The 69,662-nt window shown below is 51.9% G+C and overlaps 1 protein-coding gene across 1 annotated transcript; it reads left to right on the top strand.

Annotated features, from left to right (window-relative positions):
* The first annotated feature begins 9,041 nt into the window (after positions 1-9,041).
* Positions 9,042-42,899, top strand: LOC135892713 (vitamin K epoxide reductase complex subunit 1-like protein 1). Its single transcript, XM_065420507.1, has 4 exons — positions 9,042-9,232; positions 37,686-37,840; positions 38,596-38,682; positions 42,133-42,899. The coding sequence occupies exons 1-2, from the start codon at positions 9,063-9,065 to the stop codon at positions 37,837-37,839; spliced, it is 324 nt and encodes a 107-aa protein (XP_065276579.1). The 5' UTR covers positions 9,042-9,062; the 3' UTR covers position 37,840; positions 38,596-38,682; positions 42,133-42,899.
* Positions 42,900-69,662: the final 26,763 nt, after the last annotated feature.

Here is a 69,662-nt window from a genome sequence, read left to right as displayed (position 1 = left end):
TGCTGTCGGATGGGGAGCGGCCCGAGCTGCTGGGGCTGGCAGAGGGATCCTCCACCTCCTGCCCTGGGGAGGCTGGAAGGTCCTCACTGACCGAGCAGGGCAATGCCCCCTGCTGGAAGTTGGGGCTGGGCTCCTGGGGCCGCTGCTGCCCACACAACAACAAGCCCCAGAGCCACCCTGCCCGGTTCCGCCCCTGGGCTGGGTCCTGCCTGCCCAGCCGCAGCCTGGCCCAGCTCCATTTTGGCCTGGGAGGTGATGCTCCCACCTCGGCGCCTGCGCCGGGAGTGGGTTTCCTCCGCCAGAAGGCTGGGCGCTTCCACCTCCTGGCATGGCCGGGAGCTTCTTCCCCGCCAGCGGGGACGGAGGGGCCGCTTCGCTCCTGGGGAAGATGGTGGCTGCTTCCCTCAGGCTCTGGGGCCACCTGCAGAGCCTTCTTCCTGAACATCCTCAGGAGCCTGGCCATCCTGGAACCCAGCGGGGAGCAGGCGTGAGTCTGGGGTCAAGGCAGCCTCTCACTAACCAGCCTGTTTGCTCCCTCCCCATCCCTGCCCCAGCCAGAGCAGCTCCTGCTCCCCCCACGGGGGTGCAGGGAGGGCAAGCTACCCCCACTGGCAGGAGTTCATTGCATGATCTGCTCCCCCTCAACGCTCCCCCTCATCATCCCTGGGGCTGCAAGAACTGGGGAGTCTCGTCCTTTTCGAACACTGGGGTCAGTCACAAAGAAACTGGTCACTTTGGACAAGCAGCTCCCTCCTACAACCCCAGACCACACTCACACCCCCCCACCTCCCGCCCAGGCTAGAGAAGGAACAGAACCCAGGCAGGGCCGGCTTTAGGTTGATTCGCCCGATTCCCCAGAATCGGGCCCCGTGCATAAGAGGGCCCCGCGCACTCACTCCAGCGGCAGTCGTCTTCAGGAGCCCCACTCCCCTGGCCAGAGCGCTGGCCGGAGCGCGGCAGCCCCGCGGCCCCGCTCTCCCGGCTGGAGCTCCGGCGGAGCGTGGCAGCTCCGTGGCCCCGCAACCCAGGCCGTAGCGCGGCAGCCCTGTGACCCCGTGACCCCGTGACCACGGCAGCACCACGACCCCGGCTGGAGCTCCGGCCAGAGCGTGGCTGCCCCACGGCCCTGCGACCCTGGCTCCAGCTCCGGCCAGCCCCGCGGCCCCGCAGCCCCAGCCGGACCGCAGCAGCCCTGCAGCTCCACGACCCCGGCCGGACCGTCGGCTGGACCGCGGCAAGCCCCATGGCCCTGCATTCCTGGCCAGAGCGCCATCCGGAGCGCGGCAGCCCCGCGGGGCCACCTCCCCCAGCCGGCAATCCGAAGTGCCGCCCCAGGAATCGGGCCCCGCACTTGCTAAAGCCGGCCCTGAACCCAGGAGTCCGGACTTCTCCTGGGAAACCATTCCCCACTTCAAAGTCCCTAGGCATAGCAAGGCCAGGGCCCCCTCGGTTCCCATTGATTTCCATGCTCAGCAGCTCACTGGGTCTGGCCCAGCTCACAGACTCAGCCTGGGGAACAGTCTCCCACAAGGGAAGGGCTGGGAGCCCCATTGCTGGGACCTTGCCAAACACACTGGAGACGGCTCTGGAGAAGCCCCTTCCCGGTCTGAGAGCGAGGGGTTCCTGGGGGCTGTTTGCAAATCCAATCTCCTTTGGGAGAGATTCTCTCCCCCTCTTTCTGCCTCTCCCCAGACAGACGGGGGATGCCCCCGAGGAACCCTAATGCCACTCACTTGCTCTGGTGACGGAGCGATGGATGGAGGATGTTCAGGGTCGTCCCTCGCCCTTCTCCTCACTCTCCAAGCCCAAGGCAGGCTGGAGAGGGTGGTGGTGAGCTGAGGAGTTACCCTGCCCAGGAAGCAGGCAGGGTGATGGCACAGGGCGATCGGCTGGCTGTGAAAACAAGAGTCTGTCTTATTGTCAAGGGACGGAGAAACTCGGCCAGCAGCAGGGGGTGCAGAACACCGCCCTAGTGGGGTGGTGACAGCGCATCCGGAATTCCGACATCCCAACACTTTACACACCTTCCTGGAGCCTCCCGACCCCCCTGGGCTGTCGGGACTGCGACCCCAACCCCACTGATGAGAAACAGGCCTGGGAGGGGAAGCTACTGGCTCAGGGTCACACCAAGTGTCAGAAGTATGGATGGGACCCAGCAGGCCTTCTTTCCAGGCCCCTTCGCTAACCACTGCTGCACGCTCCCTCCCACAGCTGGCAATTACAACCAGGCCCCCATGTCCACTCCCCCTGCCTTTGAGAGGGAGTGTGCTCCGCTGGAGTGACTGGACCAGGGGATTGGGAGTCAGGACTCCTGAGTTCCATTGCTGGGTTTCCTGTTGGTTCCACTGCTGGGTGTTTTCCTTTCCCTGTGGGACTTTGAGCAAATTGTTCCCCCCTCTCTGGCTCTGTCCCCAGCTGTCAAATGGGGATTTCATACTTTCCCACTATTGGAAAGTGCTGGGAGAAGCCCCCAGCAAAAGCTGCTCTGACAGCGCTAAGCAGCATCTGCCCATTCAAAGTCGGAGCGCACTGCCCAGGAGGAGGAGGGTTTGGCTCTGGGGTTTCACTTCAGCCCAGTCTATAGAGAGGGGCCCAGCCATGGACTTTGGCTCAAGAAGACCAAGTCTCCAATTTGTTAAGGGCGTTTTGAATTCCAATCCTATGCTCCAAAGTGCTTGGTGTCATTTCCAAATTGTAGAAGCATGCTCTCCACTCCATTTTCCAAATCCTTAAGGAAAATATTGAATAGTACCGGCTCCCGGACTGATCCCTGCCGGACCCAGTAGGTACACCCTCTCCGTTGGACAGCCAGACATGGAGAAGGGCTCTTGGAGTCTGGGCTTTCAACCAGCTGTGCACTCCCATTCCACTGATTACATCTAGACCACATTTCCCTCCGGCTGCTGTGGGGAGCCCCGGGCCCTTTAAAGCGCCGCCGGAGCTCCGGCAGTCAGGCTTGGGCGGGGATTTAAAGGGCCCGGAGCTCCGGCAGCCGGGCTCCCGTGGTGATTTAAAGGGCCCAGAGCTCCGCGGTGGCAGGAGCCCTGGGCCCTTTAATTCGCCCCTGAGCCCCGGGGCTCCCAGCCGCCTCTGCAGCTGGTAGCTCTGGGGTGATTTAAAGGCCCTGGGGCTCCCAGCCACAGCCGGAGCCCCTGGGCCTTTAAATCTTGAAAGTCCCCGCCTCTTATGGTTGAGGCCACACCCCTGCTCAGGACTCCGGCATAACGGTAAATCCTTTAAGTTCCTTTCACCCCTGGGCAGGGATAGAGCCCAGAAATCGAGATGATGGGGAAATTTCATTGAACCGTTTCTGTCAGAAAATCCCATTCAGACTAAACCAGTTTGTTTCTTGTTCTCATAACAAGTGGGATGAAAGTTCTTTGCAAAAATATTTTGTTGCAAAACAAAAGCATCTCCTGTTTGTCACAGTGTGTTAAATTGTCTCCTCGCACACCAAGAGGAGACCCTTAGATCTCGAAAATTAGATAAGAAGCCTGAGTCTGAACTAAGTAGTTGCTGCTCTTATCAATTTCAAAATAAAAAAATACAAATAAAATAGAATATTTCAGCTATTCTATTATGTCACAATCTGATCTGAGTAAACGTGATAGGACACCTCATATTATGCACTCCTCCTAGTGACACTCTCCAATGGATCCCCATCCTCCACCCACCGTGAGGTAGGTAGGAGCAGATCATTATTATCCCTACTTGAAAGAGGGAGAAGCTAAGGCTGAGAAAAGAGAATTGACTTGTCTTAGGTCACACAGCCAGTCAGTGGCAGAGTTGGGAATAGGACCCAAGAGCCCTGATTTTCAAACTAACCATCGGATCTTGAATTTCATACATTGAAGGACCTGAATAAAGTGCTCTCAGATGAGTTCCAGACCAACAACAGTGCACAGTAATTATTCAGCAAGTATTTGAGGAGAACTGCAATGTTAGAGAGAATCATGAGCTGCTCAGAGACAATTAATGCAGAGAAGCAGCAAAATTCATCAAACCTAGAACTGCTTATGACTTATTTACTTGGTCTTAAAAGAGAACAAGAACCTGAGTCTCCTCCTTGTCAATAACCCGCTGCTCAGGCAGTCAGGGTAGAGGCTGAGGACGGGAGGCTGAGGGTTCTCACCAGAGAGCCCAAAGGATGGCCCAGGTCACTGGTGGGGATCAGTGGCATAGCCAGGTTCTAAGAGCAGGGGGAGCAAACATTAAAAAGGCGCCCCCCCTTGGCTCCTCCTCTGGCCACGCCCCCCTTGGCTCCTCCTACGGCCGCTCCGCGCCCCCCCCCCCTTGGCTGGCTCCTCCGGCTGTGCCGCGCCGCGCCCCCCCCCCCCCATGGCTCCTCCGGCCGTTCCATGCTGCCGCCGTAGCCCCCCTGTGGCTCCTCCGTCTGCGCTGCGGGCTGCCATGCTGCGCCCCCCCTCACTCCTCTGGCCGCGCCGGCCCCCCCCATGGCTCCTCCGGCTGTGCCGTTCCGTCCCCGCGGCCCCCCATGGCTCCTCCGGCCGTGCCATGCTGCCGCCGTGGCCCCCCTGTGGCTCCTCCGTCTGCGCTGCGGGATGCCATGCTGCGCCCCCCCTAGCTCCTCCGGCTGTGCCGGCCCCCCCCATGGCTCCTCCGGCCATGCCGTTCCGCCCCCGCGGCCTCCTATGGCTCCTCCGGCCGTGCCGTTCCGCCCCCGCGGCCCCCCATGGCTACTCCGGCCGTGGAGTGCCGCCCCCGCGGCCTCCTATGGCTCCTACGGCCGTGCCGTTCCGCCCCCGCGGCCCCCCATGGCTACTCCGGCCGTGCAGTGCCGCCCCCGCGGCCTCCTATGGCTCCTCCGGCCGTGCCGTTCCGCCCCCGCGGCCCCCCATGGCTACTCCGGCCGCGCTGCGGGCTGCCATGCTGCGCCCCCTCTAGCTCCTCCGGCCGTGCCGGCCCCCCCCTCCCCGTGGCTCCTCCAGCTGTGTCGTGCCGCCCCCGCGGCCTCCCATGGCTCCTCCGGCCGTGCCGTTCCGCCCCGCAGCCCCCCCCCCATGGCTCCTCCGGCCGTGCCGTTCCACCCCCGCGGCCTCCTATGGCTCCTCCGGGCATGCCGTTCCGCCATCGCGGCCCTCTCTCATGGCTCCTCCGGCTGTGCAGTGCCGCCCCCGCGGTCCCCCATGGCTCCTCCGGTTGTGCCGTTCCGTCCCCATGGCCCCCCATGGCTCCTCCGGCTGTGCCGTGCCGCCCCCGCGGCCCCCCATGGCTATTCCGGCCGCGCTGCGGGCTGCCATGCTGCGCCCCCCCAGCTACTCCGGCCGTGCCGGCCCCACCCCATGGCTCCTCCGGCTGTGCCGTGCCGCCCCCGCGGCCTCCCATGGCTCCTCCGGCTGTGCCGTTCCGCCCCCGCGGCCCCCCATGGCTCCTCCGGCTGTGCCGTTCCGCCCCCATGGCCTCCCATGGCTCCTCCGGCCGTGCCGTTCCGCCCCCGCGGCCCCCCATGGCTCCTCCGGCCGCGCTGCGGGCTGCCATGCTGAGCCCCCCCTAGCTCCTCCGGCCGTGCCGGCCCCCCCCCCATGGCTCCTCTGGCCATGCCGTTCCCCCCTGCGGCCCCCCCCCATGGCTCCTCCGGCCGTGCCGCCCCCACGGCCCCCCATGGCTCCTCCGGCCGTGCTGTTCCGCCCCCACGGCCCCCCCTCATGGTTCTTCCGGCAGTGCCGTTGCGCCCCCACTGCCCCCCCCCATGGCTCCTCCGGCCGTGCTGCCCCCCCCATGGCTCCTCCGGCCGTGGCGCCCCCCCATGGCTCCTCCGGCCGTGCTGCCCCCCCCATGGCTCCTCCGGCCGTGCTGCCCCCGCTTTGCGTGCAGGAGGTCAGGGCAGGCCAAGCTTCAGAGCGGAGCGTGGGCCCCGCCTGCTGGCGCCATGGTAACCCCTAACTAAGGCGCCGCTTTTGGAAAATGTGCTAAGGGGAACTGGCTGCTTCCCCTGCACCGCCCCTAGCTACGCTACTGTTGGGGATCACTGCCGGAGCACTATTTCAGCCCCACATTTTTGGGTGGACCTCCCCCAGTGGGAGCTGCAGAGCACTCCCCCACGACACACAAACACACACCCCCTGGTGTTGGGAGGGGAACAGGGGAAAGGACAAAAGAAGCAAGAGAAGAAAAGAAAGGAGGGAGGGATGGCGGAAAAGTTGAAACAAAAAGGACAAACCCCAATGTCCCCAGTGATTCTAAGGGACAAAATCCCAGGTGCGGAATCAAATTCTGCCTCCTTAAGCTGGTGTTTTCCATGCCTAGAATTCAACTGTCACCCGATGGATCAGACTGAAGAGGTTTCCAACCTGGAGGAGGCTCTTACCTTCTAAACAGGGACGTCTGCTTTCTAGTACAATCACAAAAAGGGAAGGAGAAAACTCGACAGAGGTTCCTCCTGCCGCTCACGTACGTGAACCCGAATGTTCTCTCAGTCCTCAAAGAGAGACCTCGAGACAGAGACTTGCTGAAGCAAAGCCACAGGAGTCTCTGAGGTTTCCCGGGCCACTCGCCTCTGTCCTGCCTGGCTGATGTCAGCATCTCTCTGTGAGGTCACCACCTTTGACCAATAGTCTGAGGTCCTGCAAAAGGCCTTTGTGATGTCACTGCCACGCCCCTCCCTTGCGGTGCTAATGTCCTGCCCCTGGCCAGGCACTTTGGAGGTTTGAGCTACTCCCTGTGGATCACCCCACTCAAGGAGTGTTCATTCTAGGAAGCAAGCCGGCTAGACAGTAAAACCTCAGACGCTGCTCCCAATGCTACACTCAGTTTTTCAGAAATTAGTAGACTTGATGGCCAGAAGAGACCATTAGAGCATCTAATCTGACCCCCTGCATGGCACAGGCCTCCTGTATGACACAATAGCTACTTTGGGGGCAAACACATTCCAGAAAGGCATCTAGTCTTCATTAAATGACATCAAGAGATGGAGAATCCACCACTTTCCTTGGTAGCTTGTTCCTGTGGTGAATCATTCTCGCTGTTGAATATTTGTGCTTTATTTGTAAGGGCGTGATCAAGTGTCTTGATGTTTTTGGTCTTTTGGCCTTGAGATGAAAACCTTGTCTGTGTTTCTGGGACCTTGAAGTGAAAAAAATTCTCTTAATTTGTCTCTTTTCCCCTTCCAGCCACTGGGTCTTGTTCTGCCTTTCTCTGCTCGATTAAAGAGCCCTTTAATACCCAATCTTTTCTCTCCATTAAGGCACTTCAACACTTCAATGAAGTCACCTTTCAATCTTCTTTTGATAAGCTAAACAGGTTGAGCTCTTTCAATCGCTCACTAGAAGGCATTTTTCTCCAGCCCTCAGAACATTTGGTGGCTCTTTGCTGCCCCAGCTCCAATTTCACAACATCTTTTTCAAAGGTGGACACCAAAACTGGATGCAGTATTCCAATATCAGTCTCACTGATGCCGTGCCACCTCCTGTGACGCTATTGACATAATCTGTAACTGTATAGATCACCGTTGCAACCACTGTTATATATTTGCAGCCAATATTGTATAAAGGTTGTCGTGGAAGGGGTCTATGGAGAGGTTCTGATTGGCTGATTATAATTATGCTATCTGTATCAGTTTTGTAGTTGATGTTATGAATATTGGCTCTATAGTGTCTGTATTTCAAACTTGTGCTATGCTTCCGGGGAACACCCCAGACAAGTTGCTGTTAGTTCTGCCTAGCCTGCTTGATGGCCCACTAAGGACCATGAGCTATACAATTGACCCATTGAGAGAAGGTGGATACACCTTGTGACTCAGCAAGGCATGCAGGGACCTGCTTATGGACAGAACTCTAAGGTTTTTCTATGCCACATGCTGGATAGAGTGTCCTTGGGACAAAGAAAGCAAAGACCACACGGCAAGAGACTATAAAAGGCTGATGCCTCGTCTCCATCTTGTCTTCAATCCTGCTTCATACCTCTGGAGGGACTTTGCTAAAAAAGGAAGCTCTATACAAAGGACTGAATGACCCATCCCAGCTGTGGATGTACTCCAGAGACTTGATTTGAACCTGCAGTTTATTCTATCACTGCTACAAGCCTGAACCAAGAACTTTGTCATTACTGTATGCAGGGCTGACTTTAGGAAGTGCGGGGCCCAATTTGAACATTTTAGGCGGGGCCCCGACAGGGATGATTTAAAAAAAACACATTAAAAACCCCCTTTCATTTCTTCCATGTATTATTTACTTTCCATAACTATATAAATAAAATCAAAATTATATATTACATACATTGCTAGCTGGAGGCAGGGCAGGTGCAGGGCAGGGGCTGACTGGAGGTAGGGTCTACCTGGAGGCAGGGCAAGGGGTGTGGGGCTGACTGGAGGTAGGGTCTGCCTGGAGGCAGGGCAAGGGGTGTGGGGCTGACTGGAGACAGGGGCTGGCTGCGGGCAAGGCAGGGGGTGCGGGGCTGGAGGCAGGGCAGGGGGTGCAGCAGAGGCTGGCTGTGGGCAGGGGGTGCGGGTCTGGCTGGAGACAGGGGCTGGAGGCAGGCAGGGGCTGGTGGGGGCAGGGCAGGGGGTGCGGGGCTGGAGGCAGGGCAGGGGGTGCAGCAGGGGCTGGCTGTGGGCAGGGGGTGTGGGTCTGGCTGGAGACAGGGGCTGGAGGCAGGCAGGGGCTGGTGGGGGCAGGGCAGGGGGTGCGGGGCTGGAGGCAGGGCAGGGGGTGCAGCAGGGGCTGGCTGCAGGTAGGGCAGGGGCCCCCCTAGTTCTACCACCCTGGCCCTTTAAATAGCTGCCGGAGCCCTGGGGAAGCTGCGGGGCTCTCGCGGCTATTTAGAGGGCCGAGGCAGCAGAGGCAGCTGGAGCCCCGCCACTTTAAATAGCCCCCGGAGCCCCCTGCTACCCCAGGGCTCTGGTCCAACCACTAGACCCCCGCCATAAGCGCCATAGCTCCCCCTTCTCCGCCACTGGGTACATAAAACTACAAGTCCCAGAATCCTTTGCTTCCCCCCCACGCACTTCCTTAATAGGCAGCCAATGGGCCGGAGCCGTTTGCTGATTGGCAGGTGCGCGGGCCAATGGGGGCGAGCCCGTGCCCGGCGCGCGGTGGCAGCAGGCGATGGCGGCGCCGGGGTGGGAGCGGGCGCTGCGGCTCGTGCTGTGCGCGCTGGGGCTGGCGCTCTCCGTGTACGCGCTGCACGTGGAGAGCTCGCGGGAGCGGGCCCCCGGGTACCGGGCCATGTGCGACCTGAGCCCCTTCGTCAGCTGCTCCAAGCTCTTCACCTCCAGGTGAGCGGGGGGGACCGGCCCCATTGCAACCCCTCGCCCCATGGCATGACTCCCCCTCCCCCCATTGCAACCCCCCGCCCCATGGCATGACTCCCCTTCGCCCTATTGCAACCCTCCGCCCCATGGCATGACTCCCCCTCGCTCCTCTATAACCCCCCCTGCTCCCCACTGCATGGCTCCCCCTCCCCCCACTGCAACTCCTGGTCCCCACTGCAACCCCCGGCCCCATGGCATGACTCCCCTCCCCCCACTGCAGCCCCCGGCCCCATTTATAATTACCCTCTTGCCCCACTGCAACCCCAGCTCCTTTTGCAACACCATGGCCCCATTGCATGACTTCCCTCCCTCCACTGCAACCCCAGCTCCCTCTGCAACACCCCGGCCCCATTGCATGACTCCCCTCCCCCCCATTGCAACACCTGGGCCCATTGCATGACTCCCCCTTGCCCCACTGCAACCCCTGCTCCCCACTGCAACAGCCCGGCCCCATTGCATGACCCGTGCTTCCCATTGCAGCCCCAGCCCCATTGCATGAACCTCCCCTGCTCCCTACTGCAACACCCCTGTGCTATAGCCCCCTTTCCTCAGCCTCAGGGTGTTTTGGGTTCAACTGCTTGGGGAATCTCAGCGCAGGTTAACAAGGGCTGTTGCACATCCACTCTCCTTTGACAAAGAGACAAACTAATTAATGAGCTTGTCCTGTGCAAGGGAGTCTTGAGCCATGGAAGATGGTACCTTTCTGGGGTGCAAGGCTGGGGGCTGGGGTGATTTGTTGGTGCCTCTCTCTGTGTGATTCGGGAGTGGCTCAGGGAGCATTCACGCAATTGATCTGGGGGTGAGTCTCCACATGCTGATGGCTGAGTGATCACAGTGCCTGGAGGGGCTGGCTGCCAGTCTCTGGGAAAGCTTTGTAAGACAGCCCAAGCTGGAGAGTTAAAGGGGCACAGAGGTGCCACGGTTCCAGATTGTACCCTGAGGATCCCGTCACAGCCGCCCTAGCATCGGCTGCAGCTCAGTGCCAGTTATACAGCCCCTCCGCAGCATTGCAATGGGCGTGTTGCTTTTTGAGGGCTTCGTTCGCAGTCTGGGCTTGCAGCCAGCAGCTTACTCTCTTCTTTCTTCGAAAGAGCAGCTCCCACCTTGCGTTCGGTTTCCAGCTCTGTCAGACAGGAAACAAACTCAGTGCAGGGCAGAGGATGTCACAGCCCTGCTATTAATGCACGCTGGCCATCCGGAGCGGGGGCGCTAAGCCTGATTTGAGGCATGTAGGCAGGAAGCTGGGGGCCTGGTTAGAATGGAGGGTTACCCAGAATATGACAGACACCAACCCCCCATGGCAGGGGGAGATGGGGGAGGGCAGGGCACTGCGTTTGGCTCAAGAGCCCCTGCTATGGGGGACATGTAGTGGGGAGGAACCATCACCCCCCACCTCAGGCAAGGATCTGTCCCAACCCTGAGCACTGGGAACCTCTGTATGCAAGGGGGTAGATAGATAGATCGATAGAGAAGGGTGTATGGGGGTAGATAGATAGATAGAGAAGGGTGTATGGGGGTAGATAGATAGATAGATCGATAGAGAAGGGTGTATGGGGATAGATAGATAGATAGATAGAGAAGGGTGTATGGGGGTAGATAGATAGATAGATAGAGAAGGGTGTATGGGGGTAGATAGATCGATAGAGAAGGGTGTATGGGGGTAGATAGATAGCTAGATAGAGAAGGGTGGATGGGGATAGATAGATAGATAGAGAAGGGTGGATGGAGGTAGATAGATAGATAGAGAAGGGTGGATGGGGGTAGATAGATAGATAGATAGAGAAGGGTGGATGGAGGTAGATAGATAGATAGATAGAGAAGGGTGGATGGAGGTAGATAGATAGATAGATAGAGAAGGGTGGATGGAGGTAGATAGATAGATAGATAGAGAAGGGTGGATGGAGGTAGATAGATAGATAGATAGAGAAGGGTGGATGGGGGTAGATAGATAGATAGATAGAGACGGGTGGATGGGGGTAGATAGATAGATAGATAGATAGAGACGGGTGGATGGGGGTAGATAGATAGATAGATAGAGACGGGTGGATGGGGGTAGATAGATAGATAGATAGATAGAGACGGGTGGATGGGGGTAGATAGATAGAGAAGGGTGTATGGGGATAGATAGATAGATAGAGGGGGTGTATGGGGATAGATAGATAAATAGATAGAGAAGGGTGTATGGGGGTAGATAGATAGATAGATAGAGAAGGGTGTATGGGGGTAGATAGATAGATAGATAGAGAAGGGTGTATGGGGGTAGATAGATAGATAGATAGATAGAGAAGGGTGTATGGGGGTAGATAGATAGATAGATAGATAGAGAAGGGTGTATGGGGGTAGATAGATAGATAGATAGATAGAGAAGGGTGTATGGGGGTAGATAGATAGATAGATAGAGAAGGGTGTATGGGGGTAGATAGCTAGATAGAGAAGGGTGTATGGGGGTAGATAGATAGATAGAGAAGGGTGGATGGAGATAGATAGATAGATAGAGAAGCGTGGATGGGGGTAGATAGATAGATAGAGAAGGGTGTATGGGGGTAGATAGATAGATAGAGAAGGGTGGATGGGGGTAGATAGATAGATAGAGAAGGGTGGATGGGGGTAGATAGATAGATAGAGAAGGGTGGATGGGGGTAGATAGATAGATCGATAGAGACGGGTGGATGGGGATAGATAGATAGATCGATAGAGAAGGGTGGATGGGGATAGATAGATAGATCGATAGATAGATAGAGAAGGGTGGATGGGGATAGATAGATAGATCGATAGATAGAGAAGGGTGGATGGGGATAGATAGATAGAGAAGGGTGTATGGGGGTAGATAGATAGATAGAGAAGGGTGTATGGGGATAGATAGATAGAGGGGGTGTATGGGGATAGATAGATAGATAGAGAAGGGTGTATGGGGATAGATAGATAGATAGATCGATAGAGAAGGGTGTATGGGGATGGATAGATAGATAGATAGATAGAGAAGGGTGTATGGGGATAGATAGATAGATAGAGAAGGATGTATGGGGATAGATAGATAGAGAAGGGTGTGTGGGGGTAGATAGATCGATAGAGAAGGGTGTATGGGGGTAGATAGATAGCTAGATAGATAGATCGATAGAGAAGGGTGTATGGGGGTAGATAGATAGATCGATAGAGAAGGGTGTATGGGGGTAGATAGATAGATCGATAGAGAAGGGTGTATGGGGATAGATAGATAGATAGAGAAGGGTGGATGGGGATAGATAGATAGATAGAGAAGGGTGGATGGGGATAGATAGATAGATAGAGAAGGGTGGATGGGATAGATAGATAGATAGAGAAGGGTGGATGGGGGTAGATAGATAGAGAAGGGTGGATGGGGGTAGATAGATAGATAGATAGAGAAGGGTGGATGGGGGTAGATAGATAGATAGATAGAGAAGGGTGGATGGGGGTAGATAGATAGATCGATAGAGAAGGGTGGATGGAGATAGATAGATAGATCGATAGATAGATAGAGAAGGGTGGATGGGGATAGATAGATAGATCGATAGATAGAGAAGGGTGGATGGGGATAGATAGATAGATAGAGAAGGGTGGATGGGGATAGATAGATAGAGAAGGGTGTATGGGGGTAGATAGATTGATAGATAGAGAAGGGTGTATGGGGATAGATAGATAGAGAAGGGTGTATGGGGATAGATAGATAGAGAAGGGTGTATGGGGATAGATAGATAGAGGGGGTGTATGGGGATAGATAGATAGATAGAGAAGGGTGTATGGGGATAGATAGATAGATAGATCGATAGAGAAGGGTGTATGGGGATGGATAGATAGATAGATAGAGAAGGGTGTATGGGGATAGATAGATAGATAGAGAAGGATGTATGGGGATAGATAGATAGAGAAGGGTGTGTGGGGGTAGATAGATCGATAGAGAAGGGTGTATGGGGGTAGATAGCTAGATAGATAGATCGATAGAGAAGGGTGTATGGGGGTAGATAGATAGATCGATAGAGAAGGGTGTATGGGGATAGATAGATAGATAGAGAAGGGTGGATGGGGATAGATAGATAGATAGAGAAGGGTGGATGGGGATAGATAGATAGATAGAGAAGGGTGGATGGGGATAGATAGATAGATAGATAGAGAAGGGTGGATGGGGGTAGATAGATAGATAGAGAAGGGTGGATGGGGATAGATAGATAGATAGAGAAGGGTGGATGGGGATAGATAGATAGATAGAGAAGGGTGGATGGGGATAGATAGATAGATAGAGAAGGGTGGATGGGGATAGATAGATAGATAGATAGAGGGGGTGGATGGGGATAGATAGATAGATAGAGGGGGTGTATGGGGATAGATAGATAGATAGAGAAGGGTGTATGGGGATAGATAGATAGAGAAGGGTGTATGGGGATAGATAGATAGAGAAGGGTGTATGGGGATAGATAGATAGATAGATAGAGAAGGGTGTATGGGGATAGATAGATAGATAGATCGATAGAGAAGGGTGTATGGGGATGGATAGATAGATAGAGAAGAGTGTATGGGGATAGATAGATAGATAGAGAAGGGTGTATGGGGATAGATAGATAGATCGATAGAGAAGGGTGTATGGGGGTAGATAGATCGATAGAGAAGGGTGTATGGGGGTAGATAGATAGCTAGATAGATAGATCGATAGAGAAGGGTGGATGGGGATAGATAGATAGATAGAGAAGGGTGGATGGAGGTAGATAGATAGATAGAGAAGGGTGGATGGGGGTAGATAGATAGATAGAGAAGGGTGGATGGGGGTAGATAGATAGATAGAGAAGGGTGGATGGGGGTAGATAGATAGATAGAGAAGGGTGGATGGGGATAGATAGATAGAGAAGGGTGGATGGGGGTAGATAGATAGGGAAGGGTGTATGGGGGTAGATAGATAGATAGATAGAGAAGGGTGGATGGGGGTAGATAGATAGATAGATAGAGAAGGGTGGATGGGGGTAGATAGATAGAGAAGGGTGTATGGGGGTAGATAGATAGATAGATAGAGACGGGTGTATGGGGATAGATAGATAGATAGAGGGGGTGTATGGGGATAGATAGATAAATAGATAGAGAAGGGTGTATGGGGATAGACAGATAGATAGACAAGGGTGTATGGGGATAGATAGATAGATAGAGAAGGGTGTATGGGGGTAGATAGATAGATAGATAGAGAAGGGTGTATGGGGGTAGATAGATAGATAGAGAAGGGTGGATGGGGATAGATAGATAGATAGATAGAGAAGGGTGGATGGGGATAGATAGATAGATCGATAGAGAAGGGTGGATGGGGATAGATAGATAGATCGATAGATAGAGAAGGGTGGATGGGGATAGATAGGTAGATCGATAGATAGATAGAGAAGGGTGGATGGGGATAGATAGGTAGATCGATAGATAGATAGAGAAGGGTGGATGGGGATAGATAGATAGATCGATAGATAGATAGAGAAGGGTGGATGGGGATAGATAGATAGATAGAGAAGGGTGGATGGGGATAGATAGATAGAGAAGGGTGGATGGGGGTAGATAGATAGATAGAGAAGGGTGTATGGGGGTAGATAGATAGATAGATAGAGGGGGTGTATGGGGATAGATAGATAGAGAAGGGTGTATGGGGATAGATAGATAGATAGAGGGGGTGTATGGGGATAGATAGATAGATAGAGAAGGGTGTATGGGGATAGATAGATAGATAGAGAAGGGTGTATGGGGATAGATAGATAGATAGAGAAGGGTGTATGGGGATAGATAGATCGATAGAGAAGGGTGTATGGGGATAGATAGATAGATAGATAGATCGATAGAGAAGGGTGTATGGGGATGGATAGATAGATAGATAGAGAAGGGTGTATGGGGATAGATAGATAGATAGATAGATAGAGAAGGGTGTATGGGGATAGATAGATAGATAGAGAAGGGTGTATGGGGATAGATAGATAGATAGAGGGGGTGTATGGGGATAGATAGATAGAGAAGGGTGTATGGGGATAGATAGATAGATAGAGAAGGGTGTATGGGGGTAGATAGATCGATAGAGAAGGGTGTATGGGGGTAGATAGATAGCTAGATAGATAGATCGATAGAGAAGGGTGTATGGGGGTAGATAGATAGATCGATAGAGAAGGGTGTATGGGGATAGATAGATAGATAGAGAAGGGTGGATGGGGATAGATAGATAGATAGAGAAGGGTGTATGGGGGTAGATAGATAGATAGATAGAGACGGGTGTATGGGGGTAGATAGATAGACAAGGGTGTATGGGGATAGATAGATAGATAGAGGGGGTGTATGGGGATAGATAGATAAATAGATAGAGAAGGGTGTATGGGGATAGACAGATAGATAGACAAGGGTGTATGGGGATAGATAGATAGATAGAGAAGGGTGTATGGGGGTAGAGAGATAGATAGATAGAGAAGGGTGTATGGGGGTAGATAGATAGATAGAGAAGGGTGGATGGGGATAGATAGATAGATCGATAGAGAAGGGTGGATGGGGATAGATAGATAGATCGATAGATAGAGAAGGGTGGATGGGGATAGATAGATAGATCGATAGATAGATAGAGAAGGGTGGATGGGGATAGATAGATAGATCGATAGATAGATAGAGAAGGGTGGATGGGGATAGATAGATAGATCGATAGATAGATAGAGAAGGGTGGATGGGGATAGATAGATAGATCGATAGATAGATAGAGAAGGGTGGATGGGGATAGATAGATAGAGAAGGGTGTATGGGGGTAGATAGATAGATAGATAGAGAAGGGTGTATGGGGATAGATAGATAGATAGATAGATAGAGGGGGTGTATGGGGATAGATAGATAGAGAAGGGTGTATGGGGATAGATAGATAGAGGGGGTGTATGGGGATAGATAGATAGATAGAGAAGGGTGTATGGGGATAGATAGATAGATAGATCGATAGAGAAGGGTGTATGGGGATAGATAGATAGATAGATAGATAGAGAAGGGTGTATGGGGATGAATAGATAGATAGATAGAGAAGGGTGTATGGGGATAGATAGATAGATAGATAGAGAAGGGTGTATGGGGATAGATAGATAGATAGAGAAGGGTGTATGGGGGTAGATAGATCGATAGAGAAGGGTGTATGGGGGTAGATAGATAGCTAGATAGATAGAGGGGGTGTATGGGGATAGATAGATAGAGAAGGGTGTATGGGGATAGATAGATAGAGGGGGTGTATAGGGATAGATAGATAGATAGAGAAGGGTGTATGGGGGTAGATAGATAGAGAAGGGTGTATGGGGATAGATAGATAGATAGAGGGGGTGTATGGGGATAGATAGATAGATAGAGAAGGGTGTATGGGGATAGATAGATAGATAGAGAAGGGTGTATGGGGATAGATAGATAGATAGAGGGGGTGTATGGGGATAGATAGATAGAGAAGGGTGTATGGGGATAGATAGATAGATAGATAGATAGAGAAGGGTGTATGGGAATAGATAGATAGAGAGGGTGTATGGGGATAGATAGATAGAGAGGGTGAATGGGGATAGATAGATAGATAGAGAAGGGTGTATGGGGGTAGATAGATAGATAGAGAAGGGTGTATGGGGGTAGATAGATAGATAGAGAAGGGTGTATGGGGGTAGATAGATAGATAGATAGATAGAGGGGGTGTATGGGGATAGATAGATAGATAGAGAAGGGTGTATGGGGATAGATAGATAGATAGAGGGGGTGTATGGGGATAGATAGATAGATAGAGAAGGGTGTATGGGGGTAGATAGATAGATAGAGAAGGGTGTATGGGGGTAGATAGATAGATAGAGAAGGGTGTATGGGGATAGATAGATAGATAGATCGATAGAGAAGGGTGTATGGGGATAGATAGATAGAGAAGGGTGTATGGGGATAGATAGATAGACAGATAGATAGAGAAGGGTGTATGGGGGTAGATAGATAGATAGAGAAGGGTAAAGGGGGTAGATAGATAGATAGATAGAGAAGGGTGTATGGGGGTAGATAGATAGATAGAGACGGGTGTATGGGGGTAGATAGATAGATAGAGAAGGGTGTATGGGGGTAGATAGATAGATAGAGAAGGGTGTATGTGGATAGATAGATAGATAGATGGGGTGAATGGGGATAGATAGATAGATAGAGAAGGGTGTATGGGGATAGATAGATAGATAGATAGAGAAGGGTGTATGGGGATAGATAGATAGATAGAGAAGGGTGGATGGGGATAGATAGATAGATAGATAGAGAAGGGTGGATGGGGATAGATAGATAGATAGATAGAGAAGGGTGGATGGGGATAGATAGATAAATAGAGAAGGGTGGATGGGGGTAGATAGATAGATAGATAGAGAAGGGTGGATGGGGATAGATAGATAGATAGATAGATAGAGAAGGGTGTATGGGGGTAGATAGATAGATAGATCGATAGAGAAGGGTGTATGGGGATGGATAGATAGATAGAGAAGGGTGTATGGGGATAGATAGATGGATAGATAGAGAAGGGTGTATGGGGATAGATAGATAGATAGAGAAGGGTGTATGGGGGTAGATAGATCGATAGAGAAGGGTGTATGGGGGTAGATAGATAGCTAGATAGATAGATCGATAGAGAAGGGTGTATGGGGGTAGATAGATCGATAGAGAAGGGTGTATCGGGATAGATAGATAGATAGAGAAGGGTGTATGGGGATAGATAGATAGATAGATAGATAGAGAAGGGTGGATGGGGGTAGATAGATAGAGAAGGGTGGATGGGGGTAGATAGAGAAGGGTGGATGGGGATAGATAGATAGAGAAGGGTGTATGGGGGTAGATAGATAGATAGAGAAGGGTGTATGGGGGTAGATAGATAGATAGATAGAGAAGGGTGTATGGGGGTAGATAGATAGATAGATAGAGAAGGGTGTATGGGGATAGATAGATAGATAGATAGAGAAGGGTGTATGGGGGTAGATAGATAGATAGAGAAGGGTGTATGGGGGTAGATAGATAGATAGAGAAGGGTGTATGGGGGTAGATAGATAGATAGATAGAGACGGGTGTATGGGGGTAGATAGATAGACAAGGGTGTATGGGGATAGATAGATAGATAGAGGGGGTGTATGGGGATAGATAGATAAATAGATAGAGAAGAGTGTATGGGGATAGATAGATAGAGAAGGGTGTATGGGGATAGATAGATAGATAGAGAAGGGTGTATGGGGGTAGATAGATAGATAGATAGAGAAGGGTGTATGGGGGTAGATAGATAGATAGATAGAGACGGGTGTATGGGGATAGATAGATAGATAGATAGAGAAGGGTGTATGGGGGTAGATAGATAGAGAACGGTGGATGGAGATAGATAGATAGATAGAGAAGGGTGGATGGGGTTAGATAGATAGAGAAGGGTGGATGGGGGTAGATAGATAGATAGATAGAGAAGCGTGGATGGGGGTAGATAGATAGATAGAGAAGGGTGGATGGGGATAGATAGATAGATCGATAGAGAAGGGTGGATGGGGATAGATAGATAGATCGATAGATAGATAGAGAAGGGTGGATGGGGATAGATAGATAGATCGATAGATAGATAGAGAAGGGTGGATGGGGGTAGATAGATAGATAGAGAAGGGTGGATGGGGGTAGATAGATAGAGAAGGGTGGATGGGGATAGATAGATCGATAGAGAAGGGTGGATGGGGATAGATAGATAGATCGATAGATAGAGAAGGGTGGATGGGGATAGATAGATAGATCGATAGATAGATAGAGAATGGTGGATGGGGATAGATAGATAGATCGATAGATAGATAGAGAATGGTGGATGGGGATAGATAGATAGATCGATAGATAGATAGAGAAGGGTGGATGGGGATAGATAGATAGATCGATAGATAGATAGAGAAGGGTGGATGGGGATAGATAGATAGATCGATAGATAGAGAAGGGTGGATGGGGATAGATAGATAGAGAAGGGTGGATGGGGATAGATAGATAGAGAAGGGTGTATGGGGGTAGATAGATAGATAGATAGAGAAGGGTGTATGGGGATAGATAGATAGATAGATAGAGGGGGTATATGGGGATAGATAGATAGATAGATAGAGAAGGGTGTATGGGGGTAGATAGATAGATAGAGAAGGGTGTATGGGGGTAGATAGATAGATAGAGAAGGGTGTATGGGGGTAGATAGATAGATAGATAGAGACGGGTGTATGGGGGTAGATAGATAGATAGAGAAGGGTGTATGGGGATAGATAGATAGATAGATAGAGGGGGTGTATGGGGATAGATAGATAAATAGAGAAGGGTGTATGGGGGTAGATAGATAGATAGAGAAGAGTGTATGGGGGTAGATAGATAGATAGATAGAGAAGGGTGTATGGGGATAGATAGATAGATAGATAGATAGAGAAGGGTGTATGGGGGTAGATAGATAGATAGAGAAGGGTGTATGGGGGTAGATAGATAGATAGAGAAGAGTGTATGTGGGTAGATAGATAGATAGATAGAGAAGGGGGTATGGGGATAGATAGATAGAGAAGGGGGTATGGGGATAGATAGATAGAGAAGGGTGGATGGGGATAGATAGATAGAGAAGGGTGGATGGGGATAGATAGATAGATAGATAGATAGAGGGGGTGTATGGGGATAGATAGATAAATAGAGAAGGGTGTATGGGGGTAGATAGATAGATAGAGAAGAGTGTATGGGGGTAGATAGATAGATAGATAGAGAAGGGTGTATGGGGATAGATAGATAGATAGATAGAGAAGGGTGTATGGGGGTAGATAGATAGATAGATAGAGACGGGTGTATGGGGGTAGATAGATAGATAGAGAAGGGTGTATGGGGATAGATAGATAGATAGATAGAGGGGGTGTATGGGGATAGATAGATAAATAGAGAAGGGTGTATGGGGGTAGATAGATAGATAGAGAAGAGTGTATGGGGGTAGATAGATAGATAGATAGAGAAGGGTGTATGGGGATAGATAGATAGATAGATAGAGAAGGGTGTATGGGGGTAGATAGATAGATAGAGAAGGGTGTATGGGGGTAGATAGATAGATAGAGAAGAGTGTATGTGGGTAGATAGATAGATAGATAGAGAAGGGGGTATGGGGATAGATAGATAGATAGAGAAGGGGGTATGGGGATAGATAGATAGAGAAGGGTGGATGGGGATAGATAGATAGAGAAGGGTGGATGGGGATAGATAGATAGATAGAGAAGGGTGGATGGGGATAGATAGATAGAGAAGGGTGGATGGGGATAGATAGATGATAGATAGATAGAGAAGGGTGTATGGGGATAGATAGATAGATAGATCGATAGAGAAGGGTGTATGGGGATAGATAGATAGATCGATAGAGAAGGGTGTATGGGGGTAGATAGATAGATAGATAGAGAAGGATGGATGGGGATAGATAGATAGATAGAGAAGGGTGTATGGGGATAGATAGATAGATAGAGAAAGGTGTATGGGGATAGATAGATAGATAGAGAAGGGTGTATGGGGATAGATAGATAGATCGATAGAGAAGGGTGTATGGGGGTAGATAGATAGATAAATAGAGAAGGATGGATGGGGATAGATAGATAGATAGAGAAGGGTGTATGGGGATAGATAGATAGATAGAGAAAGGTGTATGGGGGTAGATAGATAGATCGATAGAGAAGGGTGTATGGGGGTAGATAGATAGATAGATAGATAGAGAAGGATGGATGGGGATAAATAGATAGATAGAGAAGGGTGTATGGGGATAGATAGATAGATAGATAGAGAAAGGTGTATGGGGGTAGATAGATAGATAGATAGAGAAGGGTGGATGGGGATAGATAGATAGATAGAGAAGGGTGGATGGGGATAGATAGATAGAGAAGGGTGTATGGGGGTAGATAGATAGATAGATAGAGAAGGGTGTATGGGGATAGATAGATAGATAGATAGATAGAGAAGGGTGTAGGGGGATAGATAGATAGAGAAGGGTGTACGGGGATAGATAGATAGATAGAGAAGGGTGTATGGGGGTAGATAGATAGATAGAGAAGGGTGTATGGGGATAGATAGATAGATAGAGGGGGTGTATGGGGATAGATAGATAGAGAAGGGTGTATGGGGATAGATAGATAGATAGATAGAGAAGGGTGTATGGGGATAGATAGATAGATAGAGGGGGTGTATGGGGATAGATAGATAGAGAAGGGTGTATGAGGATAGATAGATAGATAGATAGGGAAGGGTGTATGGGGATAGATAGATAGATAGAGGGGGTGTATGGGGATAGATAGATAGAGAAGGGTGTATGGGGATAGATAGATAGATAGAGAGGGTGTATGGGGATAGATAAATAGATAGAGAGGGTGAATGGGGATAGATAGATAGATAGAGAAGGGTGTATGGGGGTAGATAGATAGATAGAGAAGGGTGTATGGGGATAGATAGATAGAGAAGGGTGTATGGGGGTAGATAGATAGATAGAGAAGGGTGTATGGGGGTAGATAGATAGATAGATAGAGAAGGGTGTATGGGGATAGATAGATAGATAGAGAAGGGTGTATGGGGATAGATAGATAGATAGAGGGGGTGTATGGGGATAGATAGATAGATAGAGAAGGGTGTATGGGGGTAGATAGATAGATAGATAGAGAAGGGTGTATAGGGGTAGATAGATAGATAGAGAAGGGTGTATGGGGGTAGATAGATAGACAAGGGTGTATGGGGATAGATAGATAGATAGAGGGGGTGTATGGGGATAGATAGATAAATAGATAGAGAAGAGTGTATGGGGATAGACAGATAGATAGAGAAGGGTGTATGGGGATAGATAGATAGATAGAGAAGGGTGTATGGGGGTAGATAGATAGATAGATAGAGAAGGGTGTATGGGGGTAGATAGATAGATAGATAGAGACGGGTGTATGGGGATAGATAGATAGATAGATAGAGAAGGGTGTATGGGGGTAGATAGATAGAGAACGGTGGATGGAGATAGATAGATAGATAGATAGATAGAGAAGGGTGGATGGGGTTAGATAGATAGAGAAGGGTGGATGGGGGTAGATAGATAGATAGATAGAGAAGCGTGGATGGGGGTAGATAGATAGATAGAGAAGGGTGGATGGGGATAGATAGATAGATCGATAGAGAAGGGTGGATGGGGATAGATAGATAGATAGAGAAGGGTGGATGGGGATAGATAGATAGATAGATAGAGAAGGGTGGATGGGGGTAGATAGATAGATAGAGAAGGGTGGATGGGGATAGATAGATCGATAGAGAAGGGTGGATGGGGATAGATAGATAGATCGATAGATAGATAGAGAAGGGTGGATGGGGATAGATAGATAGATCGATAGATAGATAGAGAAGGGTGGATGGGGATAGATAGATAGATCGATAGATAGATAGAGAAGGGTGGATGGGGATAGATAGATAGATCGATAGATAGATAGAGAAGGGTGGATGGGGATAGATAGATAGAGAAGGGTGGATGGGGATAGATAGATAGAGAAGGGTGTATGGGGGTAGATAGATAGATAGAGAAGGGTGTATGGGGATAGATAGATAGATAGATAGATAGAGGGGGTGTATGGGGATAGATAGATAGATAGAGAAGGGTGTATGGGGATAGATAGATAGAGGGGGTGTATGGGGATAGATAGATAGATAGAGAAGGGTGTATGGGGGTAGATAGATAGATAGAGAAGGGTGTATGGGGGTAGATAGATAGATAGATAGAGACGGGTGTATGGGGGTAGATAGATAGATAGAGAAGGGTGTATGGGGATAGATAGATAGATAGATAGAGGGGGTGTATGGGGATAGATAGATAAATAGAGAAGGGTGTATGGGGGTAGATAGATAGATAGATAGAGAAGAGTGTATGGGGGTAGATAGATAGATAGATAGAGAAGGGTGTATGGGGATAGATAGATAGATAGAGAAGGGTGTATGGGGGTAGATAGATAGATAGATAGAGAAGGGTGTATGGGGGTAGATAGATAGATAGAGAAGAGTGTATGTGGGTAGATAGATAGATAGATAGAGAAGGGGGTATGGGGATAGATAGATAGATAGAGAAGGGTGGATGGGGATAGATAGATAGATAGAGAAGGGTGGTATGGGGATAGATAGATAGATAGATAGAGAAGGGTGTATGGGGATAGATAGATGATAGATAGATAGAGAAGGGTGTATGGGGATAGATAGATCGATAGAGAAGGGTGTATGGGGATAGATAGATAGATCGATAGAGAAGGGTGTATGGGGGTAGATAGATAGATAGATAGAGAAGGATGGATGGGGATAGATAGATAGATAGAGAAGGGTGTATGGGGATAGATAGATAGATTAGAGAAAGGTGTATGGGGATAGATAGATAGATAGAGAAGGGTGTATGGGGATAGATAGATCGATAGAGAAGGGTGTATGGGGGTAGATAGATAGATAAATAGAGAAGGATGGATGGGGATAGATAGATAGATAGAGAAGGGTGTATGGGGATAGATAGATAGATAGAGAAAGGTGTATGGGGGGTAGATAGATAGATCGATAGAGAAGGGTGTATGGGGGTAGATAGATAGATAGATAGATAGAGAAGGATGGATGGGGATAAATAGATAGATAGAGAAGGGTGTATGGGGATAGATAGATAGATAGATAGATAGAGAAAGGTGTATGGGGGTAGATAGATAGATAGAGAAGGGTGGATGGGGATAGATAGATAGATAGATAGATAGAGAAGGGTGGATGGGGATAGATAGATAGATAGATAGATAGATAGAGAAGGGTGTATGGGGGTAGATAGATAGATAGATAGAGAAGGGTGTATGGGGATAGATAGATAGAGAAGGGTGTACGGGGATAGATAGATAGATAGATAGAGGGGGTGTATGGGGATAGATAGATAGAGAAGGGTGTATGGGGATAGATAGATAGATAGAGGGGGTGTATAGGGATAGATAGATAGATAGATAGAGAAGGGTGTATGGGGATAGATAGATAGATAGAGGGGGTGTATGGGGATAGATAGATAGAGAAGGGTGTATGGGGATAGATAGATAGATAGAGAAGGGTGTATGGGGATAGATAGATAGATAGAGGGGGTGTATGGGGATAGATAGATAGAGAAGGGTGTATGGGGATAGATAGATAGATAGATAGATAGATAGGGAAGGGTGTATGGGGATAGATAGATAGATAGATAGAGAGGGTGTATGGGGATAGATAGATAGATAGAGAAGGGTGTATGGGGGTAGATAGATAGATAGAGAAGGGTGTATGGGGATAGATAGATAGAGAAGGGTGTATGGGGGTAGATAGATAGATAGAGAAGGGTGTATGGGGGTAGATAGATAGATAGAGAAGGGTGTATGGGGATAGATAGATAGATAGAGAAGGGTGTATGGGGATAGATAGATAGATAGAGGGGGTGTATGGGGATAGATAGATTGATAGAGAAGGGTGTATGGGGGTAGATAGATAGATAGATAGATAGAGAAGGGTGTATGGGGGTAGATAGATAGAGAAGGGTGTATGGGGATAGATAGATAGATAGATCGATAGAGAAGGGTGTATGGGGATAGATAGATAGAGACGGGGTGTATGGGGATAGATAGATAGACAGATAGATAGAGAAGGGTGTATGGGGGTAGATAGATAGATAGAGAAGGGTGTATGGGGGTAGATGGATAGATAGAGAAGGGTAAAGGGGGTAGATAGATAGATAGATAGAGAAGTGTGTATGGGGGGTAGATAGATAGATAGAGACGGGTGTATGGGGGTAGATAGATAGATAGATAGAGAAGGGTGTATGGGGGTAGATAGATAGAGAAGGGTGTATGTGGATAGATAGATAGATAGATGGGGTTGAATGGGATAGATAGATAGATAGATAGAGAAGGGTGTATGGGGATAGATAGATAGATAGATAGAGAAGGGTGGATGGGGATAGATAGATAGATAGATAGAGAAGGGTGGATGGGGATAGATAGATAAATAGAGAAGGGTGGATGGGGGTAGATAGATAGATAGAGAAGGGTGTATGGGGATAGATAGATAGATAGATAGATAGAGAAGGGTTGTATGGGGGTAGATAGATAGATAGATCGATAGAGAAGGGTGTATGGGGATGGATAGATAGATAGATAGATACAGAAGGGTGTATGGGGATAGATAGATAGAGAAGGGTGTATGGGGGGTAGATAGATCGATAGAGAAGGGTGTATGGGGGTAGATAGATAGCTAGATAGATAGATCGATAGAGAAGGGTGTATGGGGGTAGATAGATAGATCGATAGAGAAGGGTGTATGGGGATAGATAGATAGATAGATAGAGAAGGGTGTATGGGGATAGATAGATAGATAGAGAAGGGTGGATGGGGATAGATAGATAGATAGATAGAGAAGGGTGGATGGGGGTAGATAGATAGATAGAGAAGGGTGATGGGGGTAGATAGATAGAGAAGCGTGGATGGGGGTAGATAGATAGAGAAGGGTGGATGGGGATAGATAGAAAAGGGTGGATGGGGATAGATAGATAGAGAAGGGTGTATGGGGGTAGATAGATAGAGAAGGGTGTATGGGGGGTAGATAGATAGATAGATAGATAGAGAAGGGTGTATGGGGGTAGATAGATAGATAGATAGAGAAGGGTGTATGGGGATAGATAGATAGATAGATAGATAGAGAAGGGTGTATGGGGGTAGATAGATAGATAGAGAAGGGTGTATGGGGGTAGATAGATAGATAGAGAAGGGTGTATGGGGGTAGATAGATAGATAGATAGAGACGGGTGTATGGGGGTAGATAGATAGACAAGGGTGTATGGGGATAGATAGATAGATAGAGGGGGTGTATGGGGATAGATAGATAAATAGATAGAGAAGAGTGTATGGGGATAGACAGATAGATAGAGAAGGGTGTATGGGGATAGATAGATAGATAGAGAAGGGTGTATGGGGGTAGATAGATAGATAGATAGAGAAGGGTGTATGGGGGTAGATAGATAGATAGATAGAGACGGGTGTATGGGGATAGATAGATAGATAGATAGAGACGGGTGTATGGGGATAGATAGATAGATAGATAGAGAAGCGTGGATGGGGGTAGATAGATAGAGAAGCGTGGATGGGGGGTAGATAGATAGAGAAGGGTGGATGGGGATAGATAGAAAAGGGTGGATGGGGATAGATAGATAGAGAAGGGTGTATGGGGGTAGATAGATAGAGAAGGGTGTATGGGGGTAGATAGATAGATAGATAGAGAAGGGTGTATGGGGGTAGATAGATAGATAGAGAAGGGTGTATGGGGGTAGATAGATAGATAGATAGAGACGGGTGTATGGGGGTAGATAGATAGACAAGGGTGTATGGGGATAGATAGATAGATAGAGGGGGTGTATGGGGATAGATAGATAAATAGATAGAGAAGGGTGTATGGGGGTAGATAGATAGATAGATAGAGACGGGTGTATGGGGATAGATAGATAGATAGATAGAGAAGGGTGTATGGGGGTAGATAGATAGAGAACGGTGGATGGAGATAGATAGATAGATAGAGAAGGGTGGATGGGGTTAGATAGATAGAGAAGGGTGGATGGGGGTAGATAGATAGATAGATAGAGAAGCGTGGATGGGGGTAGATAGATAGATAGAGAAGGGTGGATGGGGGTAGATAGATAGATAGAGAAGGGTGGATGGGGATAGATAGATAGATCGATAGAGAAGGGTGATGGGGATAGATAGATAGATCGATAGATAGATAGAGAAGGGTGGATGGGGATAGATAGATAGATCGATAGATAGATAGAGAAGGGTGGATTGGGGGTAGATAGATAGATAGAGAAGGGTGGATGGGGATAGATAGATAGATCGATAGAGAAGGGTGGATGGGGATAGATAGATAGATCGATAGATAGATAGAGAAGGGTGGATGGGGATAGATAGATAGATCGATAGATAGATAGAGAAGGGTGGATGGGGATAGATAGATAGATCGATAGATAGATAGAGAAGGGTGGATGGGGATAGATAGATAGATCGATAGATAGATAGAGAAGGGTGGATGGGGATAGATAGAGAAGGGTGGATGGGGATAGATAGATAGAGAAGGGTGTATGGGGGTAGATAGATAGATAGATAGAGAAGGGTGTATGGGGATAGATAGATAGATAGATAGAGGGGGTGTATGGGGATAGATAGATAGATAGATAGAGAAGGGTGTATAGGGGATAGATTAGATAGAGGGGGTGTATGGGGATAGATAGATAGATAGAGAAGGGTGTATGGGGGGTAGATAGATAGATAGAGAAGGGTGTATGGGGGTAGATAGATAGATAGATAGAGACGGGTGTATGGGGGTAGATAGATAGATAGAGAAGGGTGTATGGGGATAGATAGATAGATAGATAGAGGGGGTGTATGGGGATAGATAGATAAATAGAGAAGGGTGTATGGGGGTAGATAGATAGATAGATAGAGAAGAGTGTATGGGGGTAGATAGATAGATAGATAGAGAAGGGTGTATGGGGATAGATAGATAGATAGATAGAGACGGGTGTATGGGGGTAGATAGATAGATAGATAGAGAAGGGTGTATGGGGGTAGATAGATAGATAGAGAAGAGTGTATGTGGGTAGATAGATAGATAGATAGAGAAGGGGGTATGGGGATAGATAGATAGATAGATAGAGAAGGGGGTATGGGGATAGATAGATAGATAGAGAAGGGTGGATGGGGATAGATAGATAGATAGATGGGGTGTATGGGGATAGATAGATAGATAGAGAAGGGTGTATGGGGATAGATAGATAGATAGAGAAGGGTGTATGGGGATAGATAGATAGATAGATAGAGAAGGGTGTATGGGGATAGATAGATGATAGATAGATAGAGAAGGGTGTATGGGGATAGATAGATAGATCGATAGAGAAGGGTGTATGGGGATAGATAGATAGATCGATAGAGAAGGGTGTATGGGGGGTAGATAGATAGATAGAGAAGGATGGATGGGGATAGATAGATAGATAGAGAAGGGTGTATGGGGATAGATAGATAGATAGAGAAAGGTGTATGGGGATAGATAGATAGATAGATAGATAGAGAAGGGTGTATGGGGATAGATAGATAGATCGATAGAGAAGGGTGTATGGGGGTAGATAGATAGATAGATAGAGAAGGATGGATGGGGATAGATAGATAGATAGAGAAGGGTGTATGGGGATAGATAGATAGATAGATAGAGAAAGGTGTATGGGGGTAGATAGATAGATCGATAGAGAAGGGTGTATGGGGGTAGATAGATAGATAGAGAAGGATGGATGGGGATAAATAGATAGATAGAGAAGGGTGTATGGGGATAGATAGATAGATAGAGAAAGGTGTATGGGGGTAGATAGATAGATAGATAGAGAAGGGTGTATGGGGATAGATAGATAGATAGAGAAGGGTGGATGGGGATAGATAGATAGATAGAGAAGGGTGGATGGGGATAGATAGATAGATAGATAGAGAAGGGTGTATGGGGGTAGATAGATAGATAGATAGAGAAGGGTGTATGGGGATAGATAGATAGATAGATAGAGAAGGGTGTAGGGGGATAGATAGATAGAGAAGGGTGTACGGGGATAGATAGATAGATAGATAGATAGATAGAGGGGGTGTATGGGGATAGATAGATAGAGAAGGGTGTATGGGGATAGATAGATAGATAGAGGGGGGTGTATAGGGATAGATAGATAGAGAAGGGTGTATGGGGGTAGATAGATAGATAGAGAAGGGTGTATGGGGATAGATAGATAGATAGAGGGGGGTGTATGGGGATAGATAGATAGATAGATAGAGAAGGGTGTATGGGGATAGATAGATAGAGAAGGGTGTATGGGGATAGATAGATAGATAGAGGGGGTGTATGGGGATAGATAGATAGAGAAGGGTGTATGGGGATAGATAGATAGATAGATAGAGAAGGGTGTATGGGGATAGATAGATAGATAGATAGAGAGGGTGTATGGGGATAGATAGATAGAGAGGGTGAATGGGGATAGATAGATAGATAGAGAAGGGTGTATGGGGGTAGATAGATAGATAGAGAAGGGTGTATGGGGATAGATAGATAGAGAAGGGTGTATGGGGGTAGATAGATAGATAGAGAAGGGTGTATGGGGGTAGATAGATAGATAGATAGAGAAGGGTGTATGGGGATAGATAGATAGATAGAGAAGGGTGTATGGGGATAGATAGTTAGATAGAGGGGGTGTATGGGGATAGATAGATAGATAGAGAAGGGTGTATGGGGGTAGATAGATAGATAGATAGAGAAGGGTGTATGGGGGTAGATAGATAGATAGAGAAGGGTGTATGTGGATAGATAGATAGATAGATGGGGTGAATGGGGATAGATAGATAGAGAAGGGTGTATGGGGATAGATAGAGAAGGGTGTATGGGGGGTAGATAGATAGATAGATAGAGAAGGGGTGTATGGGGGTAGATAGATAGAGAAGGGTGTATGGGGATAGATAGATAGATAGATCGATAGAGAAGGGTGTATGGGGATAGATAGATAGAGACGGGTGTATGGGGATAGATAGATAGATAGAGAAGGGTGTATGGGGGTAGATAGATAGATAGAGAAGGGTAAAGGGGGTAGATAGATAGATAGATAGAGAAGGGTGTATGGGGGTAGATAGATAGATAGAGACGGGTGTATGGGGGTAGATAGATAGATAGATAGAGAAGGGTGTATGGGGGTAGATAGATAGATAGAGAAGGGTGTATGTGGATAGATAGATAGATAGATGGGGTGAATGGGGATAGATAGATAGATAGAGAAGGGTATATGGGGATAGATAGATAGATAGAGAAGGGTGGATGGGGATAGATAGATAGATAGAGAAGGGTGGATGGGGATAGATAGATAGATAGAGAAGGGTGTATGGGGATAGATAGATAGATAGATAGAGAAGGGTGTATGGGGGTGGATAGATAGATAGATAGATAGAGAAGGGTGTATGGGGATAGATAGATAGATAGATAGATAGATAGATAGATAGAGAAGGGTGTATGGGGATAGATAGATAGATAGAGAAGGGGTGTATGGGGATAGATAGATAGATAGATAGATAGAGAAGGGTGTATGGGGATAGATAGATAGATAGATAGATAGATAGAGAAGGGTGGATGGGGATAGATAGATAGAGAAGGGTGGATGGGGATAGATAGATAGATAGAGAAGGGTGGATGGGGATAGATAGATAGATAGATAGATAGAGAAGGGTGGATGGGGATAGATAGATAGATAGATAGAGAAGGATGGATGTGGGTAGATAGATAGATAGATAGATTGAGAAGGGTGTATGGGGATAGATAGATAGAGAAGGGTGTATGGGGTTAGATAGATAGATAGATAGAGAAGGGTGGATGGGGATAGATAGATAGATAGAGAAGGGTGTATGGGGATAGATAGATAGATCAATAGAGAAGGGTGTATGGGGGTAGATAGATAGATAGATAGAGAAGGGTGGATGGGGATAGATAGATAGAGAAGGGTGGATGGGGGATAGATAGATAGATAGATAGATAGATAGAGAAGGGTGTATGGGGATAGATAGATAGATAGAGAAAGGTGTATGGGGGTAGATAGATAGATAGAGAAAGGTGTATGGGGATAGATAGATAGATAGATAGATAGAGAAGCGTGTATGGGGATAGATAGATAGATAGAGAAGGGTGGATGGGGATAGATAGATAGAGAAGGATGGATGGGGATAGATAGATAGATAGATAGATAGATAGAGAAAGGTGTATGGGGGTAGATAGATAGATAGAGAAAGGTGTATGGGGATAGATAGATAGATAGATAGATAGAGAAGGGTGTATGGGGATAGATAGATAGATAGAGAAGGTGTATGGGGGTAGATAGATAGATAGATAGATAGAGAAGGGTGTAGGGGATAGATAGATAGATAGAGAAGGGTGTAGGGGGATAGATAGATAGAGAAGGGTGTATGGGGATAGATAGATAGATAGAGGGGGTGTATGGGGATAGATAGATAGAGAAGGGTGTATGGGGGTAGATAGAAAGATAGAGAAGGTGTATGGGGGATAGATAGATAGATAGATAGAGGGGGGTGTATGGGGATAGATAGATAGATAGATAGATAGAGAAGGGTGTATGGGGATAGATAGATAGAGAAGGGTGTATGGGGATAGATAGATAGATAGTTAGAGGGGGTGTATGGGGATAGATAGATAGATAGAGAAGGGTGTATGGGGATAGATAGATAGATAGATAGATAGAGAAGGGTGGATGGGGATAGATAGATAGAGAAGGGTGGATGGGGATAGATAGATAAATAGAGAAGGGTGGATGGGGGTAGATAGATAGATAGAGAAGGGTGTATGGGGATAGATAGATAGATAGATAGAGAAGGGTGTATGGGGGTAGATAGATAGATAGATAGATAGAGAAGGGTGTATGGGGATAGATAGATAGATAGAGAAGGGTGTATGGGGATAGATAGATAGATAGAGAAGGGTGTATGGGGATAGATAGATAGATAGATAGAGAAGGGTGGATGGGGATAGATAGATAGATAGATAGAGAAGGGTGGATGGGGATTGATAGATAGAGAAGGGTGGATGGGGATAGATAGATAGATAGAGAAGGGTGGATGGGGATAGATAGATAGATAGATAGAGAAGGATGGATGTGGGTAGATAGATAGATAGATTGAGAAGGGTGTATGGGGATAGATAGATAGAGAGGGTGTATGGGGTTAGATAGTTAGATAGATAGAGAAGGGTGTATGGGGATAGATAGATAGATAGATAGAGAAGGGTGGATGGGGATAGATAGATAGATAGATAGATAGATTGAGAAGGGTGTATGGGGATAGATAGATAGATCAATAGAGAAGGGTGTATGGGGGTAGATAGATAGATAGATAGAGAAGGGTGGATGGGGATAGATAGATAGAGAAGGGTGGATGGGGATAGATAGATAGATAGATAGAGAAGGGTGTATGGGGATAGATAGATAGAGAAAGGTGTATGGGGGTAGATAGATAGATAGAGAAAGGTGTATGGGGATAGATAGTTAGATAGATAGATAGATAGATAGAGAAGGGTGTATGGGGATAGATAGATAGATAGATAGAGAAGGGTGGATGGGGATAGATAGATAGAGAAGGATGGATGGGGATAGATAGATAGATAGATAGAGAAAGGTGTATGGGGGTAGAAGATAGATAGAGAAAGGTGTATGGGGATAGATAGATAGATAGATAGATAAGGGTGTATGGGGATAGATAGATAGATAGATAGAGAAGGGTGTATGGGGGTAGATAGATAGATTAGATAGATAGAGAAGGGTGTATGGGGGATAGATAGATAGATAGATAGATAGAGAAGGGTGTAGGGGGATAGATAGGATAGATAGAGAAGGGTGTAGGGGGATTGATAGATAGAGAAGGGTGTATGGGGATAGATAGATAGATAGAGGGGGGTGTATGGGGATAGTTAGATAGAGAAGGGTGTTATGGGGGTAGATAGATAGATAGATAGAGAAGGGTGTATGGGGATAGATAGATAGAGGGGGTGTATGGGGATAGATAGATAGATAGATAGATAGAGAAGGGTGTATGGGGATAGATAGATAGAGAAGGGTGTATGGGGATAGATAGATAGATAGTTTGAGGGGGTGTATGGGGATAGATAGATAGATAGAGAAGGGTGTATGGGGATTGATAGATAGATAGATAGATAGATAGATAGATAGAGAAGGGTGTATGGGGATAGAGTAGATTGATAGATAGAGAAGGGTGTATGGGGATAGATAGATAGATAGATAGATAGAGGGGGTGTATGGGGATAGATAGATAGAGAAAGGTGTATGGGGGTAGATAGATAGATAGAGAAAGGTGTATGGGGATAGATAGTTAGATAGTTAGATAGATAGATAGAGAAGGGTGTATGGGGATAGTTAGATAGATAGATAGATAGAGAAGGGTGGATGGGGATAGATAGATAGAGAAGGATGGATGGGGATTGATAGATAGATAGATAGAGAAAGGTGTATGGGGGTAGATAGATAGATAGAGAAAGGTGTATGGGGATAGATAGATAGATAGATAGATAAGGGTGTATGGGGATAGATAGATAGATAGATAGAGAAGGGTGTATGGGGGTAGATAGATAGATAGATAGATAGAGAAGGGTGTATGGGGATAGATAGATAGATAGATAGATAGATAGATAGAGAAGGGTGTAGGGGGATAGATAGATAGATATGAGAAGGGTGTAGGGGGATAGATAGATAGAGAAGGGTGTATGGGGATAGATAGATAGATAGAGGGGGTGTATGGGGATAGATAGATAGAGAAGGGTGTATGGGGGTAGATAGATAGATAGATAGAGAAGGGTGTATGGGGATAGATAGATAGAGGGGGTGTATGGGGATAGATAGATAGATAGATAGATAGTGAAGGGTGTATGGGGATAGATAGATAGTGAAGGGTGTATGGGGATAGATAGATAGATAGTTAGAGGGGGTGTATGGGGATAGATAGATAGATAGAGAAGGGTGTATGGGGATAGATAGATAGATAGATAGATAGATAGATAGAGAAGGGTGTATGGGGATAGATAGATAGATAGATAGAGAAGGGTGTATGGGGATAGATAGATAGATAGATAGTTAGAGGGGGTGTATGGGGATAGATAGATAAATAGATAGAGAAGGGTGTATGGGGATAGATAGATAGAGGGGGTGTATGGGGATAGATAGATAGATAGATCGATAGAGAAGGGTGTATGGGGATAGATAGTAGATAGAGAAGGGTGTTATGGGGGTAGATAGATAGATAGAGAAGGGTGTATGGGGGTAGATAGATAGAGAAGGGGTATATGGGGGTAGATAGATAGATAGATAGATAGAGAAGGGTGTATGGGGGTAGATAGATAGATAGAGACGGGTGTATCTGGGTAGATAGATAGATAGATAGATAGAGAAGGGTGTATGGGGATAGATAGATAGATAGAGGGGGTGTATGGGGATAGATAGATAGATAGAGAAGGGTGTATGGGGATAGATAGATAGATAGATAGATAGATAGGAGAAGGGTGTATGGGGGTAGATAGATAGATAGAGAAGGGTGTATAGGGATAGATAGATAGATAGATAGATAGATAGATAGAGAAGGGGGTATGGGGGTAGATAGATAGATAGATAGAGAAGTGTGTATGGGGATAGATAGATAGATAGATAGAGAAGGGTGGATGGGGATAGATAGATAGAGAAGGGTGGATGGGGATAGATAGATAGAGAAGGGTGGATGGGGATAGATAGATAGAGAAGGGTGGATGGGGATAGATAGATAGATAGATAGAGAAGGGTGGATGGGGATAGATAGATAGATAGATAGAGAAGGATGGATGTGGGTAGATAGATAGATAGATTGAGAAGGGTGTATGGGGATAGATAGATAGAGAAGGGTGTATGGGGTTAGATAGATAGATAGATAGAGAAGGGTGTATGGGGATAGATAGATAGATAGATAGAGAAGGGTGGATGGGGATAGATAGATAGATAGATAGAGAAGGGTGTATGGGGATAGATAGATAGATCAATAGAGAAGGGTGTATGGGGGTAGATAGATAGATAGATAGAGAAGGGTGGATGGGGATAGATAGATAGAGAAGGGTGGATGGGGATAGATAGATAGATAGATAGAGAAGGGTGGATGGGGATAGATAGATAGAGAAGGGTGTATGGGGATAGATAGATAGATAGAGAAAGGTGTATGGGGGTAGATAGATAGATAGAGAAAGGTGTATGGGGATAGATAGATAGAGAAGGGTGTATGGGGATAGATAGATAGAGAGGATGGATGGGGATAGATAGATAGATAGATAGATAGAGAAAGGTGTATGGGGGTAGATAGATAGATAGAGAAAGGTGTATGGGGATAGATAGATAGATAGAGAAGGGTGTATGGGGATAGATAGATAGATAGATAGAGAAAGGTGTATGGGGGGTAGATAGATTAGATAGATAGATAGAGAAGGGGTGTATGGGGATAGATAGATAGATAGATAGATAGAGAAGGGTGTAGGGGGATAGATAGATAGATAGAGAAGGGTGTAGGGGGATAGATAGATAGAGAAGGGTGTATGGGGATAGATAGATAGATAGAGGGGGTGTATGGGGATTAGATAGATAGAGAAGGGTGTATGGGGGTAGATAGATAGATAGATAGAGAAGGGTGTATGGGGATAGATAGATAGAGAAGGGTGTATGGGGATAGATAGATAGATAGTTAGAGGGGGTGTATGGGGATAGATAGATAGATAGATAGAGAAGGGTGTATGGGGATAGATAGATAGATAGATAGATAGAGAAGGGTGTATGGGGATAGATAGATAGATAGATAGAGAAGGGTGTATGGGGATAGATAGATAGATAGATAGATAGATAGATAGAGGGGGTGTATGGGGATAGATAGATAAATAGATAGAGAAGGGTGTATGGGGATAGATAGATAGAGGGGGTGTATGGGGATAGATAGATAGATAGATCGATAGAGAAGGGTGTATGGGGATAGATAGATAGATAGAGAAGGGTGTATGCGGATAGATAGATAGATAGAGAAGGGTGTATGGGGGTAGATAGATAGATAGAGAAGGGTGTATGGGGGTAGATAGATAGAGAAGGGTATATGGGGGTAGATAGATAGATAGATAGATAGATAGATAGAGAAGGGTGTATGGGGGTAGATAGATAGATAGAGACGGGTGTATCTGGGTAGATAGATAGATAGATAGAGAAGGGTGTATGGGGATAGATAGATAGATAGAGGGGGTGTATGGGGATAGATAGATAGATAGAGAAGGGTGTATGGGGATAGATAGATAGATAGATAGATAGATAGATAGATAGAGAAGGGTGTATGGGGGTAGATAGATAGATAGAGAAGGGTGTATAGGGATAGATAGATAGATAGATAGATAGAGAAGGGGGTATGGGGGTAGATAGATAGATAGATAGAGAAGGGTGTATGGGGATAGATAGATAGATAGATAGAGAAGGGTGTATGGGGATAGATAGATAGATAGAGAAGGGTGTATGGGGGTAGATAGATAGATAGAGAAGGGTGTATAGGGATAGATAGATAGATAGATAGATAGATAGAGAAGGGGGTATGGGCATAGATAAGTAGATAGATAGATAGAGAAGGGTGTATGGGGATAGATAGATAGATAGAGAAGGGTGTATGGGGATAGATAAATAGATAGATAGAGAAGGGTGTATGGGGATAGATAGATAGAGAAGGGTGTATGGGGTGTATGGGGATAGATAAATAGATAGATAGATAGATAGATAGATGGGGTGAATGGGGATAGATAGATAAGGTGCAAAGGCCGCTCATATCTACAGTCAATCTCTGGGGTTGTTATTCGTACACAAAGGAACTTCTTAACTTGATTCAATGTCAAATGTCACAGCCAGGAATGGGCCGGTCCTGATCTCTGCTTAGCCCAAAGGTGTGAACTGCAATTGGCAACACTTCATAAACAGCTGACACACTGTTGGAGCTGTCACATCCTAGAGGGGAAATGCCCAATGTCCCATTCTCCACACCCCAGAGTCAACCAGTCCCCTGCCCTGGGGCTGGATTGGAGTCCGAGCCCCTGAGAGGAGAATCATAGGATATCAGGGTTGAAAGGGACCTCAGGAGGTCATCTAGTCCAACCCCCTGCTCAAAGCAGGACCAATTCCCAACTAAATCATCCCAGCCAGGGCTTTGTCAAGCCGGGCCTTAAAAACCTCCAAATAAGGAGACTCCACCACCTCCCTAGGTAACGCATTCCAGTGCTTCACCACCCTCCTAGTGAAATAGTGTTTCCTAATATCCAACCTAGACCTCCCCCACTGCAACTTGAGACCATTGCTCCTTGTTCTGTCATCTGCCACCATTGAGAACAGCCGAGTTCCATCCTCTTTGGAACCCCCCTTCAGGTAGTTGAAGGCTGCTATCAAATCCCACCTCACTCTTCTCTTCTGGAGACTAAACAATCCCAGTTCCCTCAGCCTCTCCTCATAAGTCATGCGCTCCAGACCCCTAATCATTTTTGTTGCCCGCCGCTGGACTCTTTCCAATTTTTCCACATCCTTCTTGTAGTGTGGGGCCCAAAACTGGACACAGTACTCCAGATGAGGCCTCACCAATGTCGAATAAAGGGGAACGATCACGTCCCTCGATCTGCTGGCAATGCCCCAACTTATACAGCCCAAAATGCCGTTAGCCTTCTTGGCAACAAGAGCACACTGTTGACTCATATCCAGCTTCTCGTCCACTGTGACCCCTAGGTCCTTTTCTGTGTGATGTCTTTGAGATACTCCTATCCCTCTTCTGCGCCGTAGGCTTCGGAGAGCTGCCAATCTCACACCAACAGGTCCAGACCCTGCAACAGAGAGCGCAGGAGAAGGGTCACACTGGGGCTGGGAGCACAGAGAGGAGACCAGAGCTGGAGGCTGTCGTCGAACCCAGCCACCGACATCGAGATCCTTGGCATGACGTGAGCATAGAGGTAGAATAATGGGAGCAGGGACTGGCTGTTTGTTCAGGGTTTGACCAGCACCTGGCACAATGGGGTTCTGGTCTAGGAAGGGGGGGTCTGAGGTGCTCTGGCAATAGAGACAATGAATAATAAGAATCAGGTGGGGGTGATGGGAGTGGGGGGTGGAACCAGCATTGGGTTGATGGGAAACGAGGACTCACCTGGATTGGGGGCAGACTGCAGGTCTCTCCGACCTCCTTCGCAACATGAACGAACATCTGCGATGCAGCGAGAGAGAGACAAGGAATTTTTTTTCCATCTTGAACAAAAGATCCCCCCACAGGTGACAAAGACGGAAAACTGAAGATTGAAACCTGAGAAACAATGATAGTTCCCTAAAAATGTGAAGAGAGAAACCCAAGAGATACTAACATTTGGCTGTTCTTTGAAAATGGAAATTTTCATGAAAAGATTCTGATTTTGTCAGTTTTCCATTTTTCAGCAAAACTTTTATTTTCCATTTCTCCACACTGTCACTATGAAATAATCTGACAGCTAATGGTGGGTACTAAATAACCAACACCTGGCAGCCAATAGTGACTAACAAGTAACCAATAATTGTCAGCTATTAATGAAGATAAAATTACCAATTATAGAAGTTAATTGGCCAAGTGAAGTAAAAGGCCTCCCACACAACTCAATGGCATTTCTCTTTGTCTGTCTGTATCGTGATAACTTTTTGAGAATACATCTGATCAATTCTGAAATTTCAGGGGACGCGCTAGACATCAATGAGAAGAACCCCACTGATTCGGGAGGAAATCGGAAAACTGAAAAAGTCCAGTTTCCATTTAGATCTGGTGAGTAGCATCAGCAGCCAATGAGCCAACCACTCTGTTGAACGGCGGTAGCAGGATCTTCTGGGTGCTGAGCTGGGAGAATGGAGGTGACACAGAGCCTCTAGCGTCGGGGGATGGAGAATGGGAGCACATAGACCCCTGACATGTGGGGAGGGGCACACAGAGGTAGGGCTGGGGGATGGGACATAGGGTCAGGGTTAGAGTTGGTTGGGTAGATTCCAATGGAACATTTTTCCCATCACAAACATTTCCCTAACGCAGAGCATCATGGTTTGCCCCAGGCTGGTTCCTGCCAATCCAGGCTGAGTGTCTGGGCGCAGGGCAGGTGGAGGTGTCTCCTGCCCCATACTCAGCAAATGCAGAGCGCAGGGCTGGGCGGCACGGGTCTACTGGGGCATCGCTTCAAGAGGGCCGAGGTACGGCTGGGCTGGTGTTTCCCTTAACTCTACAGGCCCTGGTTTGGCTGAGCACGACACTCTGGATGGGCACATGTGGCCCCCCACCAGAAAGCCCTGCTGGAACTGGTCAGTCTTGAGAAATGCTGATTTATTGGGGGGAAGAGGGGGAGCTCTATCTGGCCCTTGCTCCGCCCGCCCCAGCTTTGGGTCACCAAACCCACTGGGCGCCACCACGAGGCTCCCGACCCTCCCGGCAACCTGAGTCCGCAGGCGCATTGCAGATCATTTAGGGGAGTCGACCAGGACACAGAAATCTCTTCTCCACCTGTAACGACCAACCACCCAGAGCTACAGGGCTAATGAATAAGAGCCGCCAGATAATGGTAATTAACCTTGAATACGACAATTGCAAATATTTAATAAATACTCATCACTGGTACTGTTCAGACTCTCTGCATCTGAAGCCCGGCCTAGCGGGAGATCTCTGGGACTTTCTAACCATCAATAACAGCCCCAAAGCCTATAGACTTCCCCCTCTCCAATCCTAACAGAGCCTGGACTCCTGGGTCCTTCCCAGCAGGGCCAAGGCTGAGAGGTCAGTGTCAGTAGAGCCGTGTGTATCCCCTGCCCCACCCACCTCCAGATAATCTGCTTCCGTCCACGTAAACATGCTGGAAATGTTAAAAATCTAGAAAATAATCAAAAGAAAAGGTGAGCGCCCCCTGCCGAGCCCCACATCTCACCCCAGCATGGCCCCCCTGCCATGCCCACTTCCACACCCTGCTCCCCGGCGCCCTCTGCTGGGCCTCCTACCATTCCCTGAATCACAGTGCCCCCTGCGAACCTCCCACCTGCTCCCCACTGCACGGTGCCCCCTCCCGAGTCCCCCCCACTCCCTGCTCCCCCAGCACCCCCTGCTGAGCCCCCGCCCACTCCCTGCAGCCCAGCACCCCCTGCTGAGCCCCCCGCCCGCTCCCTGCTCCCCAGCACCCCCTACTGAGCCCCCCGCCCGCTCCCTGCTCCCCAGCACCCCCATTCCCCCCTCCAGCCTCCCTGCTCTGCACAGGAACCTGTCCCCCACTTCCCTCATTCCCCTTCCCTACTGCCCCATACCCCATCCACCAGCCTGCCCCTCTGCCCCACTCACCTTCCTCCCCTGGGCCTGGACCCAGAGGGGCTGGCCCCAAATCCACACCCCCTTTGTGATGGTCGCCATCCCGGCGCGACATTCAAACCCCCCCCGGGCCACGTGCTGTTGGTTCTGTAGGGGGGCAACCAGAGACAGGGGATGTGGGAATGCGGTTTGGGGGGGTTGGGGTGCTCAGGGTGCAGGGGATGGGTGCGGACCTGTGGGGCAGGGGGAGGGGCCATGGCTGAGGAGGGTGAGGTCTCGGCAGCTGTGGCCAGGGCCTGGCACAGGGAGAGGACGGACACTGGCTGGGGGCTGGGGGGACCTTTGGTATAGGGGGTGCGGGCTGCAGTGAAGCAGGCAGGGGACTCGCTGGGTCAGGTGGAGCATGCGGTGAACGGGGCGGGGCCCTGGCTGCGTAGGGTTGGGCCTGTGGTGCTGGGGACGTGGCCTGTGTAGGGTTGCCAACTTTCTAATGGCTGGAAACCAAAACCCTTTCCCCGCCCCGTGCCCTGCCTCTTCCCCCAAGGCCCCACCCCCTACCCCACCTCTTCCCCCAAGGCCCCGCCCCCTACCCCACCTCTTCCCCCAAGGCCCCGCCCCCTGCTCACACCTCTCTCCCACTCCTTCCATCTCGCTCGCTCTCCGCACACACTCCCCCCTCTCCTGGGACTCACCGGCTGCCGCTGGGAGGAGCTGATGGGGCACAGCAGTATACAGCAGGGGTTGGTCCCTGGCACAAGGGGGCAGGGAGGGGTTGGTCCCCATACCGAGGGCCCAGGGCGGGGGCAGTCGGGGCACAGTGGGACAGAAGGAGGGGCGGGCAGGATCCCTTCCCCCTGGGCGGTGGCACCTTCCTCTTGGAGCCTGGTCCAGAAGCCAGCCACTGCTCTGTCAGGCTTCAGCAGCTGAGCAGAGAGCCGCTCCTCCATGTGGCTCCAGCTGCCCCCCAGTGGCAGAGGCCGGTTACTGTGACCAACCGGACTTTTGGTGTCCGGTCAGCTGTGCTGACTGGATGCTGCCAGGTTCCCTTTTCGACCGAAAACTGGACACCTGGCAACATAGGCCTGTGGTGAGGGAGCAGAGGCCCTTCCTGCGGAGGGCAAGCCTTATCTGGGGTGGGCGGGGTCTGTGGTTCAGGGGGCAGGGCCTTATCTGGGGTGGGCGGGGTCTGTGGTTCAGGGGGCAGGGCCTTATCTGGGGTGGGCGGGGTCTGTGGTTCAGGGGGCAGGGCCTTATCTGGGGTGGGCGGGGTCTGTGGTTCAGGGGGCAGGGCCTTATCTGGGGTGGGCGGGGTCTGTGGTTCAGGGGGCAGGGCCTTATCTGGGGTGGGCGGGGTCTGTGGTTCAGGGGGCAGGGCCTTATCTGGGGTGGGCGGGGTCTGTGGTTCAAGGGGCGGAGCCTTAGCTGGGGATCCCGTCCCCACTCACCTGGCGCTGGAGCCGGCGCAGCAGGCAGTTCATCAGGAAGGATTTGCCCCGGCGTTGCTCCCCGATGATGGACACCAGGCAGACGGGGGCGTCCCCCACCCCACCCTGCTCCAGGCAGCGGCTCAGGGCCTCCTCGTCCAGGATCAGGCCCCCTTCTTCGTCCAGACGCACCAGCTGCACCGGCGCACTGGCTCTGGCTGAGCCCCTGGCCCCTGCTGCTGGGAGAGAGCAGGGTCAGAGCTGGGACCCCACCCCTGAGCCAACTAGGCCCCTGCCCCTCAGATCAGATCCTCTTGAGCCATTTCCACCCCCCGTGAGCCAGCCAGTCCCCTGCCCCCCAAATCAGAGGTTGCCCACCCTAGGGAGGAAAGGCCCCGTGTCCCATTCCCCACCCCCTGATCCAGCCAGTCCCCACCTTGGGTCCTGTGAGAGCCTGCACCCCTTTCCCCTGATTCAGCCTGTCTGGTCTAACTGGCTCCATCTCTTCCCGCAGGGGTGCTGTGATTTTCTCCCCCAGGGCTCTCAGCCTCGTATCCGGGATCATCCTGTCCCTGGAGCAGGGAGCCCGGCACTCAGGGCAGCTGGGTCCCCAGGCCGAGATCCCGCGCCAGTGAGCCACGAGGCAGCCCTGGCAGAAGTTGTGGCCGCACTCGATCGAAATGGGATCATCCAAGACATCCAGGCAGATGGAGCAGGTGATGTCCTCCCGGAGTCGCTGCATCTCTCCAGACCCGCTGAGTGGGGGGAACCTACTGGGTCAGGACCTGGCACCCGGAGCAGTAGGGCTCTGCTGCAGGACGGCTGATCTCTAGCCCAGGTGTGACCCTTCCTGGCAGCAGGAGTCTGGGGAGGAGCGGGAGAACATGGGAATATTTCTGTGAACAAGTTGCGTGACTCAGTTTACCTGCCCACTTTGTGTCCATGTCCCCCGGGCAGCACCAGAGCGAGAAGACAGATTCCAAGAAGTCATGGCAGAGATTGGTAGATTCCCAGGCCAGGAGGGACCAAGGCTGAGCTTCTGGATAACGCAGGCCAGAGAATTGCACCCAGTTAATTCCTGTTTGAACGAGAGCAGATCTCTTAGAAACACATCCCACCGCAGTCCTTGGTACATTGTTCCCATGGTTAATTCCCCTCCCTGGTAAACACGGACATCTTCTTTCCAGGCTGAATGTGTCCAGCTTCAACTTCCAGCCAATGGATCATGTTACAGCTTTCTCTGCTAGCCTGAAGAGCCCATTATTAAATATTTGATCCCCGTGTAGGTGCTTCTAGACTGGAGTCAAGTCACCCCGGGAGGTGGGAGCTTCTCTTTGCAAAGCTAAATAGCTTGAGCTCCTGTGGTCTATCACTCCAGGCCACGTTTTGTAATCCTTTAAGCATTCGCGTGGCCCCCCTCTGCCCCCTCTCCAATATATTCACATCCTTCTTGAACTGCACCGGAACTGGACACAGGACCCCAGCAGTGGTCGCACCAGCGCCAAATCCAGAGGTAAACTGACCTCTCTGCCCCTGTTTGGGCATCCTTAGCTCCTTTGGCCACACTGTCGCACGGGGGCTCACGTCCAGCTGATTATCCCCCATGGCCCCCTGCACACTGTCAGCGTCTCTGCGTCCCTGGAGAGACACCCCCCCCACTGGGCTGGGAGCATGGCCGACGCTCTTTGGCCGTATCACAGCACGTGCTGTTGGCTTGTGCCCAGACTACCCTAGCGCTGGGGCTGTTGGTGACACTGGGCTGTTCTCTGCTGCCTACGGCCTGGCAGACGCCATGTGCCAGGGGTTAATCACTGGCAGTGCCACGCCCGGCAGGGGCACAAGCCTCTGAGAGGAGTTTGATCTCAGTTCGACTCGCTGCCGAGGGCAGCTGGGGAGACACAGGGCCTGCTGGAGCCCGAGTCCGGGAGGCACCGAGCTCGGCCTTAGGAAAGGCCACGCTCAGGGCCTAACAAGGAAACAGCTTCCTTCCCATCATGCAGTGAACTGGGTGCTGACTGGCCGAGCTTTCCTCCAGCTGGCGTGAGAGCAAATTCACCCTCTCACCCCCACAGAGCCCTGGGCATTGGGTGGGGGAAACTGAGGCACAGAAAGGGGATAGAACATGCCCTGGCCTCACCCTACTCCCCCAGCGCTGGGCTCTGGTCCCGGAGCACCAAAGTCTCCTCTTTTTCTGCTGGAGACTCCCCAGTTTCCCACCCTGGGATCCCTCCCAGCCACCAATGTGCCACAAAGGGGACCGGCTCTATCTGTCCTACCATCAGTGATGTCTCCTGAGCAAGCACCAGGGCCAGCCCAATTCGTTTTTTCATCCTAAGTGGACCCCCCCCGTCAAGATAGAAAATGGGAATTTTGTTTCCCTCCCTCTTTGGACATAATCTATCAGGATTTCATCCACTGAAAAGTTGCCAGATTCACAGGGCAGTTGGGGTTTTCCTGCAATCCCCAGCTGCTGGAGGCATGGGATTGCTGCGCTGTGATAAGGCAAAGCAGTGCGCATCACAGGCACAAACTAACCCACGGAAAGAGCTAGCTCCCTCGATGTTCACCCCCCCCCCAATAAAAAAGAGGGGTTCTATATATTTGCTTGCTGGTCTTTGGAGCCCCTTTTCCAGCTTCTCCCTCCAGTGGCAAGGGCTGGAAAAGCGGCTCCAAAGACCGGCAAGCAAATATATAGAACCCCTCTTTTGTGTGTGTGTGTGGGGGGGGGTGAACATCTGAGGGGCCGGCTGTCCTTCCATAGATTAGCTTCTGCCTGTAAATGTCCTGATTGCGGCTAACGCAAGACAAGCCACTGTTCTGGGGGATTCCACGTGCCCAAGGGTTTGCCCTGGTTTTAGCTGGTTGAACTGGTCAGAGTTTGACAGTGTTTCAAATCATGCCATGAGCCAGACCCAGCATTGGGGGTAGATTAGCCGCTGTCTGAGCCTATCTTTCTGCTGGACAGAGGGCAAGGTCCGAACTGCCTCTGTCCCACACCCTCACCCCCAGCTGCTGGGAATTTCCACCCCACAGAGAGCCAAGACTTATCATGTGACTTGGCAATGCCCTAGCACAGTTAGGGAGGGTGAAACATGGGGAACAAGCAGGGACGATCCTGCCCCATGGATGGGGAATAGACTGCGGGGGACAATCCTGCAACCTGGGAGAATAGAGCAGAGGGGACGATCCTGCCCCTTGTTGGGGGGGGATAGAGTGGGGGAGACAATCCTGCTCCTTGTGGGGGGATGGGCTAGATTGGGGCAAACACCCTCCACGCGCCCTCCCCCCTCCGCCCCCTGCTCTTACCCGGCCAAATCTTCGCTTCTCTCTGTCCGGGCAAATTTTTTGTTTCTGAGAAATAAAAGCGTAACTCCCTGTGTCTTATCCTCCCAGCAGCCCAGCTGGTGGGGGTTTGAAGGTGGGTGGGGCAGCCCTGCTCTCACATTGGTAGTGCGAGGGGGTGGGAGGCAGTGGGTGTGTGGGAGGGGAGAACAGAGAGGCCCGGAGAGGTGGGGCCAGGCTGGAAAAGCAAGTGACAGAGACTGGAGGGTGCAGAGAATCTTCATTCCCCAGATCCCCCCACGGGCTCTTCGGAGCAGCAGGGTCTGGAAGTGCACGTGCTTTAAAGGGCACTGAAAGTGTCAGGAACTGTGACCAACTTGGGGGGAAGAGGGAGGGGGACAGTTTGGCCAGAGATACACCCCCTTGTGAATTTCTGGATGTTACCACTGTCTCTCCGTCCAGAAATGACATCCCAACTGCCTCTTCTCAGAAATGAGGTATTTCTTAGAACTGAAAACAAAAACCCTTAGCAAATATTCAACTCTTTCCACTGCTGGGTAATGGTCACCTGGGGCTGAGATGCAGTCACCTCTGGGGTGGGACAGCTGAGGAACAGCAGCACAGCAATACTACATGGGGATGGCTCGCCCAGCGCTGAGATGCAGCTGTCTCTAGGGTGGCTTCTTCAGATAACGTGATCTTATGAATGGGTCCTTTTGTCTTTGGAACTCACTGCCACATGAGCCCTGCTATGTATCCTGGAGCTCTTTGCTGAGGCTTTTTACTGCTTTTTACTCCTGTTTGATGGTCTCCTGTCTGGTATTTCCCAGGTTTTGGTTCTTTACATTAAGGGTGAACCACTCAATAAGACTCATAGACTTTAAGGTCAGAAGGTCATCTAGTCTGACCTCCTGTACATTGAAGGCCACAGAACCTCACCACCCACTGCTGTAATAGACCCCTAACCTCTGGCTGAGTTACTGAAGTCCTCCAGTCATGGTTTAAGGACTTCAAGTTACAGAGAATCCACCATTGACACTAGTTTAAACCTGCAAGTGACCTGTGCCGCATGCTGCAGAGGAAGGCGACCCCTCCCCCCAGGTCTCTGCCAATCTGACCTGGGGGAAATTCCTTCCTAGTCCCAGATTTCGCAGATTTTATCTGCTGTCTAGGCATGCAGCCAGCATGAAGCCACCCAAAAAGCACTGAGTTGCAGCTGATGCTGGGGTGGGACAGCTGGGTAACAGCTGCAGAGTCGCACTGAAGTTCTCAGTGGGGACCTTGCTGTCACCAAAGGCTGTTCCAGGGGAGCATCTCCTTTGGGCTTTTACTGCCATTGGCCATGATACACTGACACTCTGGAACCCTGTATCTCTCAGTAGCACACAGTATTCACCCCGTGATATGATTATGAGATGTTTTGTATTATGCATGCCTTGTGAGGTGGTATGTAAAATGTCTGGATCTGTTGAACATTCATAACCTGTTGGATTGGATGTGCTGTCATTGTATGGGAAGTTATGCTCTATGTGTGTTTCTGAAATATGTTGTGAGGTTGGGAGATGCCCACAGCCAGCTTTACAGTAGAAACAAAGGAGGGCCAGAAAGGTGTTGATGGCCCATCAGGAAGAATCCACTCTCTGAGAGACTCCTTGGAGAGGGCACTTAGTCAGTGGGATACTGCCTGACCAATGGGACTGCCTGACCCCCATGACACAGCAAAGATCTTTCTAGCAACTGAAAGAAAGTATAAAAGAGGGACAGAGACATCATAGAATATCAGGGTTGGAAGAGACCTCAGGAGGTCATTTAGTCCAACCCCCTGCTCAAAGCAGGACCAATCCCCAACTAAATCATCCCAGCCAGAGCTTTGTCAAGCCAGGCCTTAAAAACCTCTAAGGATGGAGATTCCACCACCTCCTTAGGTAACCCATTCCCGTGCTTCACCACCCTCCTAGTGACATAGTGTTCCCTAATATCCGAGCCTGGACTCTGTGACTGCATTAGTCGCCAACAGGGGAGTGTGGCAGGACAGGACACAGAACATGTCTACAAATAACATTTTCTGGACTGCTGAGGTGGGGGGAGAGGCCAGATTCCATCTGGCGCTTTAGGACTCTGAGGACGCTCTGGGATCGGGAGCGAAGTCTCTGGAGCTTCGGGAGGTGCAGGTTTGGAGACATGTGGCTCCTACCTAGTCCAAAGTAACCTGCCGTGCTCCCCCACAAGAGCCATGTTAACAGGCAACACTGCCTCTCTCTTTCCTTGGCCAGATGGATCGTGTCCTTTTTCTGGTGGCTAGTCCGGAAAAGGAGGACAAGAGCTCACTACTGCTACCACCTGAGGGAGTTGCTGGGTTGAGATCAGCTGGTAGAAGGAGGCAATAGCCCCAGAATCTGGGACTTCAAGCCCCTAGAGTGACCTCTTACCTTTATAGACCCCCTCCCCCATCATACACAGCTATGTTAAAGGTTAGCGTGATAGTAACGAGACCCCTTTTCAACCTTCACCACACAAGAGAGAGCCGGCAGCATTTGTCATTAACGATTTATTTCTCCTCTCCTGGCTCCCAAACTGCTTCTCCTCCCTACTGCCGCCAGCCACCTTCGAGTTCTCCCTCTTCTCTCCCCGGCTCTGCTCACTTGAGTGCAGCAGCTCAGCGGATGGTCCAGCTTTACTCTTTCACTTCCACTCTTCTTCACTTCTTTGGGGGGCTGCATTTGCCATTGAGCAGGCTGATGGAAATACCTGAGTGCTCTGTCTAGGCCAGGGGTCTCAAACACGCGGCCTGTGGGGCTATTTCTCCGGGCCAGAGCCCAATGCCGTCCTGCACCCCAACCCCCTGCCTGCACCCCAACCTCTGCCACACCTCGCACTCCCTCCTGCACCCCACACCCAACCCCCTGCCCTGAGCCTCCTGCCACATCCCACATCCTTCCTGCACCCCAACTTCCTATCCTGAGCCCCCTTCTGCACCCCCCACCCCTTCTGCACCCCAACCTCCTGCCCTGAGCCCCATCTGAACCCCAACCCTCTGCCATACACCACACTCCCTCCTGCACCTCAACTCCCTATCCTGAGCCCCCTGCTGCATCCCCCACCCCTTCTGCAGCCAACCTCCTGCCCTGAGCCCCGTCTGAATCCCAACCCTCTGCCACACCCCACACTCCCTCCTGCACCCCAACCCCCTGCCCAGAGCCCCCTACTGCACCCCCTGCCTCACCCCTCCAACTCCCTGCCCTGAGCCCCCTGCACCTCAACTCCCGCCCTGAGCCCCTGCCACACCCCTCCTGCCCCCTCTGGGGGCAGGGCTGGGGGCAGCGAGGGGGGGGGTGTCAGTGATGCGGCCATTGGGCCAATGAACTGGTCCTCATGCGGCCCTCGGGGTCATCCGAGTTTGAGACCCCTGGTCTAGGCTCACAGGCCCAGCAGCTAAAGCCAAGCCCCCTCAGCGATCAGCTGTCCCAACCAGGCTGCGGGGCCGGCTCCAGGCACCAGCGGAGGAAGCACATGCCTGGGGCGGCATTCCGTCCATTCTTGGGGCAGCACAGGCCGGGCGACTTTTTTGTTTTTTGCACTTCGGCAGTTCGGGTGGCGGCAGTCCGAGCGTTGTTGTTGTGTTTTTTTCTGCTTCGGCAGTTCGGGTGGCGGCAGTCCGAGTGGTTGGGGTTTTTTTGGGTTTTCTTTTTGCTCGCTTTGGCAGTCCGAGCGTTGTTGTTGTTTTTTTTGCTTGGGGCGGCAAAAATGGTAGAGCCGGCGCTGCTGGGCTGAGGTCGCTCAAGTGGTCAGCCCCTCAACGCAGTGTATCAGGGGTGGCTCAGGCCTGGGTGGGGCCCAAGCACCCCACAAACAACCAGACTTCCAGGGCGGGCCCTGGCCTGGGTGGAACCCTGGCAGCCAGCAAACAGACAGACTTGACAGGGCTGGCTCTAGTCTGGGCGGGGCCCCGGTGGCCAGCCAACAAACAGTTCCTGTCCTGGACTAGAGCCTCCTTGCACCATGTAGGGGGTCAGCCACCCGGGGTGGGGTGGCAGGGGGACGCGGGCCCACCCTCCTCCCCCGCGTCCCAGCCCAAGGCGCTGGCAGGGGCAGGATTGGTTGCCCCTGCGTCGGCGGGGATCCAGCCGCAACACGCCGACTGAGTCGCGCCGGGCCCTGCAGCCAGCAGCTCCCGGGCTGCCCCTGGGCTACTTCCTGCCTCCCCGGGGTTTGGTACCTGCGGCCTCCAGGCCTCTTCCGGCTCCTCGGGGTAAACCGCAGCGGGTACTCCGGGCCAGTCCTCGTCCATGTCTGGGGTTAGGGTTAGGGTTAGGGGCCTCTGGAGAACAGGCCAAGTGTCCTCCTCTGTTGCAGGCTGTCCCCCAACTGTGGTGCAGGGCCGGCCTTTTATGTTTCCGGCCACGTCCCGGTCCTTATGGTGAGGGGGGCGGGGCGATATAGGCTCCGCCCTCCAAGGGGCGTGTAGAGGGGCCCTCGCTCTCCTGCTCGGAGGGAGGCCGCTCAGTCGCAACAGAGTCCACCAGAGGCCCCGGTGGGCAGCCAACAGGCGAGGGGGCTGGGGCGATATAGGCTCCGCCCTCCAAGGGGCGTGTAGAGGGGCCCTCGCTCTCCTGCTCGGAGGGAGGCCGCTCAGTCGCAACAGAGTCCACCAGAGGCCCCGGTGGGCAGCCAACAGGCGAGGGGGATGGGGTGATATAGTCTCCGCCCTCCAAGGGGCGTGTAGAGGGGCCCTCGCTCTCCTGCTCGGAGGGAGGCCGCTCAGTCGCAACAGAGTCCACCAGAGGCCCCGGTGGGCAGCCAACAGGCGAGGGGGCTGGGGTGATATAGTCTCCGCCCTCCAAGGGGCGTGTAGAGGGGCCCTCGCTCTCCTGCTCGGAGGGAGGCCACTCAGTCTCACTACACTCCCCGTTTAGAGGGAGGAGGAGTTGCTGGTGGCCTTGGAGGCAGAACTCCTGCAGCGCCTCCGGCACTTGGCGCAAGTGCCGGATGATGTGAAGTTGGTTCATTATGTTGGCCGTGACGTCCTCCTGCTGCAAGGGAACGAGGACCTGTCAGAGACTCAGACGCCCCCGTGGAATCAGGGGGAATTAAGGGCACCTGGGACCAGCAGCAATTCCACCCAGCACCCGCGCACCTCTGAGGGATGGAGTCCCCCTCCTGACACCCAGAATGGAGTCTTGTTGTCCTTTCTAGGGACCTCCAGTGCCAACAACCTCCTTGTAGGGGGAGCTCCTGCCACCTCCCACCCAGTGCCCCTGACAGCTGTTCCACCTCCAATCCACAGCTCAAGTTCTCTGACCCCTCTCCTCAACACCCACCCAGGTTGGGCAGGGAGGGGGCTCTAGCGTGGGGGGGGTGGAGGGATTCTGGCAGCAGTGAAGTGGGATGTGGGGAGCTTGAGACCTTTCCCCAAGTCATCCCAGCCACTGATGCTGAAGCCGCAGAATGGCAGCCCTGGTGAATGGGGCAGATCAGCAGCCCCTGCTAAGTGAATCCTCCCGTTCTCTCTAGAGCGAGTCCAGCCCTGCCAGCAGCAGGAGGAGCTTCCCCCGCCCATGTGCCTCAGAACTGCCCGGTCAATCGCCATCACCCCTCAGTCCTTGGCCTCCCAGGCTGCCAGTGATGGGAACAACTCTGGGCGGTGGCACGGGTGACAGGAGAGGCTCGCAGAGGGCACGTAGAGGACTCTTCTGCCCTTCCCAAGAACAGAAGTCCGTGCTGAGGCAATGCTTGTCATTCATTCGACTTGCTAAAGAGCTGGGCTGGAGCTGCTCCGGGGAGAAGCTGGCTCCCTCCTGCTCATGAAGGTGAATTCATCTCCCTTCCCAGGAGCACCTGCTCTCACTCTCATTCCCAACCAGTCGCCTTGCTGCCAGGCCGGCGAATGGCCAGAGGATGGGAATGAGGCCTGGGCCCCGCCCCAATCTCCTGAGTCTAATGCAGCTGCTCACCTTGTTCCCCATCAGCTGCTGGGCTTGCCCCAGGAGGGAGTAAGTAAGGAGCAGCCCAGCCTGGCTGACACGCAGCAGGGGGTCGTGCATGGCCAGCACGGCTGTCTGCAGGAAGAATCTTCTCTGCCCCTCCGAGAAAAATTTGGAAAAAACCTGAAACCAACCAGATGTGAGGCTTCAGCAGATTGCCCCGAACCAGGCTCCAAATCCTGGCCTAGAACGGCAACTCCGTCGCATGGCTCCAGGAGGCAGCCACCCGCCCTGCAGAGCTGTGCCATGGCCTGGCAGAGTGTCCTTACCTCCCCCACCCTGGCTGTGTTCTTATAGCCGAGGAGCCTGCTGTCCTGGTGCCAGTCCCAGCACCAAAGGTCTTCGACCTCATGGATGTTCAGGTCTGGGAAAGAGAGAGACACACACACATTTGTCATTCGGGTTGCAGGGCTTGTGTCCTTCCAATCCCATTGGTGGCTGCACAGTGGGCAGAGCCCAACAGAACTGCGGGGGTGGTGTAGAACACAGAAAGAGATAGAGAGAGACTTATCCGCCAGCCGGGGTCACTCGGAGAGAAATTGGCTGGGGTCCCAGTCTCACTCGTCTAGCGGGTGCCAGTTCCCAGCCGGGTTCCTTACCCCTCTGGCGCAGCAGGAGCTGGTAGAGCCGGTAAACCCCCTCCCTGGCCTGCCGGCTGATGTCCTCGTCTGGGTCACCGACGAACAGAGCCAGCTGTGCCACGTGGTGACCCATCCTGGGGAATTCGGCTGAGTTCTAATGGAAGGGAGAGGGAGAGGGGACTCCATCAGCATTTTCCTGTCAGCTCCCAGTCCCGCCCGGGCCAGGACTCTCCTTCCCCTCAGCCCCTCTGCAGCAGAGGCTAGAGGATAGGAGCTAGAGCTGGATCCTTAATGATCTCTGCCCGCAAGGGAGCCCGGAGAACAGGGATGTGGGCAGGGCCCTCCATGAGGATTTGCTTCCCCAGCTGCTCCAGGATGACAGGAAGGCAAGAACCTGGAGCATGCTCCCCTTAAAAGCGAGAGTCGCCACTTAACCAGGACAAGAAGAACTTGACTCAAGCCAGGCTCATTCTCTGCTCTGACTCTGCCTCCCCAAGAGGAACACTCCTAGCCCACAGCCCCTGCAGCAGCAGATCCTCCAGCCCGTTGGAGCCAGCCCCCCTACGCCTGGAGTCAGGAAGCTGGGCTCAGAGGCCACTTACGTCAAAGTCAGGGAGGGAGATGACGGACGTGAGCAGGGCCGCGCTGCTCCTGATGGCCCTGGCTCTCTCTTGTGGCACCCTGGACACGGTCCAGTAGTTAATGTGCTGTGGGGAAAGGAGGCAGCTCAGGATTGATGGGGGGGTGCATGTGTAGTGCTAATGGCCCCCCCCCATCCCAAGGGGGCTGAAACATTGCATGCGGTGGGGGTGGAATATCTGATTCATTGACTGCAAAGCTTTAGAAGGGGACCCTTGCCCCCAGGACGATGCTTGTATCCTGCAGGTCACAGCTTGTCATTGTCTCTCTAGATTGGGACAATGCTCGGTGTCGGGGCTGGTCCCATCCTCCCTGAACTCCTGATTCCTGAACAGCTCACCAGGAAGGAGACAGACCCCTCCCCCCTCCCTGGCTCTCAAGTGCTTGGCTGGGTGAAGGGACTGAGTGTGAGCACAATCCCCCCAAGAATCTCGGGGCCCGTCAGAGACAAGGGCTGATTCTCTGGGGCCCTCCTGTTTCTCTAGGAACGAGGCTGTGGCTCTTCTCTGAGGACCATCTTCTGGATCTCCCAGGAGGGGTTCAGACTCTCACTCCCCAAGCCAGTCGGGGGCCCTGTGGTTAGTGCTCAACACAAGCAGGCAGAGCTCTGGGTGAAGTCCCAGCTCCTTCCTCTGTCCTTCAAGGAGGAAGGGCCTGACCCTGCATTGCATTGACTGCCCTGACCAAGGACGGCCACTGGGGGCCCAGCTAGGAGGACAGACTGGAAAATGGATCTAAGAGTTAAGGTAAAATTGCCCCCACCCCTCTCATCGGGCTCACCTCCAAGATGTAGTGGAGCTTGTCAGTGTCTGGGGTCTTTGCCAGCAGGTTCCCCAGCATGGCGTCCAGAAGGCCTGGTATGACCCTATGCAGATCCTGCAAAGCAAGGGAGAGCCATGGGTCAGAGTTAGGGAAACTGGGGCTACACCTGCCACAGGATGGGAAGAGGGGGGTCTCTGGGAAGCACTGGTGAGACCCCCAAACACATATCCTGGCCTCTCTCATTCACATCCCACTGCAGGCAATTAGCAAGGATTCGGGCAGTATAACAGCTGGCTGATCTACCTGGACTTGGGTGGTGTCATTCTGCGTGCCCAGGGTGAAGACTGCGTGCAGGGCGGCTTGGAGGAGGTGGGTCTCCAGCTCCGGCTCCAGGGCAGGTGTCATGGTGCTGGCAAGAGAGAGGAGCCGGTATTAGACTGTGCAGTGCGGGGGTGGGACTGGCACCGACACGGACGTGAAACTGTAGGGAAATAGGCGGAGGCTGGCGAGAATGGAAACTGAGGCACTGAGCCAGGGAATGATATGGCGAAGGTTTCCCAGACCGACAGTGGCAGGGCATGAATGGCGTCTGTTCCCTGGACCCTGCTGCCCCTCCTGTATCTGATCCTGGGAGACAGCCTCTCCCCAAAGCCATTGCAATGTGACTGGAGTGAAAAGAACAGAGCAGCCAGGAGAGGGAGTGACCCTTCCCCCCACCTCTGCCAGAGGAGCCACCCTTGGGAGGTGACCTGGGAGTGGGAGGGGCAGTGACTCCCAGCCACGGGCGTGAGCAGCACCGGGGTTAGGGGAACCGGGCGGGAGGGTCTCGGTACCTGAGGTTGGCCACAGCAAAGAGGGAGTTGGCCAGGACGGCGCCGGGTGGAGAGTTAGGAGGAAGCTCCTCAATGAGCTCCTGTGAGACGCAAAGGAGACAAAGGAGCGTGTGAGATTCGGGCCTCACTGACACTCCCCAAGGAGGAGATTACACAGCCAGCAGGATCCCCCCAGCTGCCTCCCGCTCCTCCGATTCCAGCCCACTAGTTCTCCCGTCTCCTCTCCCCAATCTTCAGTCCCAGCAATCCCTGCCCTCAGCTGCCCTCCAGCACCAGCCATCCCCCAACCATCGGCCCGGGGAGACCCCTGCCCCTCCCATATCTCTGTCCACCCTCCAGCTCCCGGGCGCCGTGTCTCACTCACCACAATCCTCTCCGCCACAGCTGCCTTCGAGCAGTGTGGCTCCAATGTGTAGTCCCCTCTCTCCTGGGCAGCGAGGCACGCGGGGTAGATGGCGTGCAGGAACTCGAGCTGCTGCGCCTCGTCCTGCACCCACCAGGAGTGGGGTTAGGGGAGAGAGAGCCAGTTAGCCAGGGACCTCCCTGCCCCAGCCACACCAGCTGCAGGACTTAGGCCTGAATGGGGGATAGTGGGGACCTGCCTATTGTTCAAATCACCCACGACTCCTCCCCAATCAGGGTCAGGAACTGGGACAGTGCCTGTGGGGGGAGGAGACCCCGGCTGGTGTGTGACAAACACCCCCATCTTGGGGGTCCCAGATCATGAAGGAGAAAGGTCCCCATTAGGGCTAAGACCTTCTGCAGGGGGTCAGGATGCTGGGAAGGAGCAGGACAATCTCAGTTCCAGCACAGCTGGGAAACGTTTGTACCTTTTCTCGGGCATGGAGCTGCTCTCGGATGTTCATGAGAGCAGCCTCCTCTGTTACCAAGTCTACCCCTTCTTCTTCCTCCTCCTCGTCCTCGGAGTCCCTGGCGGACGCTGCACCAGGGAGAGAAGGGGACAGGGTGACTCCTGCTGCCACTCGGGGGAAGGACAGGGGCATGGTGGGACAATGTGTCCCCTTCCCACCTCCGGGACATAGGGCAGATTGGGCCCCACACTCCCCCCCTCAGTGATGGCATCAGCCCCCAACTCCTTCAGGAGCCCATAGCAAAGAGCCCCTCCCCACTGTCCTGGACTCCCTTGGAGGTGCCTCCCCCCCACCCCCGCCCAATGGAGCACCAAGGACCAAAGTGGCAGCATCTAGTGTCCGTGGGGTTCACATGGCTCAGGGCAGACACCTGGGCTGGAGACCCACCCCCATAGCACTGCTCGAGGGCCTGGGCCCAGGGTGTTCACAGCCCCCTCCTCACCCCTCCCTGAGCCCAGCCTGGCTCCTCACCTGGAAGAAAGCAGAAGCGTCCGTCGGCCAGGGTGCTGTCCGAGTCGCAGGCGCTGCTGCTGTCGGATGGGGAGCGGCCCGAGCTGCTGGGGCTGGCAGAGGGATCCTCCACCTCCTGCCCTGGGGAGGCTGGAAGGTCCTCACTGACCGAGCAGGGCAATGCCCCCTGCTGGAAGTTGGGGCTGGGCTCCTGGGGCCGCTGCTGCCCACACAACAACAAGCCCCAGAGCCACCCTGCCCGGTTCCGCCCCTGGGCTGGGTCCTGCCTGCCCAGCCGCAGCCTGGCCCAGCTCCATTTTGGCCTGGGAGGTGATGCTCCCACCTCGGCGCCTGCGCCGGGAGTGGGTTTCCTCCGCCAGAAGGCTGGGCGCTTCCACCTCCTGGCGCGGCCGGGAGCTTCTTCCCCGCCAGCGGGGACGGAGGGGCCGCTTCGCTCCTGGGGAAGATGGTGGCTGCTTCCCTCAGGCTCTGGGGCCACCTGCAGAGCCTTCTTCCTGAACATCCTCAGGAGCCTGGCCATCCTGGAACCCAGCGGGGAGCAGGCGTGAGTCTGGGGTCAAGGCAGCCTCTCACTAACCAGCCTGTTTGCTCCCTCCCCATCCCTGCCCCAGCCAGAGCAGCTCCTGCTCCCCCCACGGGGGTGCAGGGAGGGCAAGCTACCCCCACTGGCAGGAGTTCATTGCATGATGTGCTCCCCCTCAACGCTCCCCCTCGTCATCCCTGGGGCTGCAAGAACTGGGGAGTCTCGTCCTTTTCGAACACTGGGGTCAGTCACAAAGAAACTGGTCACTTTGGACAAGCAGCTCCCTCCTGCGACCCCAGACCACACTCACACACCCCCACCTCCCGCCCAGGCTAGAGAAGGAACAGAACCCAGGCAGGGCCGGCTTTAGGTTGATTCGCCCGATTCCCCAGAATCGGGCCCCGTGCATAAGAGGGCCCCGCGCACTCACTCCAGCGGCAGTCGTCTTTAGGAGCCCCACTCCCCTGGCCAGAGCGCCGGCCGGAGCGCGGCAGCCCCGCGGCCCCGCTCTCCCGGCTGGAGCTCCGGCGGAGCGTGGCAGCTCCGTGGCCCCGCAACCCAGGCCGGAGCGCGGCAGCCCTGTGACCCCGTGACCCCGTGACCACGGCAGCTCCACGACCCCGGCTGGAGCTCTGGCCAGAGCGTGGCTGCCCCACGGCCCTGCGACCCTGGCTCCAGCTCCGGCCAGCCCCGCGGCCCCGCAGCCCCAGCCGGACCGCAGCAGCCCTGCAGCTCCACGACCCCGGCCGGACCGTCGGCCGGACCGCGGCAAGCCCCATGGCCCTGCATTCCTGGCCAGAGCGCCATCCGGAGCGCGGCAGCCCCGCGGGGCCACCTCCCCCAGCCGGCAATCCGAAGTGCCGCCCCAGGAATCGGGCCCCGCACTTGCTAAAGCCGGCCCTGAACCCAGGAGTCCGGACTTCTCCTGGGAAACCATTCCCCACTTCAAAGTCCCTAGGCATAGCAAGGCCAGGGCCCCCTCGGTTCCCATTGATTTCCATGCTCAGCAGCTCACTGGGTCTGGCCCAGCTCACAGACTCAGCCTGGGGAACAGTCTCCCACAAGGGAAGGGCTGGGAGCCCCATTGCTGGGACCTTGCCAAACACACTGGAGACGGCTCTGGAGAAGCCCCTTCCCGGTCTGAGAGCGAGGGGCTCCTGGGGGCTGTTTGCAAATCCAATCTCCTTTGGGAGAGATTCTCTCCCCCTCTTTCTGCCTCTCCCCAGACAGACAGGGGATGCCCCCGAGGAACCCTAATGCCACTCACTTGCTCTGGTGACGGAGCGATGGATGGAGGATGTTCAGGGTCGTCCCTCGCCCTTCTCCTCACTCTCCAAGCCCAAGGCAGGCTGGAGAGGGTGGTGGTGAGCTGAGGAGTTACCCTGCCCAGGAAGCAGGCAGGGTGATGGCACGGGGCGATCGGCTGGCTGTGAAAACAAGAGTCTGTCTTATTGTCAAGGGACGGAGAAACTCGGCCAGCAGCAGGGGGTGCAGAACACCGCCCTAGTGGGGTGGTGACAGCGCATCCGGAATTCCGACATCCCAACACTTTACACACCTTCCTGGAGCCTCCCGAACCCCCTGGGCTGTCGGGACTGCGACCCCAACCCCACTGATGAGAAACAGGCCTGGGAGGGGAAGCTACTGGGACAGGGTCACACCAAGTGTCAGAAGTATGGATGGGACCCAGCAGGCCTTCTTTCCAGGCCCCTTCGCTAACCACTGCTGCACGCTCCCTCCCACAGCTGGCAATTACAACCAGGCCCCCATGTCCACTCCCCCTGCCTTTGAGAGGGAGTGTGCTCCGCTGGAGTGACTGGACCAGGGGACTGTGAGTCAGGACTCCTGAGTTCCATTGCTGGGTTTCCTGTTGGTTCCACTGCTGGGTGTTTTCCTTCCCCTGTGGGACTTTGAGCAAATTGTTCCCCCCTCTCTGGCTCTGTCCCCAGCTGTCAAATGGGGATTTCATACTTTCCCACTATTGGAAAGTGCTGGGAGAAGCCCCCAGCAAAAGCTGCTCTGACAGCGCTAAGCAGCATCTGCCCATTGAAGGTGGGAGCGCACTGCCCAGGAGGAGGAGGGTTTGGCTCTGGGGTTTCACTTCAGCCCAGTCTATAGAGAGGGGCCCAGCCATGGACTTTGGCTCAAGAAGACCAAGTCTCCAATTTGTTAAGGGCATTTTGAATTCCAATCCTGTGCTCCAAAGTGCTTGGTGTCATTTGCAAATTGTAGAAGCATGCTCTCCACTCCATTTTCCAAATCCTTAAGGAAAATATTGAATAGTACCGGCCCCCGGACTGATCCCTGCCGGACCCAGTAGGTACACCCTCTCCGTTGGACAGCCAGACATGGAGAAGGGCTCTTGGAGTCTGGGCTTTCAACCAGCTCTGCACTCCCATTCCACTGATTACATCTAGACCACATTTCCCTCCGGCTGCTGTGGGGAGCCCCAGGCCCTTTAAATCCCCACTGGAGCTCCGGCAGCCGGGCTCCCACGGTGATTTAAAGGACCGGTGCTCCTGCCGCTGCGGGGAGCCCCGGGCCCTTTAAAGCGCCGCCGGAGCTCTGGCAGCCAGGCTTGGGCGGGGATTTAAAGGGCCCGGAGCTCCGGCAGCCGGGCTCCCGCGGTGATTTAAAGGGCCCAGAGCTCCGCGGTGGCAGGAGCCCTGGGCCCTTTAATTCACCCCTGAGCCCCGGAGCTCCCAGCCGCCTCTGCAGCTGGGAGCTCCGGGGTGATTTAAAGGCCCTGGGGCTCCCAGCCACAGCCGGAGCCCCTGGGCCTTTAAATCTTGAAAGGCCCCGCCTCTTACGGTTGAGGCCACACCCCTGCTCAGGACTCCGGCATAACGGTAAATCCTTTAAATTCCTTTCACCCCTGGGCAGGGATAGAGCCCAGAAATCAAGATGATGGGGAAATTTCATTGAACCGTTTCTGTCAGAAAATCCCATTCAGACTAAACCAGTTTGTTTCTTGAACTCATAACAAGTGGGATGAAAGTTCTTTGCAAAAATATTTTGTTGCAAAACAAAAGCATCTCCTGTTTGTCACAGTGTGTTAAATTGTCTCCTCGCACACCAAGAGGAGACCCTTAGATCTCGAAAATTAGATAAGAAGCCTGAGTCTGAGCTAAGTAGTTGCTGCTCTTATCAATTTCAAAATAAAAAAATACAAATAAAATAGAATATTTCAGCTATTCTATTATGTCACAATCTGATCTGAGTAAACGTGATAGGACACCTCATATTATGCACTCCTCCTAGTGACACTCTCCAATGGATCCCCATCCTCCACCCACCGTGAGGTAGGTAGGAGCAGATCATTATTATCCCTACTTGAAAGAGGGAGAAGCTAAGGCTGAGAAAAGAGAATTGACTTGTCTTAGGTCACACAGCCAGTCAGTGGCAGAGTTGGGAATAGGACCCAAGAGCCCTGATTTTCAAACTAACCATCGGATCTTGAATTTCATACATTGAAGGACCTGAATAAAGTGCTCTCAGATGAGTTCCAGACCAACAACAGTGCTCAGTAATTATTCAGCAAGTATTTGAGGAGAACTGCAATGTTAGAGAGAATCATGAGCTGCTCAGAGACAATTAATGCAGAGAAGCAGCAAAATTCATCAAACCTAGAACTGCTTATGACTTATTTACTTGGTCTTAAAAGAGAACAAGAACCTGAGTCTCCTCCTTGTCAATAACCCCCTGCTCAGGCAGTCAGGGTAGAGGCTGAGGACGGGAGGCTGAGGGTTCTCACCAGAGAGCCCAAAGGATGGCCCAGGTCACTGGTGGGGATCAGTGGCATAGCCAGGTTCTAAGAGCAGGGGGAGCAAACATTAAAAAGGCGCCCCCCCCTTGGCTCCTCCTCTGGCCACGCCCCCCTTGGCTCCTCCTACGGCCGCTCCGCGCCCCCCACCCCTTGGCTGGCTCCTCCGGCTGTGCCGCGCCGAGCCCCCCCCCCCATGGCTCCTCCGGCTATGCCATGCTGCCGCCGTGGCCCCCCTGTGGCTCCTCCGTCTGCGCTGCGGGCTGCCACGCTGCGCCCCCCCCTCGCTCCTCTGGCCGCGCCGGCCCCCCCCATGGCTCCTCCGGCTGTGCCGTTCCGTCCCCGCGGCCCCCCATGGCTCCTCCGGCCGTGCCATGCTGCCGCCGTGGCCCCCCTGTGGCTCCTCCGTCTGCGCTGCGGGATGCCATGCTGCGCCCCCCCTAGCTCCTCCGGCCGCTCCGGCCCCCCTCATGGCTCCTCCGGCCGTGCCGTTCCGCCCCCGCGGCCTCCTATGGCTCCTCCGGCCGTGCCGTTCCGCCCCCGCGGCCTCCTATGGCTCCTCCGGCTGTGCCGTTCCGCCCCCGCGGCCCCCCCTCATGGCTCCTCCGGCCGTGCAGTGCCGCCCCCGCGGCCCCCCATGGCTACTCCGGCCGCGCTGCGGGCTGCCATGCTGCGCCCCCTCTAGCTCCTCCGGCCGTGCCGGCCCCCCCCCATGGCTCCTCCGGCTGTGCCGTTCCACCCCCGCGGCCTCCTATGGCTCCTCCGGGCATGCCGTTCCGCCATCGTGGCCCCCTCTCATGGCTCCTCCGGCTGTGCCGTTCCGTCCCCATGGCCCCCCATGGCTCCTCCGGCTGTGCCGTGCCGCCCCCGCGGCCCCCCATGGCTATTCCGGCCGCGCTGCGGGCTGCCATGCTGCGCCCCCCCCTAGCTCCTCCGGCCGTGCCGGCCCCCCCCATGGCTCTTCCGGCTGTGCCGTGCCGCCCCCACAGCCCCCCATGGCTCCTCCGGCTGTGCCGTTCCGCCCCCGCGGCCCCCCATGGCTCCTCCGGCCGCGCTGCGGGCTGCCATGCTGAGCCCCCCCTAGCTCCTCCGGCCGTGCCGGCCCCCCCCCATGGCTCCTCTGGCCGTGCCGTTCCCCCCTGCAGCCCCCCCCATGGCTCCTCCAGCCGTGCCGCCCCCACGGCCCCCCATGGCTCCTCCGGCCGTGCTATTCCGCCCCCACGGCCCCCCCTCATGGTTCTTCCGGCCATGCCGTTACGCCCCCACGGCCCCCCCCCATGGCTCCTCCGGCCGTGCCGCCCCCCCCCATGGCTCCTCCGGCCGTGCTGCCCCCCCCATGGCTCCTCCGGCCGTGCTGCCCCCGCTTTGCGTGCAGGAGGTCAGGGCAGGCCAAGCTTCAGAGCGGAGCGTGGGCCCCGCCTGCTGGCGCCATGGTAACCCCTAACTAAGGCACCGCTTTTGGAAAATGTGCTAAGGGGAACTGGCTGCTTCCCCTGCACCCCCCTAGCTACGCTACTGTTGGGGGATCACTGCCGGAGCACTATTTCAGCCCCACATTTTTGGGTGGACCTCCCCCAGTGGGAGCTGCAGAGCACTCCCCCACGACACACAAACACACACACCCTGGTGTTGGGAGGGGAACAGGGGAAAGGACAAAAGAAGCAAGAGAAGAAAAGAAAGGAGGGAGGGATGGCGGAAAAGGTGAAACAAAAAGGACAAACCCCAATGTCCCCAGTGATTCTAAGGGACAAAATCCCAGGTGCGGAATCAAATTCTGCCTCCTTAAGCTGGTGTTTTCCATGCCTAGAATTCAACTGTCACCCGATGGATCAGACTGAAGAGGTTTCCAACCTGGAGGAGGCTCTTACCTTCTAAACAGGGACGTCTGCTTTCTAATACAATCACGAAAAGGGAAGGAGAAAACTCGACAGAGGTTCCTCCTGCCGCTCACGTACGTGAACCCGAATGTTCTCTCAGTCCTCAAAGAGAGACCTCGAGACAGAGACTTGCTGAAGCAAAGCCACAGGAGTCTCTGAGGTTTCCCGGGCCACTCGCCTCTGTCCTGCCTGGCTGATGTCAGCATCTCTCTGTGAGGTCACCACCTTTGACCAATAGTCTGAGGTCCTGCAAAAGGCCTTTGTGATGTCACTGCCACGCCCCTCCCTTGCGGTGCTAATGTCCTGCCCCTGGCCAGGCACTTTGGAGGTTTGAGCTACTCCCTGTGGATCACCCCACTCAAGGAGTGTTCATTCTAGGAAGCAAGCCGACTAGACAGTAAAACCTCAGATGCTGCTCCCAATGCTACACTCAGTTTTTCAGAAATTAGTAGACTTGATGGCCAGAAGAGACCATTAGAGCATCTAATCTGACCCCCTGCATGGCACAGGCCTCCTGTATGACACAATTGCTACTTTGGGAGTAAACACATTCCAGAAAGGCATCTAGTCTTCATTAAATGACATCAAGAGATGGAGAATCCACCACTTTCCTTGGTAGCTTGTTCCTGTGGTGAATCATTCTCGCTGTTGAATATTTGTGCTTTATTTGTAAGGCCGTGATCAAGTGTCTTGATGTTTTTGGTCTTTTGGCCTTGAGATGAAAACCTTGTCTGTGTTTCTGGGACCTTGAAGTGAAAAAAATTCTCTTAATTTGTCTCTTTTCCCCTTCCAGCCACTGGGTCTTGTTCTGCCTTTCTCTGCTCGATTAAAGAGCCCTTTAATACCCAATCTTTTCTCTCCATTAAGGCACTTCAACACTTCAATGAAGTCACCTTTCAATCTTCTTTTGATAAGCTAAACAGGTTGAGCTCTTTCAATCGCTCACTAGAAGGCATTTTTCTCCAGCCCTCAGAACATTTGGTGGCTCTTTGCTGCCCCAGCTCCAATTTCACAACATCTTTTTCAAAGGTGGACACCCAAACTGGATGCAGTATTCCAATATCAGTCTCACTGATGCCGTGTCACCTCCTGTGACGCTATTGACATAATCTGTAACTGTATAGATCACCGTTGCAACCACTGTTATATATTTGCAGCCAATATTGTATAAAGGTTGTCGTGGAAGGGGTCTATGGAGAGGTTCTGATTGGCTGATTATAATTATGCTATCTGTATCAGTTTTGTAGTTGACGTTATGAATATTGGCTCTATAGTGTCTGTATTTCAAACTTGTGCTATGCTTCCGGGGAACACCCCAGACAAGTTGCTGTTAGTTCTGCCTAGCCTGCTTGATGGCCCACTAAGGACCATGAGCTATACAATTGACCCATTGAGAGAAGGTGGATACACCTTGTGACTCAGCAAGGCATGCAGGGACCTGCTTATGGACAGAACTCTAAGGTTTTTCTATGCCACATGCTGGATAGAGTGTCCTTGGGACAAAGAAAGCAAAGACCACACGGCAAGAGACTATAAAAGGCTGATGCCTCGTCTCCATCTTGTCTTCAATCCTGCTTCATACCTCTGGAGGGACTTTGCTAAAAAAGGAAGCTCTATACAAAGGACTGAACGACCCATCCCAGCTGTGGATGTACTCCAGAGACCTGATTTGAACCTGCAGTTTATTCTATCACTGCTACAAGCCTGAACCAAGAACTTTGCCATTACTGTATGCAGGGCTGGCTTTAGGAAGTGTGGGGCCCAATTTGAACATTTTAGGCGGGGCCCCGACAGGGATGATTAAAAAAAAACACATAAAAAACCCCCTTTCATTTCTTCCATGTATTGTTTACTTTCCATAACTATATAAATAAAATCAAAATTATATATTACATACATTGCTAGCTGGAGGCAGGGCAGGGGCTGACTGGAGGTAGGGTCTGCCTGGAGACAGGGCAAGGGGTGTGGGGCTGGCTGTGGGCAGGGGGTGCGGGTCTGGCTGGAGACAGGGGCTGGAGGCAGGCAGGGGCTGGTGCGGGCAGGGCAGGGGGTGCGGGGCTGGAGGCAGACGGGCTGGTGCGGGCAGGGCAGACTTCGGTCTCACCCCACTGGCTAACCGCAAGTCTCACAAGCAATCTCCTTAGACACTCCAGTTTCCCAGTATTACCACCAGTGCCACTCGTTATGGGGACGAATGGTTGTGAAAACCAAGACCCCAGTAAAAGAAAAAGGTTCTCCTGATCCCAAAGGACCAAGCCCCAGACCCAGGTCAATATACAAATCAGATCTTACCCACAAATCACGCTGTTGCCAATCCTTTAGAATCTAAAATCTAAAGGTTTATTCATAAAAGGAAAAAGATAGAGATGAGAGTTAGAATTGGTTAAATGGAATCAATTACATACAATGGCAAAAGTCTTGTAATGCCAGTAATGGCAAAAGTCTTGGTTCAGGCTTGCAGCAGCGATAGAATAAACTGCAGGTTCCAATCAAGTCTCTGGAATACATCCCCCGCTGGGATGGGTCCTCAGTCCTTTGTTCAAAGCTTCAGCTTGTAGCAAAGTTCCTCCAGAGGTGTGAAGCAGGATTGAAGACCCAATGGAGATGAGGCATCAGCCTTATATAGTCTTTTCCAGGTGTAAGAACACCCCTTTGTTCTTACTGTGGAAAATTACAGCAAAATGGAGTCTGGAGTCACATGGGCCAGTCCCTGCATACTTTGCTGAGTCTCCAGGCATATTTGCCTTTTCTCAATGAGTCCATTGTATAGCTGATGGTTCTTAATGGGCCATCAAGCAGGCTAGGCAGAGCTAACACCAGCTTGTCTGGGATGTCACCCAGAAGCATAGCGTAAGTTTGCAATACAGACAGTATAGAGCCAATATTCATAACTTCAACTATAACACTGATACACACATATAGACAGCATAATTATAACCAGTAATCCATAACCTTGTCTTAGACACCCCATTTGACCCCCTTTATACAAGATTTGGGTGCCACTACAGGACCTTGGTTGCAACAATGATCTATATGGTCCCAGATTATATCAATAATGTCACAGAACTCCCCTTCAAATCCCCTCTCGTTCTTCTCTTCTGCAGACTAAAAGAGAGAGGGACCTGTGTGACATTCTCCACCCCGCTGAGCAGCCAGATTGAGGTGACAATCCCAAAGTCTCCAGAGTCAAGCACAGAACCCAGGAGTCCTGGCTCCCAGGCCCCACTGCGCCTCTGGGAATGATCCAGGGTATGTGTGGAATGTATACTGTCCCGGGGATGGACAGTTTTCAAGGCTCCGGGCTAGGTTTGTAGGAATGATAGGAGAATGCTGGTGAAATGCAGGAAGAATTGAGCAGATCTTGTCACCCGAGTGCAGGGCTGAGAGCCAGGACTCCTGGGTTCTATGCCTGGGTCTGCCATAGATGCTTCATGTGATTGGACAAGTCACTGCATGTCTCTGGGGCTCAGTTTCCCCATGTACAAAATGGGGAAGATAAAACTTGTCTGTTTACACTGTGAGCTCTTTGGCACTGGGACTATCTCTTGTCTGTGCAGCGCCTGGTACAATTGGGGCTCCCAAAACCCCTACCACTGAGCCACCCGCTCCCCCCCCAGTCAATGGCCCTTAGGAAGAGTCCAGCCCAGTGTTGAAGACAGGAGGAATCAATGTAGTCATGCTAAGTGAGGGCCATTAAAGGTACTTCAGGATCTTGATGGCCCATTGTTTTCTTGCCAATGAACTGTAAACTGGACTTGTTTTTCCTGTAAGCCCATGGGAAGGGGCTATCAGGGGTCTTGCAGAGTCATGTGACCATGTCACCTGATACTGGAATCCATCTTAAATCATGTACTTTTCCATGAGGAGCTGGGAAGGGGTCAAATTGAAACAGTGGACTCCCGCCTGATGCCAATCCTATTTAAGGGTGAGGAGTGAGATCATCCAGGTGGCCAGTTCTCCCTGGGGACCCCACCCAAGATGACTGCTGGAAACGTCTAAGGCTGAACAGGAGGCAGGGCTGGACCCAGGCTGGAAAGGCGTCCAGTCTGCGCAAAGATTATTAGAACCACATCTAGGGCGAGAACTTATTATTTGTAACCAGTTCTTAGTGAATCTAGTTTCGTTTGCATGTTCTGCTTATTTCTGCTTAGTAACCTGCTTTGTTCTGGCTCCTATCTCTTATGACCACTTAAATCCTACCTTTTATACTAAACAAAATCACTGTTGTTTGTTAATAAACCCAGTGTAGATCATTGTTACCTGGGGGGGAGGGGCAAGCAGCTGTGCATCTCTCTCTTTACTTTGAGAAAGAGGGCGAACAACATGAGCTTACCCTGTATAAAAGTTTATACCATCTGTAGTGAATGGAATGCAACCTGTTGTGTGTGTCCCGGGCTTCCATCACCCTGGTGTCTGGGCTGCAAACACAACTCCCATTCCATGGCTCTGCCTTGGTTCATGCTCCATCTGTCAGTCCTGCACCCTCACCCCACCTAACATGGGGCTGTGGGAGACAGACACTGAGGACACAGGGGCACTGGGAAGGTCTAGGTCAGGGGTTCTCAAACTTCATTGCACTGTGACCCCCTTCTGACAACAAAAATTACTTCACGATCCCAGGAGCGGGGACCAAAGCCTGGGCCTTGCCACCTCGGTCAGGGTATGGGAGGGGGAAAAGCCGAAGCTCAAGGGCTTTAGCCCCAGCAGGGGGACCTCTAATCTGAGCCCTGCCACGCAGGGCTAATACTGAAGACTGGGTCCCGCTCAGGGGTGAAAGTAACTTAAAGGACTTACCGGTACTCCGGAGTCCTGTGCAGGGGGCGTGGCCTCAACCGGAAGAGGCGGGGCCTTTAAATCACCCCCTGAGCTCCCAGCTGCAGAGGTGGCTGGGAGCCTCAGGGCTCAGGGTGATTTAAAGGGCCCAGGGCTCCCACCGCTACCACAGCGGAGCTCCAGGCCCTTTAAATCACTATGGGAGCCCTGCCGCCGCTACCCCAGGGCTCTGCCAGCGGGGCTTAGGAGGTGATTTAAAGGGCCCAGGGCTCTGGCCACTGCAGGTAGCCCCGGGCCCTTTAAATCACCAGTCAGTCTGGTCCAGCACGGCGTACTGGCTCTTGCTGGTACGCCTTTCCGGGCCATACCGGCTTACTTTCACCTCTGGTCCTGCTACCCAGGGAGGTGGGGCTGGGGCTTTGGCTTTGGGCTCTGGTCCCAGCAAGTCTAACACCAGCCCTGGTGACCCCATTAAAATGGGGTTGTGACCCACTTTGGGGTCCTGACCCACAGTTTGAGAACCGCTGATCGAGGCCATCTGAGCAGGTTTCTCTTCTGGATCCTTAGATGGGGCAACTCCAGACTCTGCCTCAACACTGGAGAGCAGAGCCGAGACACCAGGACCTGCCGCATCAGTGGAGGGGAGCAGACCTGAGGCTCCAGAGACCTCTCCCAACAAAGTTCCTGCAGATACGGTCCAGATACGGGAAACAGGAGCTGGGTCTCTATGGCCCATTCCATCCCTGACCACGGGCTGACTCGGCCGATGAGGAAGTCAGTCAGGGCCCTCCACATTCCCCTGGTTCTTCCATCCAGCGTCTCCATCTCCATACACCCGCTGCGCCCGAGCGCCTGCCCATCCCCTGTGTATTGTCCACCTGTGAAGGATGTGGAAGGTGCCAGGACTGTTTTACAAACACTTCATGTATTAGCTGTGTCAGACCTGCTTCCTGTCCAGCCCCGGCTCCACCCCTTGGCTGCTCCACTCCAGCCCTATGCCCTGCCTGCCTTGAACCCCTGGCTCTGACCCTTGGCTGGCCTCCCGACCGCACCTCCGCTTCTGCCCTCCAGCTCTGCTTTGACCACTAGGCCAGACGCTTGCTTTGACCACGAGGTTGCACCACCTACACCTCGGTGTGGGACACCCAGCCCCAGAAGTGGGGAGTGGGGTCTGGGTAAGGGAAGCCTCCCTAAGTGTTAGCTGAGACAGAGGGGTGTGAACAGTTGGGTGGGTTAGATCCCTTTGCTTCTTAGGCTTTGCGCCCCTCCGTTGAGATGAATGGAGCTGGCGTTTGGAAAATGCTGGTGTCTGTCCCTGTATTCACACACTGGCCTCAGCTCCCAGAGGTGAGCATGGCAGGGCCAGGGCCAGGGCCAGCTGCAGGAGGAATCACCGCTGGGACTATAGCTATTTCCCTGGTCTATGACTGGGCGCATGGGGAGATTCCTCCTCAGGGGGGTGAAGGCTGGAGGTCTAAATCTTGGGAACAGAGACATAGAGGAGGCCAAGGTGCAGCTGGCGCTGAGCTGTGACGCCATCCTGGGTGGTGACGCCTTCGTGTCCGTCTGCAGGGAGAAGAGCCGTGAAGACGGTCCTGTCCTAGCTGAGAATCATGAACTTCAGAAACACGAAGCTCAGGCTGAGGGATCTCCTGGAAATCAGTCCAGACAGCCTGAAGGACTGGACTCCTTATGCCTGGGGAGACTTGCCTAGGCACTTCCTGCGAAAGCTCATGTAAGAAACACCCAAAATAGGGAAATCTATTTTTTCCACCTGCTTTTGAAAAGGAAAACCAGTGGAAATTGCAACTGAAGGCTGGAGGGACCGGCTTGGAGCACAGGAACCAGAGCCGGGTTATTTATTGACTGATGTTGATGGGGTCAGGGTTGGATTCTGATCTCAGTGATCCCACTGTAAACCAATTTCTATGTCCTCCTGAAATCTAGCTACATGTTGTACGTTCTATCTATCTATTTCCTTGCATACAGAGCTTCCCAATGCTCTGGGCTGGAACGGACTCTTGCCCGGGATGGGGCGCATGTAGCCCTGCAGCAGGGGCTCCGGATCTAAACGCCCTGCCCCATTCTCCCCCTCTTCCCCCTACCGTGGGGCATTGTTTCCTGTCACATTCTGAGCCGCCTTCAGTCCAAACCAGGCCCCTCCCTTCCTGGCCACATCTTCCTGAAACTTAAGACTGTAACTCATTTGTATGTGTCTATATTTACCTGCTTTAACAGTGTAGCTAACTCTTATTTAATAAGAGATAAATAGATAATTTGAGATAGTTTATTACAGGATTGGTTTGAAATACAAACTGTACAGAGCCAACATTCATAACTTCAACTACAAAAATGATACACATATACAGATAGCATAATTATAACCAGCCAATCATAACCTTCCAATAGAGACCTCACATGACAACCTTTGTACAATATTTGCTGCAAATATATGACAGTGGTTGCAACAGTGATCTATATGGTTACAGATTCTGTCAATAACATCCCAATGACCAGTTAGATCGGAGTACCCGAGGGGACTGTCTGGGACTCCATGTTAAGGCTGTAACAGTGGCTGAGGAGCTTACACTTGGCACTTGATTGGTAAAATCTAAGCATAGGACTCACAGTCAAATGGATGACTAGTGAACCGCCCCCCCCCTTTGGGGAGGCTAGCCTGCTTCCCCCCACTCCTTCTGCCCGAGGAGCTGCCCTCCACCTGCTGGAGCCCCAAGAATAAACTGAAAAATGTTGGAAGGGGATTTGGGGTTTTCTAACGTCCCTCCTCCGTTTGTATCATTTTTCAAATCAGTGGGAAATGGGGGGGGGGGGGGGCAAAATTGTCCACTCCACACACTTGTTCAGGTGGGAAGAAAATGTGAAAAAAACCCAATTGCAAAATATGAGAATCAATCCCCCCCCCCCCCGTTTTTGAAAATGAAAACCAAATGAAACTTGCAGCGGAGGGATGCAGGGGCCGGCTCAGAGCACAGGAGCCAGGGCAGGGTTATTTATCAACTGACATCAATGGGGTCAGGGCTGGATTCTGATCTCGGTGACTCCACTGCAAATCAATCAATCTCGGTGTCCTTTTGCAATCTACCTACCTGCTGTAAGTTCTTTCTATCTATTCCCATAAATCTAGCTATCTAGCTATCTGTCCTCATCCACCCCATCTATCTATCTATCTATCTATCAGCAGTCAGAATGAGCTCTACTCTGACATCTGGTGGTGAGTTGTGGAAAAGAACTTCAGGGGCTGATCTAGTTTGCATGGGCACACCCACCCTGCTTGCCCAAATGGTCACTTTGGCTGCTGTGGGACCCCCAGTCTCTTTGCTATTGGGGCAGGAGTACTAAAGTGTTGTTATCCTGGTTATGTGAATCAAGGACAGTAGAACTGTACTTGACATTTTATGACGGAGGAACTCGCCCTCAACCAAGTAGTACTCGCTAAGCAAGGGACATGGGTTCCAAAGCCCTGTGAATTGAGAGAGTCTGGGGATAGATGTGTGTCTGTGTGTCTCTTCTAGGGCATGAAACAGAATTTTGATCTCTCTCTGAATGGTATAACAGCAGAGTTAATTTTGATTCTGTTAGGAGTCTTGTTATGTACTGCAGAGCTGAGATTACTGATTCCTAGGTCTAAGGGTTGGTCCTGCTTTGAGCTAGTGGTTCTGAGTGTGC

The sequence above is a fragment of the Emys orbicularis genome, chromosome 20 (assembly GCF_028017835.1).
Source record: "Emys orbicularis isolate rEmyOrb1 chromosome 20, rEmyOrb1.hap1, whole genome shotgun sequence".
Classification (NCBI taxonomy): Eukaryota; Metazoa; Chordata; order Testudines; family Emydidae; genus Emys; species Emys orbicularis.
The sequence above is the reverse complement of the archived record's forward strand: the minus strand, read 5'-3'. Positions and strand labels throughout refer to the sequence as shown.

Excerpts from the sequence above, each read along its gene's own strand:
- LOC135892713 (XM_065420507.1), top strand. The coding sequence starts at position 9,063 with ATGGCGGCGCCGGGGTGGGAGCGGGCGCTGCGGCTCGTGCTGTGCGCG. Across the intron at positions 9,233-37,685 it reads TCCAAGCTCTTCACCTCCAG|GCTTCGGAGAGCTGCCAATC; the intron begins GTGAGCGGGGGG and ends TCTGCGCCGTAG.